The 72,089-nt window shown below is 42.3% G+C and overlaps 2 protein-coding genes across 2 annotated transcripts; both read left to right on the plus strand.

The window, feature by feature from the left end:
• Positions 1-6,964: 6,964 nt before the first annotated feature.
• Positions 6,965-50,813, plus strand: CPI1 (cyclopropyl isomerase). Its single transcript, XM_087379333.1, has 9 exons — positions 6,965-7,120; positions 10,133-10,211; positions 13,766-13,899; positions 14,059-14,142; positions 16,015-16,056; positions 16,181-16,291; positions 34,978-35,172; positions 45,369-45,466; positions 50,516-50,813. Exons 1-9 carry the CDS (start codon positions 7,100-7,102, stop codon positions 50,697-50,699), a joined length of 948 nt encoding a protein of 315 aa, XP_087235459.1. The 5' UTR covers positions 6,965-7,099; the 3' UTR covers positions 50,700-50,813.
• Positions 50,814-65,517: 14,704 nt separating this feature from the next.
• On the plus strand, positions 65,518-67,521 carry LOC147898277 (uncharacterized). The gene is made up of 5 exons (XM_087379806.1): positions 65,518-66,061; positions 66,163-66,228; positions 66,340-66,431; positions 66,506-66,636; positions 66,913-67,521. Exons 1-5 carry the CDS (start codon positions 65,811-65,813, stop codon positions 67,378-67,380), a joined length of 1,008 nt encoding a protein of 335 aa, XP_087235932.1. The 5' UTR covers positions 65,518-65,810; the 3' UTR covers positions 67,381-67,521.
• Positions 67,522-72,089: the final 4,568 nt, after the last annotated feature.

A 72,089-nucleotide genomic window follows, 5' to 3' on the forward strand; every position in this document is an offset into this window, starting at 1 on the left:
CTATTCAAATATCATGTAAACACTTTGAGCATCGACAACATTCTTGTAACAAAGACATGTGGCTTCAAGAGCAAACCTTTGAAAGCCTATCTCTAAGAATATCATGTCTAGTAGTAGAAACACTGAGAGTGGGTGACACTTTTGCTCTAAAGAACAAGATGCGTCACTGCAATTGATCATAAGAAGTATGCCTCAAGGAATAGCTATAGCAATGCTAAGTGACACAAGAAAATCCATGATAAGCAGGGCATTTCTTTGCAAAAGATAATAGACCATGTAAGGTATCTTAAGAAAAAATAAATTCAAGAATCAGATGATAATTGCAATCAAGAGAAAGTTAGAGTACCACGACAATTAGATGATAGTATGACTATCAAAATTGCAGTCAAGAGAAAGTTAGATTACCAAACTCCGTATAGAAGTGGTAATGCATAGTTTATAAGATTTTTAGCCAAATTGTAGCTTAGCAAGGAGAAGTACATTGAATGTTTATAAGAAAACTTAGCATGACCTACATTGGTTTGCAATACTAAAACTTAATTTAGTGTCCAATCACTTGAACATTGCCCGCCAAAAATGGCCAGTAGATGTGCTATCCCTATCACTTACAGTATTAGCAAGTAAGCCCTATAAGTGATAGATAGTCTCAATGAAGAGCCGGGCCAACTCCAATGTCTTCACTGTACTCTTCGTTAGAATAAACTGACACATATTGGTTAACCAGTCTACGATTACCCATACTAAATCTTGGCCTCTAATCATTCTAGGTAATCCCACAATAAAATCCATAGAGATACTTTCCCACTTACTCGCAGCAATCTCCAGTGGATTCAAAAGGCTGCATATCTTAAGGCATTTATATCTTATTGGTCTAACATTTTGTGGACTTTAAAACATAATCCTAGATGTCCTTATGTAACCCAAAACAATAAACCTACCTTTTAACTAGCACATAAGTCTTCCGTATTCCAGGATGACCCACGCACGGACTATCATGACACTCATAAAGAATTTGGCACCATGTGTCTAAGTCCACTAGTACACATGCTCTACTCCCATAGCCATCCCTTTTTCCTAGTTGTCTCTTACTCAAAAGAATGGAATGTCTACTGGCTGATCCTCTGAGCATTCATAATGTGTCACATCTATTATGTCAAATGGGTCCATTAAAATAGCATTGTTAAATGCCTCAACCCGAACATTGTTATTTGCATCTGTAGCCATCTCATTCATTTGTTGCTCAAAACTTTTCCAAGCTCAAGCACTTTGCTGATTTGAATTTATGCTAAAGTTTCATTTCTTGTACACTTTGGTAATTTGGTCCAATTCCTAAGGTAAGCTAATTGCCATGTCTTGGTTAATTGTTTCAAATTTCTTCAGATCCTTGGAAGGGGACATAAAGTATTCATTGTTCTTTGTAATAGTTTTTTGGGTCATGATGTTGATCAAAATGTGAGAATCGAATTATTTGTGGCGTAATTTTTTCCTTACAAGTAATTTTGTTATACTCAGATACAAACTCAGTAAGGGATATTAGCTTCAAGTATCTTTGGCTGTGCTATGTAGCTATTAGTACTTGAAGCACACATAATACCAGTCGAATCAGCTAGTGGTGATCATAATATCTTGTCAAGCTTTAATATTGTCGTGCATTGATGCGAGGGTGATGTGTTTATAAATTATATTTCTTTGGAAGTGTGGTGTAATGATGATGAAAGTATTGTATATATTGCTTGTTGTGCCAACATTTGTTGCAAGTTTAGGAATGTGGCCCCCATTTTTTTAATGCGAGCAATTGCATCATAGTTTTCATTGTTGGTTTTCTTTATTACGTCATGAAAATGATTTTGTTATTGTATTATCCACCTTTTTGAGGTATGATGTATGGTATGTAGTCGGATCTAATATGAATTGAACATTCTTGTTTGCTCTCCACAATGGTGCCAATGACAAGCATGAGGTGGTTTTCTTTTCAACAATAATGTAGGTCATGTTAAATTTGCTTGTAAACATTCAATGTACTTATGCTTACTAAGCTACAATTTTTTGGAGGTTTGAAAAACTCCCAAACCCTCAAATTGCTTTCTTTTGTACACAAAGTTTCCACAAGGGGGGAGAGATAGACAGACAGACAAACAAACAAAGAGAGAGAGAGAGAGAGAGAGAGAGAGTAGCATGACACAGGGGGGAAGAGACAGAGAGAGAGAGAAAGAGAGAGATGTAGAGGGAGAGAGAGAACTTGGAAGTGAATAGATATCGTCAGTGACGGATGGGAAAGACCTAGGCAACGAACGGATATTGTGACTCATGAATCTACTCGCATGAACGAAAATCGAGGCTTTGCTATTCTGTTGAGGTGAAAACCTTGATGTACAATTTCCAACCTCGAGCCCCCATGGTTGTTGTTCTCGAGAAGGAGAAACTAGGAAATGTTAAGGACATTCTTTAGGATCTCAATGAGATGTTGAAGATAGCCAAAGATAATTTTAGATGGGCCTAGGATTGTGCTAGACATTATGTTGACAAGAATCATCATCAGGTGACCTTCAAAAAAGGGGAAAATTTTAAGGGTTCTTGACTAGTCAAAATCCTTAGGCTAGCATAATTCCTAAATTATTGCTGAGGTATTGCAATTGAAACATTTATGGGTAGTGATGAGAAGATCATTGACCTATAAGTACTAGTGGGCCATATCAAGCCAATGCAAGACAGGCCCGAGGAAGGTTCTACTTGGAAGAAGTTTAATACACCTCTACGACGCTTTTCAAAATTCATTTTTGAGGACAAAGACTCTCTTTAAGGGGGGGAAAATCAATTATACTTCCAGATGGAAACGATCCTTCCATCTCGAAATGATCATATGGATGAGAATCAATCATGCTTGGACAAGGGAGAGGATATACTTCAAAGAGCTAGACTTTTAGTTGTCTTTTGTGCCACCCTATTCTCTTGTGTAGGCTCATCCCTTATGCAAAGGTAAGAGGCTTGAGAGATGACGTCTCAGGCTTGAAGGTGACATTTGGTTAAAAGGGGTATGTCTAAGAAAAGGAAGCCTTCATTGTTTTAGTGTTGACATGTGGGAGAAATGAGATCCATGTGACTAATGTTGTTTTGGTAGATTGGGACCCCATTTGGTGTTCAATAAAGGACAAGTTAGAGGCTGAGGTTCAAGAAATAACTAGAATTTCACATGCTTTCAAATAAGATGTTCTACGTTTGGGAATGGAACCATCATACTATGGCATGGTAGTTTGCAACAAAGGAGAGGTTTTCAAATACAACGGAAAAGCCACTTCTTTCTAAATACTTGTTCTTTGCGTTAGTCTTGGGGATTTGCCAATATGATTTTATATGTTGTAATGGCATGATTGCTTTGGTTCCCCCCTCATTGAGAGATGAGCTCATTAATTGTGCCAACATTTGTGCTACCAACGATGAGGAATATATGAGAGATCTACTGAAAAAGATAGAAGATTAAGATTGACTATTAAAAAAAAAACCACAAAGGGAGTGAGTCGTGGTATCCTTTCACAATAAGATACCTTGGAAAATTGGTGCATAATTGTAAGTTGTACCCATGATTTTGTTGGTATATGCGCAATGCCCACCTCTCATATGTAACCACCAATGTTCCATAGTGCCCTTTTATAAGGCCCCCATTATGAGGAGAAGCCATGGTGTGATCACTGACATTGGTAGGATCCTAGTTTTGACACTAGATGAGGTCTCATGGTGACCGTTTGATGGTTAGGAGATGGTAGAAGGAACAACGTACTCCTCGGGGGTAGCACCCCTGATCCTAGGGTCTAGGGGCAATGCCCCCAACGGCAGGGTCCAAGGTCTACCGGTAGGCCCCAACCCATGACGGTATGCCCTCCATTGCATGCGGTAGGCCCCAACCCATGATGGTATGCCCTCCATTGCATGCGCATGAGCATTCGCATGTGAATTTGCTTGCGCGCGCATGGTCGATGGTCGGTGGTCAATCTTCTTTGGATGGTGGCGAAGTTCAAGCAAACATGTGCCACTGTTCTCACACTTGGTCACGCAATGTGCTAAGTCAATATGCACGTGCCACTGCCATCCCACCATTGTGGTGGAATCAGTCTACTACGAAGGGCTATATAAGGAGGCCACTTCTCAGGCCTCAACATCGAATGCCAATACCCCTACCTTAAGTCCTTCTCCATCCAAGGTCTGTCTAGAATCGCCATTGAAGCTCTACTGGAGAGTGCATGAGTGGACTGCACCATCAATTGTATCTTATTTGGTGATACAAAATTTTTATTCTGCTCTATTGTATCTACTCTTTGGTTCTTGTACTATCATTGTTGTCAAACGATCTCTCCATTGCATCATATTTCTATAGATTTTTTGAAAGTCAAGGAGTTTCTATTTTTAAAAATAATAGTTGTTTTGTAATAGATTTGGATAACTCAAGCGTTTGGAAAGAAGCTTGAGCAAGAAAAGCTTATGTCAGACATTGAGCCATAAAAACTAGTGATGTGCCCCGAGAGAGGTAGAGAGATGGGGAGCTTGGAGAGCTGGCTACTTGATATGCATGAGTGCTTTGTCTTTTCCATGCAAGTTTCTATCGCTGAAGATGTTCTATATTCTTTTGCAAGAGTCCCTTGTCTTTTATATGTTTGTAATGCATGGGTGCTTTCTGCGGGCTTGAATACTTTCTTCTCAGCTAGGAAAATTGGACATTTCTTACTATAAAGTGCTTAGTTATGGAAGCACGTTTCTGTATATACTTGGTTTTAGAAGCATGTTTCTTATTATAGAGTGCTTGGTTATAGGTAATGGTTGCACATATGTAGGTCATGCCCTGCATGCAGCTCAATGGATCTTGCAAAACAAGGTGCAAACAAACATGGTAAGTGGGGTGGGGGGAAGGGCTAGGGAAGAGGGTCTCTATTTGAAAACATGGTCTAGGGGGTTCCCTTTATCTCCAATGTTGATACAATGGGCTGTTCCGATGTTCCATGAGATGACAAGCATACCATTGTTAGTGAGGTTGGTGCCCAGCATGAGGTGGTTAACACTCTTGTACCTCAAGAGGCATGTCTAGAGATTGTGCCATATATTGTCTAGTCAGAGATCCTTCCTTCTAGAAACTATAGTATGGATGAGACTAAATCATACTTGGACAGGGGAGACGATACAATTCAAAGGACTTGAATTTTTTGTTGTTTTTAGTGCCCCCCTATCCCCGTATGGATGCTTAACCCTTATGCAAAGGTAAGAGGCTTGAGAGATGACGTTTCAGGCTTGAAGGCAACATGTGGTTAAGAGGGATATGTCCAAGAAAACAGAGCCTTAATTGTTTCTTTCTTTTTTTCCTATAAAAATGAACAACTATTACTACTTGAAAAACAAATGCCGCCTGAAAAGGGCCAACCTGTTTCTTGAGCTCCTAGCGTACCGCCTAGGGAGTCTCTGGAACAGGGGCTAACAACCACAATGGTTGACTATACAACCAACGCATGCCTCTCTCTATGAGAACATAGAAGGAGCCTACAGGCCATGCCTTGCAGAAATGTGTGCACCTTTTGACGGTTGCTCTAGACCTCGGAGTCCCATGCTCCCATATAGCAGGCATAGTGTAAATGATATCCTGCTAGATGGTGACGACAATGGTCGTCAGATTAGTCTGTTGGCCTCCCATCACCCAACTATAGTTGGTGACTCAAATATCCAAAGTAATGGCACCAACATTTTGCGTAACTCATTTACCCTCCATCCCCCTTATATACTACGTGATATCACAGAGCACGTCACATTTCCCTCATTAACTTAAATGCTATTCCATGCATGTTTGAAAATCATCCAATGCATTTTATAATTCATTAACTATATTTCATTCTGATGCTAATTTCACTTTCCAAGAATTGCATCTTTTATAGTCACTTACCTTCTTATAGACATCATTAGATCCACCAAGTAAGAATTATTCACAAGCAAAAGACGACTTCCTATGCATCACCCTATGCTTCTCAAAAGCCCATCCACTTTGCTTCATGGGGTGGTTTGCAAACCACCTTGTCCTAGTAAAGGCTGACCAGCAACTCGGTTTTCCTATTGGCACCTACTCAAGATCAGGGGTTTAGGCAACAACCACCAAATTTTCCTTCCAAAACTACTACTTGTGAGCCTACTTTGAAATTTGACATCCAGCCTGGTTTGCAACGTGCGTCCTTCCTATGAGCAGTTTCTGAAGCACTATCTCTACGACCCACTTCTGACAAACCTAACCTTAACTTCAACAAAGAGTAAAGAGGAGTCAACACGACCTCCAAGGCTTTGGCCTAGTGGTTTGGGCATGCGGGCTTCCAATCCCGATTCAAATCTCCTACCAATCTAGGGCAGATACCCCTTGATAGGATAAGGGTTTCGTGATTGCTCTTGCAACTTGCTAAGAGCACTATCCCATGTTACTGCCAAGGCTGAAAGCCCAGCAATGCAATGCTCCACCTATCATTGCAAAAATACGTCCCCACGAGCTTGATCGATGAGGCTTGGCAAGAATATTGAGGACTTTCTCTTCCATGGGCGCACTATAATGTTGCTCTAGCATACCCTCAAACAACGTTGTTAGGCTAGTGGGCTAGTGATGCAAAGTTGGGAGAAGGAGCCTGCAGCACTACAAGCAGCATGGAGTATTTCAACTTGGCTGCTAGTGGCACTAGGAGAGAGTTGCGAGTAAGCATGGGGAAGTAAAAAACTTCTATAGCTACATCTTCAACCTCCCTCAAACATCCTTCCATACCAACTTGCCTCAATCCACTGGTCACCTTAGAAGGAACCTTAAACCTTTTCCTTGATAGTGAAGCCTAAGCCCTGCCTGAGCTTTCTATTACATGGGTGGGTGAGTGTGAGTTGGCCACAGCTGCCCGGGCGAATACCAGGTGGGTGTTTTTTTGAAGGGGACCATTATAAAGATTAAAGATAAAGATAAAGATAAAGAAATGCAGAGTTACCTCCCCAAAAAGGATGGAGTCCCTTTCGAGGAGCAAACTAGACCTTGGGAGTCCTCCTGCTCCCCTCCGCTTCTTCGCTCGCCCCTGGTTGTGTGCTCTTCGGGCTGCTTCTTCCAATGGATTCACGATTTGGCAAGGTGATTTGCAATATTAATCTGTTGTTCAGTATTTTCATTTGAGATTCCTAACGCCCTGTGCAGTGCATATCATATGCTCCTCCTATGGATCCACGATTTGCCAAGGTGATTTGCAATCTGTTATTGAGTGTCTTATTTGAGACGTGTAATGTCCTGTGCAGTTATATAAACTGCTCGCTTCGATTTGGCAAGGTGATTTGCAACATATTGTACTGTTGTTGAGTGTAGAAGCTTGACAACGTACTTTCTCCTTCTGAATCCTCAGACAATTATTTAACAGGGTGGTGGCGGAATTCAAATGCCGATTTCTTCTTGAATAAGTTTATGCAACTGCATATATGATTCTCATAGAGTTGCTGTCACGGAGCTCAGAGTCAGATTCGTAGAATATTCTCTTCCTTGTCGCTGTAGGCTCAGCCTTTTCATCTGAGACGTGTTGATGTTTGACAATTTGATTACTAGGCTGCAATCATAGATGGAGAGCGAACAACTATGTAAGAGTTTGCCTATGATTTCAGCTATGAGAAAAGGAACTCCAAATTGCAAGGGGGGTTCCTTTCCTTCCCTTTTTAGCATGTTAGATGTAATTTGTATGTTGATGGCCGTATTATCTTTGGAGTCATTGTAGTGTGATAAGAGATACACTGGTCATACTTCAAGATGAGTTTGAGATGATGGATCTAGGAGAGCTTCACTATTTCCTTGGTATGGAGATTCAGAGGATGGCTAATGGAAGCTTTCTTAGTCAGTATAGGTATCACTTGGAGCATTAGAGAGATTCCGCATGACGTAGAAAGCAGTCTAGCAGGTACTTGGATGGATCCAAGGATCCTGTGCAGCCTCTTGCAGCTTTTGCTGCACCAAATCAGGGCAAACAGCTTTGACAAAATAAATAGCAAAAGGACTCCCTTTCCCAGGTGCCTGCCCAGAATTAGAGATAATAATACCTCAAAAAATATATCCTTGAGCAGATCTAATGTACCCTGATGGGGCTCTGGCTGAGGGGCTCTGGCTGATACTGAACCAAGAGTGCCCCCCCGGAATGAAATGACTTGGGGGGGTGGGGGAGGGAGAGAGTGAGAGGGCTTTTGAAGGGGTGAGAGTCTAGGGAGGTTTGGTGAGAAAAGTCCAAAAGTGCGTCTAGGATGTGGAGGAGGATATAGGCTGGCTAGGAGGTTAAGCAGATGCATTGTTTGGGTATGGCAGTTCTTTTTCTCGAGCTCCCACTTGTGAATGGTGTTCTAGTGTGGGTAAGCTGAGATCTTGAGGGCGTGAAACAACTTACAAGTCCTACATGCCTACCCCAACTAAGGGGCGGCTGAAAACCTTAGGTGAAATGTGGGCGTGAAGGAAAGGTGGAAGAAGGGGAGCTGAGGGTGTTGAAAAGCCCTCAAATGGAAGCTTGAGAGCAAGCCCACCGGGTCCTTGGGGTCTAAAATGAGGGGAAAGGGGTAGAAGGAGGCCCCAGCATGTAAGCGCACCTATAGGGCAGTAAAGGGGGGAGAAACGACCATAGAAGGGGGAAAAGAGACTCAACAGCCCAAAATAGGCTATCAAAACTCGGCTGAGGGTGGCAGTGAACCAATCGAAGAACGATTGGCATCAGAAAGGGAAGTGTGGACGAGGAAAGGTTGCAATGAAGGGGTTGTCGATGAGGGTGGTAATGGTGAGAGGGCTGGGGGAGGAGCAGGTCAAGTAGCTAATCGCTTGGCTTCTTAACAGATATGTTTTGGTGGTGATGATGTTTATGCTTATGATGGATTAATGCACATTTTTAACACCGAATTTATTTGCCCAGGATATAGTGTACTTAAAAAAATTCAGTGGACTTCCTTAGTTTAATCTACAATTGTTGGAAAGTGAAGCCCCCATATGAGGAGAGCATGGGGGAGGGAGACCTAGGGCAAGACCTGCCTCAGGGGCATTTGTTTGGAATCTGGATGCCATGTGGGCAGCATGCCCAGAGTTAAGCACATGGCAAGAGGGCTGCCACATGGGCAGTACCCCACAGAAAAAGAGAGAAAGGGGCTGCCACATGGACAGCATCATGGCTGTTGTGGGCAGCACATCTAGAGAAGTACCTGCAGCCATCTGGGTATGGATCAGCACCATGGATATGGTAGAAGCAGGTCCAGGAGCAGATCAGTGGTGGTTTGGAGCTCCAGACAGAGGCGAGGAATGGCGGGGTGCTGCAGCATCAAAGGCACACATGTGCGGGGCAGTATTGGGGCCTGCACAAGGGCCTGTTGATGGCAGAACAGCAGCCAACCAGGTCGGCCAGCAAGCAGACTGGTCGGCCAGGATGATGCTCGCTGGTTGGTTTTTATGACAGGCCTTTGGGCCTATAAAAGGAGGGCCTCGAGGCCCTTACAAATCATTCTCTGGAGCAGCAGTTAGGGCTTTCTTGGGCCTCTTCCCAGGAGGTGAAGGAGACCTAAAGAGGACTGCAGACTGAAACAGTAAGTGCTGCCTACCCAGGCTGGTTTCCAGACAGCAAGGTGGAGAGGATCATTCTGGACAGAAAGTCTACAGACGCTTGAGGTGGAGCACGCGGGCACGAGTCTAGAGATAGCCGGCAGATAGGAGAAGTACCTTGTGGTAAGAGTAGAGGACCACACCATTGGTGGGACTCTGGATCTATCTCTTTTGTATTGTGTCCATAGCTTTGGATGGAAATATATTATTTTGGTGGTTTCTATATCTGGCTGGTTCATTGTCTATTGATGAGTCTGCACATCTATGTGATGCACACTTAGTAGGCTATTCTATCAGTCTTCCGCTGTGCGTACCCTCTGTTGGTCGATTTCTAACAACAATGTGTCTGTAGATTATCGTCATGTTGGCAATGAGTGTCAATTGTATGTGCATGTTGTAGATGCCAAGACAGATTGTGTGACCTTTAACCAGTTACCATGTAGACAGCTCATATTAGCTTATGCAGTTAAGTCTTTTGGTGCCATATGTAAGGAAAAGTTGCCCTGATCATGCTAGTATGGTGTGTTTGTCTTCTAGAAATCCTACGAAGCAAAGCAATATAAAAAGGGATTGAAGGCTGCTGATCATGTGCCAAAGGAGTTTCCAAAAAATGAAGGTATTTGCTCATCTATGTGTATTAATTGCTTTTAAGGCTTACTTTATATTTGGGACTAAGGTGATGCTTTGTAAGTGTCATTTCACTTTGCAGCCTTTAGCACATTTGGGTTCCCACTTGCACTCCGATTTGTTTGAAAATGGCAAGAGCCTTTCGCTTGAAGTCCCCCCCCCCGCGCCCCCTTCAGTTGTGTTGTACGAGAGCAATTAGTCACTTGTTATTTTGCATTTTCTTGGTCTTGACATGAAGGAGTGTGTGAGCTTGTGAAGCCTATATATGTGCATGTGTGGATTAGTTGTTTGAATTCATTACCATTGTGACGATTTTGCTTGTTTTTATATTTTGATTCTCAGTAAGCATGGTTGCCTATCCTTGCCAAGAGGATCTTCAAAAGGTCCAATGCTCGGACATTTTTCTCTTCAGTAAGGTTAAAAAAAATCTAACTGGTCAGTTAATGATATTACCTTAGGATAATGCATGATGACAAGTTTTGCATTTTTCCTAAGTATTGGTGCCCTAGGGGCTTGGAGTTGCTCCCCCAACTGATTGAGGAGAGGGTGAGAGTGCTTGCCCACTTGAGAGGAGCTAATAATAGGATTCATGAGATTGAGCAGGTCATCTTGGAGGCATATGCTCGGCTATCTGGCACACATACACCACATCACTCTATGATATTCCAGCCCATGCACCACCTGATATGTCCAGCCCACCACATCGTACCTGTTTACCACATGGAATGTGCATGCTGCATTGCGTCGACTCCATAAACCAAGATCACGAGGGGCTGCGGACTGAGCTCTTGCACTTGGATAGGAGGCCTTGGCCCCAATCCTAGCACATATGTTCAACCATGTTGTATGCCATGGCTTCCCCCTACTTGTAGTACCACCGCAGTGCCGATACACAAAGTAAGAGATCCCCATGGATACTAGGAACTACTGCACTCTCATGGTTGGCATACATTGGCCAAGATTTATGGGTCGGTACTAGAGAGCGATCAGTACCCACACAAGCACATGGAGGCACATGGGCAGCAAGTTTTGGGACAGGCTGTATTCTAGAGATGTCAATCTAATCTAGATTACATCTTCGCCCTATGGGCCATTGTAACCAAACCTTAACATACTTGAAAATACTTTAGCAATAAAATCACTGCTATTATGACACTTTTTGAGCAGTTTGCAACACACAAAACAGCTTCTAGAACAAATCGCAATATGGCTCTACTCCGTGGAATAGCTTGTAGAGGATCCTCGGCACCCTTAGACCGAATCGCAGTAGTGCTTGGCTCCTTGGAATCAATTCCGAGTAGGTCTGGGTGCTTTGGAGTTAATTCACAGCATCTCTGGGCACCAGGTAGGGCTGGAAACCTTAATCACAGCAAGTAGATGATCTTCTAGAAGGGCTGGGAACTGGATCGCTGCAGCTGCACTCTTTCCGGGCACTTGTACGCGTTAGAGAGTCGAAGATATGATGCTGGAATGAATCGCAACTCAGCCTAGGAGGAGTAGAAGTGAATCACAGCAATAGAAAGAGGGGTCTGTGAGAGAAAAAGAATACAAGACACCACACTAGGGCCTAGAAATAAGGGCTGGCTCCCCCTGAAGGTCTTTATTGCAATAGAATTATCTTTGTACAATTGGCTCATGAAAGAGCATAAGTCTGAGTACAATCTTGAATGAATTTGGGAGGCCAAGGGCCTTTCTTTTATAGACTAGGCCTAGCAAAAAGCTAGGGCCTGCTTTTTAAAAGCTACTTTTACAAAAAGCCAAGCGTTTAGTCTTTGTCCTTCTAAATTTGGTGCTCTGGAGCTTTTAGGCGCCTTTTAATCTTGCGGGCCCTCCTTTTAATGAGGCACCCCCTTGTCTTTACTTTTTGAGCCTTGTGGGACCTGCTTTTTATACTTTTCTCTCCACTCTTGGGTTTTTTTGCACTCTCTTAGGTCCGACACGTGGCACAAACAAATTCCAATACTTTAACCCATTAAAGGTTAGCGAAATGCATGCATTCCTAGTTCTTGGACTAATCCTAGTCCCTTGTGGGCGTCCCCACAATTCTCTTTTACCAATGCAAAAAGTAAAAGCAATAATACTTATTCTAGTGAACCAAAGTCAGTTTTCTTTCACCATAGTCAATCTGATAAAGACTCTTCTTTATTTCTTGGGAGAAATACCAATTGGTGACAGCCATCATCAAAGAGGTGAGATCGAGATCCTAGAAAGTCTGTGCTTGCTTTTTAGACTTTCGAAAGGCCCTTGACACAGTTCCATGCTCTTGGATGATTAGGAGACTTTAGGAGTTGCGGATCCTAGGAGTCATGATTTGGGGAGTGGCGAGTCTATATGAGTCAGTAAGAGGGAGAGTACATGCCGTAGGGGCATGTCAGATTAGATTAAGAGCATGATCGGAGTGAAGAAAGGATGCCCCCCTCATAGAAACTTTTTGGGCTCTACATTGTTGAGATTCATGACCTTCATCGATCGCCTAGGAGATGAGGGGTCACTGCTTGTGGACCTTATTGCATTGCTTGGAAAGGCTTTGTAAGACTCTTTTAGCTAAGATCTCTCTCTAGTGTGCTTTTCCAGACTTGGACAGCAAGCAATCAGGCATGTAGATTTGTCGTTTATAGTCAAAGGTTGTTTCTAGATTTTCCCAATCCAATGCCTTTGTGCAAACTGGGGTCACTATCTCAAATCTCTTGGGACACTCCTAATGTTGCTTAAGAGATAGTCTTTCTCTTCTTTGGCTTTTGTCCCTGGGTGGATTGCGGATGGGTTATTGGTCAATAGTCTTGGAATGCAGACCACTAGAGCTGCAAACACAAGGTAAAGGATAAATGACATCGTCAGTGGTTTACTCTATGATACTATAGGTTTGGGATGAGGTCTTAATGTTTCTACGAGCACTTACACATCTGAGATTTTAACTTATCCTTTGTGAGAGTAGCATGGTTGGCTAAAGAGAGACATAGTAGCTTGAGCTTAATGGATCAGCATCATGTTTTAATGGAGTGGCAAGACAGTTTCAAGAAGTGTATTTTACCCTAGTTCGATCTTCTAGCAGGGGAGTAATTCACGTTGATTTGGGAGGATCTCCCATAGTATAGATACTAGCAAAGAGATCTAGAGTTACCGTCATGCACTTCAAGGCTGTTGGGAATTTGGGCAAGGACTGAATAGGTGCATGTGGTGTTATTCTTCTATTGTGTCTTTTTTTGCTACTTAGATATTTTCCTTCTCATTTGTCATAATGCGTACCCACCATAGGTTGCTATGAGCTTATAGGTAAAGACTTTGTAACCAAGGTGAGGCTCTTTTAATCTTTTGATAGTCTAAACATTCTTTTAAAAGGAGGGTATAGATGGAGAATTTGTAACCAAAGTAATAGCTTTTAAAACTTGTGAAAATTTAAAGCACTTGTTTTTTTCCTTCTCTTTAGTTTATATTTATCAAATTGAGTGCAAGTGCCAATAGTGGTACAGCTTGTGTTCTTTCTTTTAATTGAATGGATGTGAGTGGATTTTCTAATCACATGTTCTGCTTTCCTTATTGTAGGATCGAAGAAATTGGAGAGTTTGTGGCTTGCTCCCACACCTAGCAAAAGATGGGGGGAGTGGTTTTTTTTGGTGTATACTCCTTTTTGGCTAACCTTATGCATTGGGATTATTGTACCGTACCGCTTATATGAGGTGTGCTTGCAATAAAAGGCTACCATGTTTAGTTGTAAATGCCAGCTATCACTTTTTAGTGTGCATCCTAGGCAGTTTGAGCTTAAGGGCTTTGTTTCACTCAAGTTATGTTGAAACTTACTTGGAAACTTTGGCTTTTGCTTGATTGTTTCTTGTCAGAAATTTGCAGAATTGGAATACTTACTCTTGGGACTTATATCGGCACTGCCTTACATCTTTCTACCATTGGTTTTTGTTGGAAAGGTATTTCCTTCTATTAAACTCAAACATTGTTATGGTGGGGTCCTTTTGCTTTCCTAATATTCCTTACATGATATTTCTCTGAACAGCAATACTATACTACGCATTTGTGCCCTGATAGAATTGTGCTCTTTGTAGGCTGATGTAGTGTAGTTTTGATGTTTTAATGACGTGTTAAGGAGTAAGCAAGAAGTTGAATGATGCCCAATGTAATGTAACAAGGGAACCTAAACGTTAACAAGTTTGTATTTACCATTTTGTTGCACATGTAATTGTCAAGGATTCCTAAACTTTGCATGTGCAGCTCTACACTTCTGTTTTATTTGCAGGGCCACACTATTACAAGAGAAAGAACCAATGGTGTAGAAGAGATACTCCTGTTTCAAAGAGTTGCCACATTTTTGTTCTTCCTTTGATAGCCATAGACACTCTTAACATCTAGACACCCTTGGAAGTAGCTTATGGTCATGCACCTATCATCCTACACATTTCTTTGGTCCAACACAAGGTAGCTCTCATAGATTGGATGAGCAAAGTGCAGGACATTCTAGGATGAGTTAGGCATTGGATGAGCAAAGTGCAAAAATTGTATTGACGCACAGTTAACTAGCATAGATGCCAACACGAGCTTCAAGAGGTAATATGGTGCTTTTATTTGCAGGACCACATTGTAGAAAGAACCAAAGGTCTAGAAGAGATACTCTCGTTTAAAAGAGTTGCCACATTTGTGTTCCGCCTTTCATATGGGTCACAATGCTTTACAATTGTATCTCTTTTCAACTGGGTTACACAGCTTTTTTTGCACACAGCCAGCTTTACAATTGTATACCCTCTGTATTTTACTCCTCTCGCTAGCTGATGATAATAGATTGATTAGATGATGTCCATGAACCAAGGTGTATAATGACACCTCATATTGTATGCTAATAATACGACAGTCTTAGGTGCCATTTTAGATTGCTTTCTGCCTTTGGCTTATATAAGGGTTTTTTATGGGTATTTGCTTATTGAGGATGGGTGTATGTCCTTTGTATTACTTTGTCTTAGATGCAAAGCATTCTTCTTGGAAGTTTTCTTGCAAATGTAGGTCTCTTTGGCCTGATCTTTGACTCCTTTTATCCTTAGCTATCAACTGAATATTATAGTCACTTCTGTTAGTTCTCTATGGTTCGCACGCCCTACCTTTTTGAAGTTAATCAATTGAATGCAACCTTTCTTCAGTCGATCATGGGCATCAATAGATGGCTGGCCTGCCTCACTGCTTCATGAGGTCCTTTAGACATGAATTCCAGGGCAATCTATTATTCCCTTTCCAATACGACTGTTTGCAGGTGTGGCATGTTATCAGAGGGAGACCAGCAGCATAGTAGAAAGATATTGACAAATTCTGTTGGAGATCGTATATACTTTATGAAGGTGATGATAGAGATTCTCACAAGCTGCCATGCACATGATGTTCCTGTTTCTTCACGGATCAAACAACCGGTGTTGGCTTTCCTACTTGTTTTCATGTTTATGTTGAGATCCTCTTTTAAAGTTCCCAAATAATGTACTTTTTGTGGGACTCCATTTTTCGCACCCGTCTGATTGTCTTTCTTATATAGTACATATATTTTTTAGTATTGGTTGGTGTAGTTGAAAGCTTGGTGTATTTTTTATAGCATTGGTTGGTGCAGTAACATACTGAAAATTTCTGAATACCAAATCTTGATTTTGGCTTAAATCTGCACTTCATATGTGAACAAACTTCAGATGATTTTACACTAGTCATTGAATTTTGCTCTTGCCTAAAGAGAATGAGTGTGAGCCTGGTTTGCTGCTTGATCCACACGATTATGATACTTAAAGGTTTTGCATCTTGGTGTGGCTCAACAGGGGGATGCAGGCAAGCATTGGTCGAATCGCTATTGGGTCAAGGTCGAGAGATTCTAGAAGTTTGCCTGTTTGTGCTGATATACAAAAACATTTGAAAGATTGTGATCTAAAATTTTAATGTGATTATTTTGGAGGAGAAAATTGATTATGGTGGGCTTGTTTGCAGGCCTCGTTGTGGATTGCAATATTTAGCTATGTTGGAAACTTCTTTTGGACACACTACTTCTTCACAGTCCTTGGTGCTTCCTATACATTCCCTTCCTGGAAATTCAACAATGTACAGTCCAAGCTTATATTGAGCCTCACATAAGGTTACTTGAAAGTGGCAAACGTGATGCATTTGATTTGCTTTCATTATTGTCGCTCTTTTAAGTGTTTAGTATCGGATGTGTGCATGTTGAGCATGAACCGATTTGAAGTGTGTAACGAACCAGACTTTTGAGAATGCAAATGTGTGTAATGAATGCAGAAATTTGATGCCGATTGGGCCCAATTGGGGTATTGCGCCATCATGAGAGTATTTGTTTCTTGTTTGATGTTTATGGAAAACGAGAGAGAGAAGTTATGCATGCATGCAAGGTGGTACAGAATGATGTGCGTTATCCCTATGAAGGGGGATACCCCTTAATTACTTTCTCTTGAGATCATTCAAGGTCATCTTCCAATTTGGACCTGCCCTTAGCCCATGACTCATACACCTGCCATTTTGTGTACTCTAATTCACCCTTTCCTTTCCGATTACCTTTAGGACGTAGACACACAAGTGCATATCTTTATTGACAATCATTGGCTAATATTACATAGTCTAGCAATATCATCAGTACTGCTTGATCATGTCATGATCTGAGGGCTCCATCATAAATATAAACATATAAACATATGGCATCTAATGTAATAATGTTCTAATGTCTATTAATAAACAAAATAATTATTTCTCTTTTCATGACTTTGGATGGATGAGTAGGAGTCCTCTTCTGAAATATCTCTTGCCTCTTTCTATTGCGGACGCTTTCTCTTTCTACTTCTGCATTTGCGTCGCCTCTTTATAATCTGCAAGTATCTGTGGAAATCTATAAAGAACTCTTTTTCCATCCATTGTGCACCATTGGCTGGCTGGTTTTTAGACTTCAGCAGATACACATACCTCTTCTGTCCATAAGTACTCTTCTCTTGATGGTACCCAATCTGTTTTGGAGTAAGAACTTCAATCCGATGCTTAATGTCCAAAAATGCAGAAGTATCACAGCGGCATCTCTTTAAATTCTCCTTTAGTGCTAGCCTTCCCCGTGGCTGAGTCTGCCCTTCACCTCCGGAGTGCCGATAGAAACTCAATACGAAGACTTTGTATAAATGGATGCTCAAGTATGTGTGGGTGTGTGGATTTGTATGTGTGAGAGCATATTTTTATACTATAGTCTACACCCACTGTTGAGTGCTGATGACGTCAGTGGGGATGTCATAGTAGCTAGTCCCTGCTATGCGTGATGGAGTTTATGTTTTTCAACCTTACTAGTGACTATCATGGGATTGAAACTGCACTTCTAGAGGATGAGTTTGGGAATGATCCTGGATTCATGTAGGTATATCTAGGGATATGAAAAAAAATACCTTATCTGTCAATGGCCTAGTAATTTCAACTCATATGCTTGGTATCCTTACAAAGTGTTGAAATCTGAAATGGACCATAAAACTTTGGTGCTAGCTCGACATGTCTCATATGCCCCTTATTGACTTGATCTATCTTTTATCAATCTTCAATAAGACCGAATCATCCTTGTCATAATAGACGTCTTGCCTCTTCTATATTGTTGTCTGATCAGCTAGATTGTCTATGCATTTTTTTGCTTAAATGCTTTTTTGGGAGAGACTAAAATGAAATCTTTTAGTCTTCAAAAGTAGTTGTAGCTTGAATGAAGAGAATGTGGACTACTCTTCCTAAGCGGATGTACTAGCTCTTTTTTTGGATGTCCCAACATGATCCGGTGGACATTAATAGACTTTCTGTCTTTCTTTCTTTCTCCTTTCATGCTAGCCTTTGTTACCAACTAAGCCTGCCCTTCACCTCCGGAGTGCTGACATAAACTTAGTACGAAGACTTTTTGTAAGTATGTGTGAGTGTTTGGATTTGTATTTCTAATGACATATGTATCTACTATGTTCTACACCCACCATTGGGCATTGATGATGTCGGTGGGTATGTCATAGTAGCTAGTCCTTGCTATTTGTTCAACCTTATCAGTGACTATCATGAGATTGTAACTGCACCATGTGTTGTGTTTTTAGAGGATGGGCTTGGTCATGTTTTTGGATTCATCTAGACATATGTTACCGATGTATTAGCGGACATGCAAGTTTTACCTTGTGAAGTTTTTGTCCATATTGCGGCTTGCTAATATTGTGATTCATTGTTTCTATCTTAAGTGGTACGTTGCTGTATCCACTAGATTGTCTAAATAAATTTTTTGCTTAGATGCTTGTTTGGCATAGAAATCGTATAGTCTTTGTAACCGGCCTTTGACTGACAAAGGGCAGTATATCCTACTCTATCTTCTCACAACACCAAAATACAACCACCATGTTCCATTGCCATTGTCCAAACACAATACTTAGAGCATACAATTTCATAGCATAGCATCACTGAACCAACAAAACAAGGGAGGCTAGAATGCCCCTACTCAATAGCATACACAGTGACACCTATTAGCCCCAACACTTGGTGCCCCTTGCGGTATTTATTTATTCACTGGTTAGTTCAAATACAAGGGACTCCCTTCTTGAACTCACCTGCAGGTGCAACCCAATACAATGCCAACCCGTGGCTGTGCAAGTGACCAACTCCTAGTGCTATCCTCTTGGTTCCCTTCAGTAGCCAAGCATATTACAAGCATAATAACCCAGCATCATGCCAAGCAATGCATCCACACCAATCAAAGCCATCACTGAGCTCGAGGCTTGCCACTGCTTCCCAAGAAAGAGAGTATCACAACCAGTGCCCCAATCCTCTTCTAGGCCAATGGTAGGGCTTCCAACCTTCCAAGACTCAAAAAGAGAAGCAATCGCACAAAGCAGAAGGAGAAGATAAGAAATCGGCCAGCAAATGGAGCCTGTTTTAGCTCGAAACAGCCTCAAAAGATGGTCGAACAGCAGATAGCAGACTCTAGCAGGAGGGAGCTGTCCTGACTGCCTTCCAACACTAGAAAAGGTCACAGAAGAAGGCGTCCAGCAATCAGCAGCAAATCCGCCATGAATTCGTCCACCAGAATGAAGATTTCAGCTCATAGGAAGCTCAGAATTCAGTGCGCCTTGCACCAGACAAGAGTTAGGAGAGAGGCATTCCAGACGAAGAAAAGGAGGCATTCTGTCGTGAAGAATGTTGAGAAAAGCTTTAGAAAAGACCCAGAATGAGGACGCCCAGGTCCAGGGAGTATGCTAGCAGCAGGAAAAACCAAGGGAAGAATATCTGTCGCGGAGAAAGCTTCAAAAACGATTTCAGCCAGCCAAGAGAGAGCTGCAAAAATCTGCCATCTTCTTCAAAAGACTCCTCTGGTAGGGGTGAATACTCAAAACAGCAGGGTAGACTAGGGAAGGGCTCCAAGACCTTCCAGGTGCTTCCAGATGTGACACACAGGTGCCACAAGTCAAGCAGAGAGGCCACACATGCTCACACACAGGACACATGGCAAATAGGGCGTGGGATTTTAATGCCCCTAGGGGGGTCACTTGGTAAATCATGACCCTAGTGCTTGGAACCAATGACCCTAGTATATAGGACCTCTAGTGGGTCAATTTTTAAAGCATGACCTTAGTGAACTTAACCAATGACCTTAGAGAATAGAGCCAAGCTAATAGCACTAGGAGTTGCACTTATTACACATTAGATCATAGGTACTCTTTGGACATTAATTAATGCTCCTAGGCTGGCACCCCTAGGCCAAATTCAGTGACGGTTAGTTTAATCACTTTGCCGTCACGTCCTTGTGATAGTCTTCACAAGCCGTTGTAGCTTGAATGAAGAGAATGTGTACTACTTTTTGATTAGCCTCCTTTAGTACTTGCCTTTGTCACGAATGAGTCTGCCCTTCACCTCTAGAGTGCTGATAGAAACTCAGTACAAAGAACTTTGTATACATGGATGCTCAAGTATGTGTAAAAGCATATGTTTATACTACGGTCTACACCCACTGTTGGATGATGATGACGTCGGTGGGGATATCGTAGTAGCTAGTCCTTGATATTGGTGATGGAGTTTATAGTTTTCAACCTTATGAATGACTATTATGAGATTGAAATGCACTGTGTGTTGTATATTTAGAGGATAAGTTTCAGCATGTTCTTAGTTTCATCTAGATATATGTGTCATAGTTACAATCAAACGTTTGGAGGTTCCGAACGTTTGATAACTTTGGAAAAATGAGGTGGAGTTTCCAAACATGAGCTTTTTTAATATCATAATTTCAATAAAAGAAAATGCTATGCTGTTTGACATATTGTCATAATACACAGCTTACAAGCTAGAAATTTCAATAAAATTTAGACCTTTAAAAGCAAAAACCAGCCACAAACTTACCACTGCCAAACCAGTCACATTTTGAGTTTTGACTCTCAAAAGAATTGAATTACAAAGCTTGGAACGAGGGGCCTAGGCCCATAAATTGACAACAAAATTACGAAGTCAAATACAAAACCTTTTTTCTCAAAAAACAGCCTACAAGTTAGAACTTGCAAGCTGCAAAATATGAAACTTGAAAGCGATCGTGTCCCCAAACATCAATGTCAAACCTAATAACTACTAACTAGCTAGCTGGTAGCTAGCATCTAAAAGCTAGAGCAGGCTGCAGCATGCAACCCTAGGGCATGGAGAGCAGCAAACGTCATGACCTTGGAGGTAGAGCTGTCGCTTTCAATGCAGGAGGTACGGATGCTGTCGCGCAGGACGACGGGCGTCAAAGCGGGCATGAAAAAAGAGGCGAAATCTGCATAGTTTAAGACTTAGGATCTTTTTCAAACATGGGTTTTTTCAAACCTTTCAAAATTTTCAAACTTGTGCATGCAAAGCAAAGTTTGATTGAAGTTTCCAAGTTCCTTTTTTTTCAAACGTTTCCAAACGTTTGGTAAACCAATCAAACGCGCTTTAACTATGGCAGACATGCACATTTAACCTTGTGAAGTTTTTGTCCATGTTGCGGTTTGCATGACTATCATGAGATTGAAACTGCACTATGTTGTGTTTTTAGAGGATGAGTTTGGGAATGTTCCTGGATTCATCTAGGTATATGCTTCTGCCGTATTAGCGGACATGCAAATTTCACATGCAAATTTCACCTTGTGAAGTTTTCGTCCAAGTTGCGGCTTGCTGGTTTTGTGATAATTCTTTCTATCTTAAATGGTGCGTTGCCCTATCAGCTAGATTTAGATTTAGATGCTCGTTGGGGAGGGACTAAAATGAAAATGTTTAGACTTCACAAGCAGTTGTAGCTTGAATGAAGAGATTTTGGACTACCTTTTGATTAGCCTTCTCCTTTAGTGCTAGCCTTCATCATGGCTGAGTCTGCCCTTCACCTCCGGAGTGCCGACAGAAACTCAGTACGAAGACTTTGTATAAATGGATGCTCAAGTATGTGTGGGTGTGTGGATTTGTATGTGTGAGAGCATATTTTTATACTATGGTCTACACCCACTGTTGGGCGCTGATGACGTCAGTGGGGATGTCATAGTAGCTAGTCCCTGCTATGCATGATGGAGTTTATGGTTTTCAACCTTGTGAGTGACTATCATGAGATTGAAACTGCACTATGTTGTGTTTTTAGAGGATGAGTTTGGGAATGTTCCTGGATTCATCTAGGTATATGCTTCTGCCGTATTAGCGGACATGCAAATTTCACCTTGTGAAGTTTTCGTCCAAGTTGCGGCGTGCTGGTTTTGTGATAATTCTTTCTATCTTAAATGGTGCGTTGCCCTATCAGCTAGATTTAGATTTAGATGCTCGTTGGGGAGGACTAAAATGAAAATGTTTAGACTTCACAAGCAGTTGTAGCTTGAATGAAGAGATTTTGGACTACCTTTTGATTAGCCTTCTCCTTTAGTGCTAGCCTTCATCATGGCTGAGTCTGCCCTTCACCTCCGGAGTGCCGACAGAAACTCAGTACGAAGACTTTGTATAAATGGATGCTCAAGTATGTGTGGGTGTGTGGATTTGTATGTGTGAGAGCATATTTTTATACTATGGTCTACACCCACTGTTGGGCGCTGATGACGTCAGTGGGGATGTCATAGTAGCTAGTCCCTGCTATGCATGATGGAGTTTATGGTTTTCAACCTTGTGAGTGACTATCATGAGATTGAAACTGCACTATGTTGTGTTTTTAGAGGATGAGTTTGGGAATGTTCCTGGATTCATCGAGGTATATGCTTCTGCCGTATTAGCGGACATGCAAATTTCACCTTGTGAAGTTTTCGTCCAAGTTGCGGCCTGCTGGTTTTGTGATAATTCTTTCTATCTTAAATAGTGCGTTGCCCTATCAGCTAGATTTAGATTTAGATGCTCGTTGGGGAGAGACTAAAATGAAAATGTTTAGACTTCACAAGCAGTTGTAGCTTGAATGAAGAGATTTTGGACTACCTTTTGATTAGCCTTCTCCTTTAGTGCTAGCCTTCATCATGGCTGAGTCTGCCCTTCACCTCCGGAGTGCCGACAGAAACTCAGTACGAAGACTTTGTATAAATGGATGCTCAAGTATGTGTGGGTGTGTGGATTTGTATGTGTGAGAGCATATTTTTATACTATGGTCTACACCCACTGTTGGGCGCTGATGACGTCAGTGGGGATGTCATAGTAGCTAGTCCCTGCTATGCATGATGGAGTTTATGGTTTTCAACCTTGTGAGTGACTATCATGAGATTGAAACTGCACTATGTTGTGTTTTTAGAGGATGAGTTTGGGAATGTTCCTGGATTCATCTAGGTATATGCTTCTGCCGTATTAGCGGACATGCAAATTTCACCTTGTGAAGTTTTCGTCCAAGTTGCGGCCTGCTGGTTTTGTGATAATTCTTTCTATCTTAAATGGTGCGTTGCCCTATCAGCTAGATTTAGATTTAGATGCTCATTGGGAAGAGACTAAAATGAAAATGTTTAGACTTTACAAGCAGTTGTAGCTTGAATGAAGAGATTTTGGACTACCTTTTGATTAGCCTTCTCCTTTAGTGCTAGCCTTCATCATGGCTGAGTCTGCCCTTCACCTCCGGAGTGCCGACAGAAACTCAGTACGAAGACTTTGTATAAATGGATGCTCAAGTATGTGTGGGTGTGTGGATTTGTATGTGTGAGAGCATATTTTTATACTATGGTCTACACCCACTGTTGGGCGCTGATGACGTCAGTGGGGATGTCATAGTAGCTAGTCCCTGCTATGCATGATGGAGTTTATGGTTTTCAACCTTGTGAGTGACTATCATGAGATTGAAACTGCACTATGTTGTGTTTTTAGAGGATGAGTTTGGGAATGTTCTTGGATTCATCTAGGTATATGACCTCTGAAAGCTCGAGAGTGACGTTAGTTTGATAGGTTCTGGTTTAAGATGGAGTGTTTTTCACCAACCTTGTTAGGAAAAACCTAGTCTTTGTGGCTGGTTTCCCCACGCAGCGGAATATAGTAGATGGTCAAGGTGTGTGCCACGCAAGAATCTAGAGAGGATAAGGGAATGCTGTTAATTCAGAACTTTTGACTTTGTGTGTTCACAAGATAGAACTTACAAAACTCCAAACTCGAGAGAGAGAGACAATGGTAGAACAGTTCACAAAATGCCTCAGAACATTGCAGGCATCTGAGTCAACAAACAAGCTTCACCAAAGACCCCAAAAACCCGCAGCAATCTGCTGCCTTTGCTTCTCTTTGGTGTGCACAAACTTTGATCCTACTTCCGTCCTTGCACACTTTTGGTTGCGTTGAGCTTCAGTAACCTCACATAGTGCTGGTTTCTTGGCCAGAGCCCTCCTGCACACTTGCACTTTCCTACTGGCTGTATTCTGCACCAAGAACTGCTCCCATAGGTAAGGGCTGCTTCCAGTCTGAATTCATGATCCTCCGGTGTCCTTTCTTGCTGGTGCAGACTGCTCCACATTCTCTGGATCACCTCTTGTGGATGTTGACCTCCTTGCTGCACTTCTAGACAGCCTGTTGTGAAGCACAGCACCTAGAATGAATGACCCCAAGGCTGGGGGCTTTATGCAGAGGGCTGGGATTACATACCCACTAGTTTGTTGCTTGCTTTTAAAACAAGCCAAGTTCCTCAATGAAATACTCTCTTCAGCACACCCGTGAGTTCCGGAGCCAATACTCGAGGCAATGCAAGTTACCAACCCAACGTCCATTTCAGAGTGATCTTCATCTCACTTATCCTCTATGACGGATACAGCCTCTTCCTCAGCATGCTGAGCAATATACATTGTACTCATCTTCTAGGAACCTGGATTTCATGACTAATGCTCTATATTGGACCATGAGCACTATCACACCTAGATCTATGCATCTTGTCAAGTGTTTAGGCATATCTACTTTTTCTTCATCTCTCTCCTTTAGAGGAGATTTTGTCTTTTTTCTTATAAAGCTTGCCTTTCTCTAGCTTGCCCTTCCCTTTACCTTTAGTAGATGTTGAACACTTTCTTGCTGCCATCATCCTCATGCAACTTCTGCCTTCCTTCTTCCTCGAGCAACAAGGGACCAAGGTCAACGGCTTTGATCTCTTTCTAGTTGTCAGGGTTGTCACTAACCCGTTGAAGCTCCTTGGCAGTTTACTTAGCATTAGCATGGCCAATTAATTGCTATCCACCTTACGACCTACATTGGTCGGTTTATCCTTCAAGACTTTTACTTTGACTCTATGTTCACTCACCAGGTGATCATCCTCCATATCAAGCATGAACAACTGATTTTGGAGCATAACGATGTGGCCAATATTTGCCATCTCGTAGAAGTCTTTTAGGATCGTCCATGCCTCTCTCTGCCAATTAAATGTGTAGAAGCACCGAATCTGCACTTGTCTCTATGATTGTTCCTAGTGACCCTGCATCCTTTTGCATCCATTCTTTTACATCATTTGGATCTGCTGCCTTGGTCACCTTCACTGATGTATCCTTGATATCCACTAGTTTTGTATCTCTTCCTTGAGGTAAATCCTAGTCTTGATCTTTCATATTGGGTAGTTTGCCCTATTTAGCATCCCCGTCAAATTGAAGTTTGGTATCCGCATGTGGGTACCCATCTGCACCTTTGTGATTTTACTTAAAAGAAAAGTTCTTACACTAACATTGACCTTCTTGTCACACCTACTTGATAAGAAGTTGCCTAACTCTTTTAGTTGTTGAAGTCGATCTCTTACTTGGATGGCTTGATCACCAACGCATACACCTCGTGGCTTTAAGTCTCCGCCTCTAGTGCAACCCTAGTCTCACAGAAGTATCTTTCCCATCGTGTATGTGCCCGTTCGAATAACACACCTCAGAGCATGTTTTTTGATGGTATGCTTAACACTTGGTAGAAAACGGGGTTTATGGTGACTTCAATTAACCAAAGCATATCTGGTGTGCACAATACTTTTTGATGGACGGGGGTGCAAAGTATCATGCCCATCGGGTATGTACGCGTTCGAATAACACATCTCAAAGCATCTTTTTTGACGGTTGTGCATAACACTTGGTGAAAAACGGGGTTTATGGCGACTTTGACTATCCAAAGCATATCCGATGGTCACAATAATTTGCAACAATCTCTTGAAACCCCAATATTATCTTGGTACCATGTCCCCATGCTCTCCTCATGTGGGGGCTTACAGGTGGGACAATGGACTTATTACTTAGTAAGTCATAATTACATCCCTCATCTAGGAGTAGAACTATTCTCTGTCCATTCACAACCCATATTCCTTGAAAAGATCATGGTGTTTAAAGGTAATTGTTGAATGGATAGCATTCACCATTGGCTCGATAGATGCTAAAGCTAGCACGGCCGTAATGTGTCCCCATGAAAGCTTTGCCTTGACATTTATGAGGCTTGATAGGGGTTTTGCAAACTCATTGACGAATAGAGTAGAAGACAAATTGCTCAAAGCAGATCCCAATGTTTGGGCATTGCGATGCTCTGTTAGCAAGCTCTCAATCTAGCTTACAGGGCTGGCAATGCGGCACTGGGAAAAATGTTGATGTAACATTTTAGCTCGGAATGTGGCTAATTGGATGGACAGACTGAGGGGGTCCGCGTGTCTTGCCATAGGAGATGAGTGCATTTTCTGTAAGACCAGCAGTCGGTACTTTGAATCTGGCACCAAATAAATTCTGCCCTTGCACCACAACAGCCCATTATGCAGCTTAAATTCAGCATGCCCCTGGCTCGATGGCCTTTGTAACTCCACAAATATGGAAGCTGCCTTAGAATCCTGCATGTATTTTTCCTGAATACCATGAATCCACTCCTGGTGGATGGTAGAAATGGCAGACAAACTGCAAGCCCACATACGGGATAAGGCATTTGCAACCACGTTTTCTTTCCCTTTCCTGTACTCGATGTCGAAATCATAAGACTGAACCTTAGCCAGCCACCTCTTTTGCTTCATTGACAAGTTGGGCTGCGTAAGAAAATACCTGAGTGTCCTATGATCTGTCTTAACCTTGATTTTGCTACCGTACAGGGAGTGGTGCCATTTTTCGAAAGCATGGAGGATAGCCAACATTTCCTAATCATACACATGATAATCTAGTTTCTTGGCATCCAATTTCCTGCTTTCAAAAGCAATTACCCTGTGTTCCTGTCTTAGCACAGCCCCTATTCCTTTGCCACTGGCATCTGCCTCCACAATGAAAGTACGTGAAAAATCAGGGCATACCAACACAGGAGCATGAGTGAGGGCAAATTTCAGGTCTTCAAAGCTGCGCTATGCATCTGTAGACCACATAAAAGCATCCTTCTTCAAAAGGTCTGTCAGAGGGACTGCCCTCTTGGCAAACTTGCGAATAAAGCGCGTGTAGAAGGAAGCAAGTCCTAGAAATCCCCTCAACTGAGTAGGGTTGCGTGGCTGCGGCCAATCTTTAATGCATTTCACCTTTGCAGGATCCACTCGAATGCCATCCTTGCTCACAATGTGACTAAGATACTCAACCTCTTGTGCCATAAAAGTGCATTTGCTGGCTTTAGCATAAAGCTGATGCAACCTCAAAATTTCCAGCACTTGCTTGACATGTTTGATGTGCTCCTGCTTATCCTTGCTGTAAATGAGGATGTCATCAAAAAATACCAGCACATATTTGAAAAGGAGAGGCTGCAAAATCTTGTTCATGAGTGCCTGGAAGGTAGCTGGTGCATTGGTCAATCCAAAAGGCATCACCTTGAACTCATACAGTGCCCTCTCTGTGTGAAAGGCTGTCTTGTGCTCATCCCCAGCTTTCATTCTAATCTGATGATAGTCGGACCTCAAATCAATCTTAGTGGAAAACTAAGCACCCTTGAGTTCATCCAACAGGTCATCTATCCTGGGAATTGGAAACCTGTTTTTGATGGTGACCTTATTCAAGTCTCTGTAGTCAATGCACATACGGTAAGAACCATCCTTCTTTTTTACCAAGAGCACAGGGCAAAAGGAGAAGTGCTATGAGTGATGAAACTCTTCTGAAGTAAGTCCCTCACTTGCGTTGCCACTTCTTCCTGTTCTACCTTAGAGAGTCGGTATGGGGCCTTATTGATTGGCTTACTGCCAGGTTCCAGGACTATGGCATGATCTACATCTCTTCTCGGAGGCAATTGTGATGGCAAATCAGCAAACACATCTGCAAACTCTGAGAGCAATCTCTGCATATCACAATCATCACGGGGAGTGCCACCCTCTTTAGTTACTGACACATTTAATGCATATATGGTGGTGCCCCTCTTGAGCTCTCCGGCCAACTGCCTTGCTGAAATGACCAGCAATTTAGGAGCTGCAATACCATGCAATGTAACTGATCCCATCCCTGTGGACAAAGCTGAGTGTTAAGGCATTGAAATCCATGCTGATTTTGCCCAATGATTGCAACCAATCACAGCCCAGGACAACATCTATTGGGCCCATGTCAAGTGCAAAAGATCACCTGCAAATGTATAGTCATCAAAGAACTTAATCCTTGCATCTTGGCAACAAGATCTACTGATCATATGCTGTCCATTGGCCACTTCTACTCTCAGCCCATGGTCTATCTCAGTAGTAATTAGTCCCACCCTTTGTAAGGTCTTGCAGTTAACAAAACTGTGGGTGCTACCGCTGTCCACCAACACATGCACAATCCTGCCATTAATCATCCCCGTTAATCTGATAGTATCAGCACTTTTAGCACCCATCAGGGCATGCATGGAAATAGTATAAAGTGTTGGTTGGGCATCCCAATAAACCTCATCCTCGTTCACAGGAGCATTACCACCTGCATCTTCACGTGCATAAAAAGATATCGCATCCTGATGCTCCACAGAAAAGAGTGTTGGCCTACGGCCTCTCATGCCACCAGTGGGCAGAATCTCATACAAATGCGAAGCATGAGTGTCATGCATAGTAGCACCACTAGGATCAAAAGGAAAGTCAGTGCCTTTTGTGGCTCCAATGTCAGGAGCCTCATCTGCATCATGTGTATTTGCCATCTCATCCTGAGACGTATCCAAAGAACCTAGGGCATCAAACAAATCCTCGTTATCTGAGAGGTCAATGATCATGCTGAGCTTGGCAGTGCCACTGTTGCGCATCTTGCACACATTCCTGTGCTCAGGAGTCCATTTCTCGCCACATTTAAATAAGTTGGCCTTCTTTTTGCTGTCCATTATTGCCCGTGTATGCTGTTTTATCTCAGCCTGCTCATTTCCAGCAGTAGGCTTGCCTCCAGGCTTGGCGTCAGGATACCTGTAAGGCCTAGCATACGGCATCTTACTACCCGAGACAGTAGGAAAGTGAGGAAATGGTGCTGCTGCAGATTTCTTTTCAGTCCACTCAGCAAACTTAGGCTTCAACTCAGTGTCATACCCCATAGCATGCGAGCTGCCCATGGCATTTCTGTGCTTGCCAGCATATTTAAGCTCGAATACTTCTGCAAGGTGAGCTGCCCTCTCAATTGTTTGAGGGTTATGTGCCTTCACATCTGTAGCGAGAGAACTTAACCCATGGATGAAATGCAGCAGCTTTCCCTTTTCAGATACATCCTGCACAAACAGGGAAAGCCTCCAAAAGCGTTGCAAGTACTCTCGGACTGTACTGGTCTGTGACAAGCCATAAAATTCAGCCAAGTATTGATCCAATACAAGTGGAGATACAAATGTAGTGACCATCAATTCTTTGAAAACTCTCCAAGTGGTTGGTTTCTGAGGCGAATCCCTCATGTATCGCCACCATGTGTGGGCATAGTCCTGCATATGCATACCTGCAAAAATGATGCGCTCCTCCTCAGACTTGGGGTAGAAGCGGAAATAGTCTTTCAGCTTTGTGAGCCACTCCTCCAACTCATTGGGAGTGCGATTGTTCCCTTTAAACTTATGCACTGTGAGTTTGTCCTTCATATCTTTGGCTGCATAATTCTTGTGTGTGTAACCTCCAGAAGTGCGGGCATCATCATGCTTGATGTTCACATAATCAGAGAAGGGCATCTCAAGTTTGATGGCCTCAGGTAGGGCCATGTATAAACGCAAAGAATCTGCCAACATGTCATCAAAAGTGGCTTGCTTCCCACCACCAACCCCCTGCTACGTAGAAGTTGTTGCCATCTGATGCACTGGCTGCGTCTGGCTATATGTGCTCGTTGGCGGAGCGATAGTTGCATGAACTGGGCTGCCATATAAACCCAAGCCAACTCCAGGCATATTCGTTGGTGCAGTGAAAGGAGCTTTAGCCGGATGCACACCAACGGGTCAGCCCAAAAGAGACGGCTCAGCCTGCATAGATGCAGAAAGCTGAGAGCCAAAAGATGGCCTGACATCCTGCAAGAAGGTCCTCTGTGGCACAAAAAATGCATCATCTATGTCTAGATAATCCCCAAGCTGGGGGTACATGCAAATGGTCCAGAAGACTGATGCTCATAGGCACGACGGGCATCTGTCATAAAACCCCTGCGTGGAGCAGACAAAACATCCTGACTGTCTGAATGGTCCCCTTGCTGGGGTGCGGGCTGCTTACCCTTATCTTGCATAGCAATGGTAGATGTGATCTGCTAACCAATCTACTGTCCCGAGCCGTATCCTGCATAGCTATGGTTGTGGTAACTGCTGGGTGAATTCCTGTCCTATCTGGCGGAAAGCACCCTGAAGCGTAGAGGAAAGGGCATCCAGAAACTGCGTCTGTGCTGCTTGCACTTCCCGGGATGCGGGAGAGAGAGGCTGAGTGGGAAAAGAAGAAGAAGAAGAGGGTAAACAGTTCACTTTCAGCCTCTTTTTAGGGGCCTTTTAGAGCCTGTTTGGAGCCATTTTTGGCTCCGTTTTGAAGCTTCTTCGACGACCTTTCTTTTGAGCCTCTCCATCGACATTTTCGTGTTTTCCACACACTATCTCAGGGGCTCATTACAGCAGGGTTTTTGTTATCCATTTCTCCTTGCCTACATTCGAGCTCTCTCTCCAGGGCCAATCACCATGGCACCGAAGCATGTTCCTCGTGATATATCACATGACTCTGATGAGACTGCTCAGTATGAGCAAGTGCCTGTTACAGTGGTTGCATCCACTGGTGGTGCAGAGGTTCCTCCCACTCAGCCTCTCTCTCCCGCATCCCGGGAAGTGCAAGCAGCGCAGATGCAATTTTTGCCCTTCGTTCTTCATGATCCTCAACTTCTGTTGTGGCAAGTTTGCCTCATCCCCAACTATAGGATTACCTTGGTCTCCTGCAATAGCACTTCCATGTGCTTTCCCATCAAGTTGCATACCTGCATTACCTTGCTGCTGCCATCTTCCTCTTGCTGTGCATTATCTTCATAACTTTGGCTGTCATTTTCAGGTTGTACCATGTAGATGCCTCTTTTGTCGTTGGCAGTGGTCATGAACATATAAGAATAAGCTGTAGGGCTCTGCCAGCTGGCATTATCCCTGCAATCCACATGCTTGGCCAGGTTTCCATCCCCACCATTAAGTTCAGTCGTAGATGAATGCATCTCTGTTGTGTGCTTCACATACATGTCATATAAGTTGAAGAGCTCAATTTCTGATTGCCCTTTGAAAACTATCCTCTCAAATTTTGCAAGTGCCAATACATGGCAACAATATTTTTGATGTGCTGTACACAGCATGAGGACATCCTTCCAAAGTTCTTCCTCTGCATTTATAACACTCGTGTGTGATGCTGTTGTTCCCCTTATGGCTGCTCAGTGTAGTGAGCAGTAGCGAAGGGCATTATTCATGTGGCCATATTCCCTATTGTGATGCTCGTGACTGCGTTGTGATGCAGCTTCCGCGATCAAACTGTCATGCATATCTTGTTCTTGCTGCCCAAGCTGCTTCTCGTCATGCATATCTTGTTCAAGCTGCTCCTTGTCATTGTGGGTAAGTTTACTTTGGCATCCCTTTCTGTGGTTTATGGAGACCATACAATGCTGGATACTCACCTCCTCCTCAAAAACTTTGTCCTCAAAGTTTGCATCAGCATCAGCTTGGAGACCACCTGAAACCTGATGCATGCTGGGATGGGATGGCGACGGGTTGGGTGATGACGATGGGTGCAAGGACAGTGGGCTGGCTAAGGGAACAATGACGCGGGTGCTCCGTTGGAATAGCAAGAGCCTCCTTGAGGCTATGGCGGCTGACGGACTGAGGGCCTGAGGGACAGATTGACGGCTTGAGCAGCCGAATAGCGCGGATGGCACGGCAGCAGACGGAAGGGTGCTCAGTAGTAAGTCTTTAGTAGATGGAAGGCAACGGCCTCACGTGGCTCAGTGGATGGAAGACCCTGACAGGCTCAATGAACGGAAGACCAGCAACAGAAAACCTTCGTTGATTTGGGAGAGCTTGCTTCGACGGGATGACGTCTAGCTTCTTCAACATCTAGCTTCGTTGATTTGGGTGACGTCTAGCTTCTTCAATGGTTGTATGATGGTGTTCCTTTGGTCTTGCTGTAGCTATTCAGTGCTGTTGTCGTCATAGTACTGCTAGCAACTCCAGAGATTCATCTTGGAATGAGAAGAAAGGCTTAGAGTCCTTGGAAGGTGCTCTGATACCAATGTAGAGAAGGGGTAGGGACAGATTTGGAGAGAAGAGAGAGAGAGAAAGGGGAAGAAGGAGAGGAAAGGGTAGGAGAGAGAGAATGAGGTAGGAAAGAGAGGGAGAGATGGAGAGGGAGTAGGGAAGAGAGAGAGAGAGTGAGTCAGCGTAGGTAGGAAGGAGGAAGGGAGAGTAGATAGGATTAGATGTCACATCAAAAAGTACATAGTAGGGGGTGGATGGAGACTTATATAGTCCCTTCACATTTTCCCCCTAAAGGGCCTCTAACTTGGCCTCTTTTTCCCCTTCATTACACAGAATGCCTTTTGGATTATAGGGAACGACAGCTTAGGAATAGGACTGTTCCAGAGCTCAAGGTCAGGCGAAAACATAGTTTAGATGGGGATAGCACTTGGGAACTCTCTTCGACACGAATTCCCAGAATTTATGTCTCGGTTCTTCTCTATTTAAGCGGGGGAGAATGTTATGTCCAATGGATATAAGCAGGCTAGTGTTATGGAGGTCAGGATAACCTATGGTCATGTGTCCTGACCTTGAGACAGTTAGGACATGTGGTACCTTTGGTACACTAAGGGGAGTCTTTAGGTTGAGATACCTAAGACACCCTACTTCTATATAAGTGAGAGCCATTGCTTACGTGGGTCATTCTCGGGAGCAGGACCTCTTGAGAATACCCATCTAGGTTGAGAGCCCATCCGGGCCTGTGTCTCCCTAACATCATCTGTGCGCAGATGGGGCTGCGTGGTATGGGACGCATAGCCTTACTTGGGATGGACTACGGTTGGAGGTTGCTTGACCTCTAGCTTGGGGGTATCGTGAGGGATCTATAGTTGGGTGGTGACGCACTAGCCGATACCACATGTGTCCATGTGTTTGTATTCTGATATTGGTCTATGCTTGCAGGTTAGCACGGAGATGGAGGAGATAGCTTGTCGAATCCAATTCACTCATGCTCTTTGAGATCCGTTGGCTAGGTCCTGTAGGATTGGAGATGATGGCACCAAAACAACATTCTGAAGAGAGTAAACTGTCACATGAGTGAGGATGGTCCCTGTTTTTTGTTAATCTCTTGCTAGTTTGATCGTTTTTTGGGGATGAGGTTAGCGCCTCCATCAGCGAGAAGAAATATGTGATCATGTGTGTCACAAATTCTGTCCATCTACATGCCTCACGAGTCTATATTTTTGCATGATGATCTTGAATATGAAGAGACCAGCGCATTGTTGGTCTGGGTAGCCAATAGTCTAGCTCATTTCTAGAGGACACTAGTCAAACATGTACTTGTATTGACCTTGATTCATAGTACTTGAGGCATGGCATCAATACATGCTTTTTTGTCTCGACCTCATTCATGCCGCATAGAGCTTAACCTAAAGTCTGGATGGTATCATGTGGTTGCAACATCTTATCCCTCTGAATTTGAGATCGGTGGGATGAGATCCAGAGCTGGTGTATAGCTATCCCCATGGTGAATCCGTAGGTACCCTGAAGCCTGAATGAAGCTTGTGATCCATGCAAGGCACTATCATTGCAAGCTACCTTACGATGCCCAATGCCCGTGTATTCGCCAAGTGAAGTAGGGGAGGACAAGAGCAGATTGGTCCAGAGACATGACGATTCCCAGTATGACCTCAATCATGGCGATACATGATAGGCTTCCCTTTTGGGCCTTGCATCACAGTAAGAGTGTTTTCAGTTTGAGTGTTGGTTTTTCTTTTAGATTTTTAGAGGTGTTAGATACATCTTGTTCCTCTGCCATGGGTTTTTTTCTTGTGAGGTAGCTTGCAGTGGAATTGGAAGAGTATGGCATGAATTGGCATATTTGTTGTTTCACATGATCTTTATACTGAGCTTTGAGGCAAGCTACTTGAGGCTTGTTCATCATTGTGGTTTTTTGTATAAGACGTAATATATTTACACTTCACTGTAAATTGCGCCACATGATGTTTATACTTAGCTTTGAAACAAGTTTTGAGGTTTGCCATCACTTGCTTCCACATGATGTTTATACTTAGCTTTGAAACAAGCCTTGAGGTTTGCCATCACTTGCTTTTGTTTTAACTGACTATATATATCCATACTTTATTATAAATAAATTCAGTAGTACAGGGAAACCTTGTTTAATCCTATGATGTTGATTACTACTCTGTCCATCCTCGTGTGTCGATTGACGTTGAAATTCTTTCATAGAGTGCCACCATAATTAAAGGCTACAATGACCGCAAACAGACGATTGATGAATGCAAACATCGTCAACTCCTATGAGCAAGTAGAAAGGGTGGAAGGGCAGGGCAGGAAGAAAGGGATGAAAAAGCGTGGTGGATGAAGGTGGAAGGGGAGCTGGGAGACACAGTAAAAACAGGACGTAGGGGCATAAAATCCCCAGCCCTTACTGTACCCCCCCCTCCCCTCCCCCCAAACGCCGCCCCTCTCCTTCTCTTCCCAATGTGCCCTTCCCTTCCCTTCACCCGGCCCGTCCCTGGAGTTGTAAGACTTATGTTGTGTTGCAATGATCCGTTCATCTTGCAACAAAAGCAGACATTATTTTCTTCATGCGTGTTTTGATTGTTACTTTAGGTAGTCTCAAAATGCGTGGAAGATTTTCAATCTGAGTGGTTGCCGAGCTGTAATATTCGAATAGATCAATGACTTGCAGAGGTGTCTTGTGCCACAGTTTAATTATACGTACTTGTTTCAGTTTCTCTCTCAAAGCGTCAAACTTGCACTTTTGTGTTCTTACAGATGTCCATGGATGTTTACAGGTCCCTTGGACAACATTTCTCCTGGCATACTCATGCTTTTTATTCTACCATACGATCTCCAACTTTACCCTAAGGCGTTTACGGCATGCTCTTGAGAGAGTTCCGAACAAGATATTTAGGTTCATTGTTGAAGCTTTATGGATACTTACTCTATCTTATGCTACTGCTTATGCTGAAGCATGGGCTATCTCAGAGGTAAGCTCAGCCCTCTTTTACCTTAGGACTACTTGAGGTGAGAGGGCATTAAAGTTGTGTGCATGCTATGCCAATTTCAAAATAGCTAAGTGTTTTCAGTCTCAGTGGACAAATCGACATGTGTCTTGTAGACCAACAAGTGGTATCGGATGCGTTTCTGCCATATGGCTTATTATGATGTGTGTAGCTTTAATCCAAATAGAGTCTAGACCTTACTTGGGGGATTCCACAACATGGACGGGGGAGTGAATGCCTAATATATGTTTAGGCAATAGGAATAGGCTTCATGACCTTTGAGTTTGTTTGTTATTACAGCTCCTAATTTGCCGTGGTGTGCATAGTTTCAAACAACCACTTTTACATTCTCATGCAAACTTCTTCTAATGCTTGTCAAATGCGTTTTTGATGGGCCCCTTGTTCAATTGATTGGTTTGGGTAGGCCTTAGTCAACGACTTCCAGTTGCCAATTTATCATCTTTAAACCTAAGTGAAAAAGCAGGAGGCAGGGTCATTCCCTTGTCCAAACATTTCTCTAAAAGGACGGACCTCGCTCTGCCTGCAGGTCTGTTGTCCACTTTTTGCTCAGCCTCTGAATCCTCCTCTGCCTCTTTCTCCTACCCATTTTACTACACAGCGCGTGCGGCCCCCCCCCCTCCCAAAACAACACACACACACACACACACACACACACACACAAAGACATGCCCATGCACATGTGTGCACACTGCCGCGCACACCACACAAATGTATAGATGCATGCACACACACATGAAATTCGTCTTTCATTTGCAATGAAAATAGCTCGATTAATGCTGATGAGTTTTGATCATATCTGAAATGTTTGATCTTCTGCACAAGAGGTCATGTGAACTTACTCAATAAGCTGTTAGAGTGCAAGCTGCTCATCATTGCCATTATCCGGGCAGCCCTAGATTACATGGCCTTCTGTATGTACGGTTCTTCCAGGTCTACATTGATTTTCATCATTTTGGGTTTCTGCTCCTCTGAAATTTTGGTTTAGTGGTTAGTTGCAAAGCGATGTTAAATCCTGCAACCTGCCTCTTTGCTTGGATCATTGCAATTCTCCTCAACAATGGAAGGAACCCTGAAATGAGCATGTGCTTCTAGACCCACATGCCTTACAAAAATGAGACATGAATTCCAGATGGAAGAGGCAGATGTAATGCATCTGCTTTATCTCCAGCCCTCATGACACCTTAAGAAGCCTCAGAATTTGTGGGTTAAATCAGTGTTGGTGTCCCTCAATGATGCATATTTATCGCATACTTTGTGATGTACTTTTTCAGAGGGTAACAAGATTCATATTTTTTGCCACATGAAAGATCCTTCTATGAAGTGGAAAAAGAGTCTGGCTGTATTCTGGAGTAAAATGAGAACCATAATCCTTCCATTGCTGCATACTGTTGAACATAGTAGTCAAGCATGGGACGTTCAAAAATGAAACAAATAGGGACCCCAAAATAGACATTGAATGCCACCACCACCGAGGAAGTTTTAGCATGTGATGCTTGCCTCCGGAGTGGAAGATACACAGTCCTTGCAAGCTATGGGTCTTGGCTAATTGGTGGCATCAATCTTGGGCTGCCTTTGTTGCCTTTGTAGCAGTCCCAAACTTTGCATAAAGCACGGATGAAATCTATCTGCATCCAAGGTTTTTGTGTAGATCCTTGAAGAGGTTGATGAAACAAAAACAAGACGAACAGGCTTCTAACTATAGTTATGCTGAAGCGCGTTTTAGGGCCCAGCCTGGTCATTTCAGGAAGCTATCAGGCCAGAAACGCCGTTTCTGATCTGAAACGTTTTAGACCAGGACTGAAATGTTTCAGCAGGAACACGCCGTTTCAGACTGCTGCTCCATCCCCTAATTTGCGAATCGCGCCGTCGGCTCCCTTTGCCTTCTCGACCTGCAATTTTGCCTCTTCTTCCACCCTTGCACTCCCTCCACTCCTTCAGTCTCATAATCTTGCGGGTTTTTCAGCCCTTCTTAAGCCCCATTCACTCCTTTCACTCCCCTTCAGCCCTCCTTCAAAGCTCAGCCTCAGCTCCTTCAGCCCTCTTTCTCGGTCCTCTCTTTCAGCCCAAACAGATTTTTGGTGGAGTCAAGTCGATCTGCAGGGTACCTACTATAGACACCAAAAAAGGAGGTGCTCGCAAGTTCATGTGCAGGTGGTGTGGATTGAAAAGATGTGGGACCCTAATAGGGTGAAGGTCCATCTTCTTGGCATCAAGGAAAAGGGGATTAGAACATGCAGCGTAATCTCCGAGGTAGAGAACGCAAGGTTGGCAGGAGAGGTTGAGGCATTTTCTCCCGCAAAGAGAGCAAAGCCTACTGCATCCGAGCTACTTCAGGCTCTCGCAGGGCTACTGCAAAACTCCTTCCCTCTGTTGCTGCTACTACAGTTTCTTCTTCTAGGAGTGCACATGCTCTTGGAGCTAAAGGTCCTACTCCTAGTGCATCTCCTTCACCTCTCCCACCTACTCGAAGGCAAAGAACCCTTTACACAGCATGGCATCCACAAAGGAAGGCACAAGGAGATGCAGCCGTGGTCCTTTTTTTTACTCGAATGGGCTTAGTTTCAATGCTGCACGATCTACTTATTTCGCCTGAAATTACAGTATTGGGGACCACATAAGACATATACCCCTCCTACTTTTGCTACATTGAGGGGAAAGCTTCCAAAGGATGAGGTAAAGGCAGTTAATGAAGCCATTCAGCCTGTGAAGGAGAAATGGTGTAAGTATGGGGTGACTTTGTTTGCAGATGGTTGGAGTGATGTGCGAAGTCACTCACTTGAGGGCATTTTGGCATATTGTAGAGGATCTGCTCTCTACATACAGTCCATAGAGTGTGGAGTACAACAAAAAACAGCAAGTGTTTTGATGGAGATGTGGGCAAATGCAGTGGAATATGTGTGTCCATCCAATGTTGTGCAGCTTGTTTCAAATTGTAACCGGTCTTTGACTTTCAAAGGGCAGTATATCTTATACTCTAGTTTCTCACAACACCAAATACAACCACCATGTTCCATTGCCATTGCCCAAACACAATACTCAGAGCATACAATTCCATAGCATAGCCTCACTGAATCATAAAAACAAGGGAGGCTAGAATGCCCCTACTCAATAAGCATACACAGCGACACCTGTTGGCCCCAACACTTGGTGCCCCTTGCGGTATTTATTTATTCAGTGGTTAGTTCAATTACAAGGGACTCCCTTCCTGAACTCACCCGCAGGTGCAATCTGTTACAATGCCAACCTGTGGCTGTGCAAGTGACCAACTCCCAGTGCTATTGTCTTGGTTCCCTTCAGTAGCCAAGCATATCACAAGCGGAATAACCCAACATCATGCCAAACAATGCATCCACACAAATCAAAGCCATCACTGAGTCCAAGGCTTGCCACTGCTTCCCCAGGAAAAAAAATCACAACCAGTGCCCTAATCCTCTTCCGGGCAGATGGCAGGGCATCCAACCTTCCAAAACTCAGCAAAGTAGCAGTTGGACAAAGTAGAAGAAGGCAGGAGTTGGGCCAGCAAATGGAGCCTGTTTCAGCTCGAAACAGCCTCAAAAGATGTTTGACCAGCAGATAGTAGACTCTGGTAGGAGGGAGCTGTCCTTGACTGCCTTCCAGCACCAGAAAAGCCACAAGAGAAGTCACCCAGCAACCAGCAATCAATCCGCCATGAATTCGTCCACTAATGTGAAAATTCCAGCCCGTGAGAATTTAGTGCGCATAGCACTAGATAGGAGCCAGGAGATAGGCGATCAAGAAAATGGCCTCAGACAATGAAAAGGAAGCATTCTGTCGCGAAGAATGTCGAGAAAAGCTTCTTTGACCGTAGTCAATGCTTTGACCAATAAGAGAACTTTTTGAACATAATTAAATAAATGAAAGACTCTTTAATTTTGATCAAATAAATGATCAACTAGAACTTTGACTTGGAGTATTTACAACCTGGTGACACTGCAAGTTTGCAAGGAAGAAGCTTTTGAAGTATGCAGAGACAAGGTTTGCATACAAATTATTTGATGCTTCGAAGAGTCATTGAAATGAGACGTACACTTAATCAGGTTGTGGCAAGTCGAGAGTGGGATGCATGGCCCACTTCTAAGCAGGCCCTTGGGGTATTAGTCTATGACTTGTATAGGCAGTGATGACTTTTGGGCTGATACATCACACTTGTATGCTCTGTGTAAGCCAATTGTGTTGTTGCGGAAAAACATTGATGGAGATAAGACTTTTATTGGTAAAATGCGGGCCTAAACTGGTGGTAAAGAGACCGCTAGTGCAACATGCCCCAAACTAGTAATTATGAGAAAACCTTAGCTATCTCAAAACCAAATAAGTTTGATCAGTCTCTAGTCACTTCACTCCACTCCGCACAAGGAGTGGTTAGCTCACTTGGACAAAAGTGACAGTGACCATGTAGGACTAGGAGACTCTAGACTTTGTCAAATCTTATATATAGTGTCAATGTTGAATAAAGAGATATATTGGATATACATGACATTTTGTATGCTCTAGGTTTGAAGAAAAACTTCTATCTCCATGTAGCTGGCCCATATAGGCCTTTTTCAGATCACCATTTAGAAAAGTGGTCTTAACATCTATTTGAGAAAGAGGCTAGCCATAATAAGTGGCAAGGGCTACTAGCAATCTGATAGTGTTATGTTTGGCTATTGGCACAAAGTTTTCATCATAGTCAATGCCTTCTTTCTAGGCATAATCTTTGCAATTAGTTTGGCTTTATATTTTTTCACACTTGCATCACTCTTCATCTTAATTCTGTAGAATCATTTGTTACCAATGGAAGTTTTACCTAATGGTAAATCTACTAACTTCCAAGTCTTATTTTGTATGATACAGGCGTACTCTTTAAGCTTGAATATGTCTTTAATTGTATGTATGACTCACATTGAGTCTTTCAGGTGTTCTTTGGACCCTTGGTAGATCTTCTGAGTCCTTTCTCATTTGTTGGGGTCCATTAATAACTTGGCCTTCTTTGATGGTTTCACAAAACATCTCAAGTATGGTCCTTGGGACCTTGACTCAGGTTATCGATAAAGGTTGTTCAGCAACATCCCTTTCTCTAACACTTGCTTAGTGATATGGTAGATGGTGTATCCTGTTGGCAAAGTATCACCACTTTCTTTTTTTTCAAAGATTACATCCCTGCTAGTGATGATATTGCACGCTTCAGAATTCCAAATCCTATAGGCCTTATAATCATTAGCCAACAAATATTCTGTTCGCATCAGAAAGACAAGCATACCAAATATCCTTAGGTAACCTATTTTTAGGCTTTACATCTAGAAGGATCTCTTCAGGACTTTTGCTCAGCACAAATTTCATAGCACTCTGGTTATGAAGGTTATGCATTTGTATTTACTGCTTTAGCCCATAGGTAGTTTGATATATTACGGGCTTTCAACATACTCCTGGTTTTCTCACCTAGAGTACAGTTCATGTGATCAATAATACTGTTTTGTTGGGGAGTATGAGAAGTAGATGGCTGTCTTCAATGCCCTTCTCTTTACGGAATTCAATAAATTTTATTGACTTATATTCTCCTCCTTTATCCGATCTGAGAGCGTTAACCATGGCAACAAATTCCTTAAGGGTCCTTTGGAACAATCGTCTATGAATGTCCTAAGTATACTTTACCTTCTACTGATTTGACATTCTAAGGACCACATAGGTTAGAAGGTAGTTCAAGGATATGTTTTTCCTTGAACCTTTCTTTGGGAACTTCTCATGGCTGTGCTTTCCCATGATGCATTCTTTGCAATTCAACTTCTCCTATAGAAGATGAGGTAGGCCACATTAGCAGTGTCTTTACCATTAAGTTTAGACATGCGTTTAGCCATATCTGCCATTTTATTTCGACACTTGAAAGCAAAGTGGCCAGGCTGTGTCCTCACAAGCCCTTAATGCAAGGCGGTTGTGGTTATGGATTAATATGAAAAGTGCCTCCAAATGCTGAGGCTAGGGGGAAATACTCAATGACGAGGTATTCAATGGAATACGTTTAGTGAGGCTGATGATGACCTCGCTGTTTTCTGCCGATAAAATAGTCTTCAGAAGGAATTTCCATCCAAATCCGTCCATAGAAAAAACATATTTCTGTCAGTTTTCTGTTGAAATATATGCAGCTATGACTGCCTTTATCTGTCGATTCTCTTTCCTATCTCTTTGATCTATGTTGATTATTGGGTGAATTAGCTAGGTGACTTTAATGCTGGCTTGTACATTAACCAAATCATACATTATCAGTGTGCTGTATATGATCCCACTTTGCCGTAGATTTGTGTGCACAGATTGTTGCTGCTGCTTTTTTTTGGGGCGGGGGGGTTGATTGTAGGTTTTCTTCCTACAAGTCATTGCTTCATCGTATGTTGATCCTCAGGTGCAGCATCCTGTGGACAGCTGCTAGCCACTTATGATTTGCAGTTTGCAGATCTCTTTGCAGGAACTTACCGTTACTTGTATCTCTTAGTCAGTTGATGCTGTTTATAGGTGTGCCTACACTTGTTGCAGGTTTTTTTAATTCACAAGTGTGGGCTTTGCAGGATTTACCTTACATAGCTAGGTCTTCCCTGTGCTTCTGAGAGGTCATATCTTCTCAATCTGAGGTTCAGAGGGGATCCGTCTGAGGGCTCCAATTGTGAGGTGACTGCCCAAGGTGGGGGATTCACTGGCCTAACAAGATTGCCCTGATACGAAAGAAAACAGGTGTACACTGAATAGCCCTCCACACACATAACAGCTAGAAGATGCACTCAATTCTGAATTGCTGCAATCTGAAAATGCCAATCATTGGCTACAATGCTCTCCAAATGAGGAGAGATATACACATGGAATTGCAACAAGCGACTACAAACACAAAATGAACCTCATATAGGGAAAAGCTTCCTAAGAAGCTTTCTTCATAGAAGCCAAGGCTTCAGCCCCATCCTATATGGCACACTCCGTGAGTTCATGTTTGCATGACAAGTGGGAAGGCCACATGAGATAGACCAGGTGGTTGGTGCCATGTGGAACCCATCCCCTTCATCCATAATCGATGCATGTGGGGGCTTGCCACTTCATGTGACCCCTTCAAAATTTCTCACCCTGTCCTTGACATCATATCATGGACATGCTGATGAAGGACCTCAGGTCTACTGACCTCTCTTTTTTGACATTTAATTAATCCAGACCCAATGACCCTAGGGTAATTTAGTGAACTCACTACGTAGCTCATCAAATTTTCCAACATGTGCTTGATTGCTTCCATGGCTTTACATGGAGCCTTACTTGGACTCATTTCAGCAACAATGTGAAGCAATTTAATGCATTCCCCTTCCAAAGGCAGCACTGCCCTGCTTTTGGAGTCAGCTATAATAGAGTGTCTCCTAGATGTTGACTCTTGGATTGTTGGAGGTGACTTCATACTTTCCTTTGAGATTAGGATGGGATATGGGGTTTGCACCTTGATCCCTAGCTTTTTGTGAGAACTATTTTTTGCACAGCTTCCACTTTCTTCTAGTATTCTTTGGCTGGCCTGCTTTACATACATAGAGAATTATTCTTTGCACTGGTGTGGCTATAACCCTACGTATTCCCATAAATTCAACTTTTTACATTTGTTTTGAAGATATAAAGAGTCATCTCTTCTAGTACTCTTTTCCACACGTGCATTCCATTTGTTGTTGTCTCCAAACTCTAGCCCATACATTTTTTCGATGAAATGACCTTTAGCATTTTCCCCTGAAATATATAGGATACTTGTGCATCTCTTGTCCCAATACGGTGAGCTTGGCTTTAGCAATATTGACTTGTGTGCTTTGCGATTCCAAAATTGAAGGACTACATTTGCTACATCACAAGGTCTATAATTTCTACCTCACTCTTAAGAAGATGCGACACATCTGACCCTTAAGTTAGTTCAATATGAAGCTATCCTTTAAAGATAAAGTCAACTTTGGATTTGATGAGATCTATTGCGTTCATATAGATGTCGGAGAGTAGAGGACAACGATGGTGATGCTCACATTTGGAATGCAGCTTGATACTTATATCTTAGTGAGGGTGCTGAAGAAAAACCGGGTGCACTCAGATCAACTAGCTCATAATTGCTGGATATTGGAGCCCTAGTGTGAGTGCGCTAGATGTGCTATGTGTGTCCTACAGTTGTGTGGGTGTGGAGAGGCCATAGGCCACTTGTCTTAGTGGACCTAGTCATAGATTAGATTTGATTCCATTGTGTGTGTATGACATCATCAGTGAGGTCAGGGTGAATCCCTCCTCTGATCTCACCTGTGGAGTGTGTGAGCCTATAAATGAGGCACTGTACTTGTTTGATATCTATCAATCTATAACACCATTCTAGCGCCTCAATTTTGTGTCCATCATGTGAGTATTGTCCACCTTTCTCTCTGACCATGATTCCCAACATGGTATCAGAGTAGGGGGATCCGCCTTGAGCTTCACCTCGCTTCTCTCATTCAGCCATGGCTTCCTTCAAACCTGCGTTACTTTTACATTAGCTCTTCTTAGCCTGCCCGATTCTGTTGCCTCGAACGTCAACATTCTACGTTGTTGCCCACAGCATGGTTTTCAAGATTGGAAGATTTTATCAAGTCGAGGGAAAGCATCTTGGGAAGATATGATTCAGTTTGTCAAAGAACTCCACGAAAGAGACAGGGAAGACTAAGACATTTGTGCATATCTATCAAGGCCATAGATAAGATCATCATAGAAGACGATGTCAGAGATTCTGGAAAGCTAGCAAACAGGAAGTCCCCCGACACATTCGAACTAGTGGCTGAGATGTTGACTACTTGAGATAGTCCCTTGGCCTTTAACCCTCGACACATAATTAGAATTCTAGCTTGTTTATAATTAGATTTTTGGAAATCTAGAAAGAAGGGGCACCGATGTTAGCATAGCTAGAATTAAAGTAGACAACCATGTATAGGGTTGACGCAACAGTTAGAATTCTAGCAGAAAAGAGTCTTCCCTTGACTTTAATGTGGGGAAGTTTAGATCATTGCTAGAGGCTAGAGACCTTCCAGAGCTCATCATCGGGAGAGCTTTTAGATCACCTTGGAGATTCATAGATCTTTTTGGAGGAGAATCTGGTGTATCTTTCTATTTATGGAGGGATTGCAGTGAATCAGTCGAGGAGTATTTTTGGAGCCGATCCTTCTTGTCCTTGGTGCTCTCCACTGGGTATTTTTGGTGCCGATCCTTCTATGTCATTGGTGCTCTTCAGCTGCTGCTGAGTAAGTATCTTCAGCACAGCCTTTGGGAGTGCATACAATCCAGGATCATTTGGACTGGGATTGCAGATCTGCTGCACATATACCCCTCCCCTTTCTTCATTGCGTGGGGTTCTGTGGCCTGGGTCTCCCTTACTGGGCATTTGCGAATTAGAACTCCTCTTGGGCTACCTCAGTCCGGCCCCAGGGTGGTAGTTTTGCAAACTTCAAGCTGTCCCTTCTTCTAAGTGTAGGCCTGCACATGCTTCAGTGGACACTTGCTTGGAATTGTAGTGAGCATTATTGCCTGGCATGTTAGATGTACAGAGGCTATTGATGGCACCTAGGTTCACCCTGCTCAGACCTTGGCCTGCATTTGGGCTGATACTATATACACTCTCATGGCTATTTGGTCTAGAATGTATGGTTCTTCTAGGTCAGCTTCAACAAGGAGGATTGTTTTTCTCATAGAGTGGAGAGGCTGTCCTTTCCTTGCTAAGGCCATCGCAGGCTTGATGTGGCATTTTCAGCCACAGTCCTTGTTTTTATCTAGTTTTTAATTTGTTCAGACTTTGTGAGTGGTATTTTACTGCTGGATTTTCAAGCTCTGCTTGATGTGTTTCTGCCTTGAGTTTCTTTTCTTCTTGGCTGTTTCTTTCATACTTAATAGAAGTCTATTTGATGGAAAAAAAATGGAATTGGAAAGAGGAAACACTTTCTTAAGGCTTTGTTTGGTATAGATTAAAACCATGAGTGACAAATGATTGAACTTGTGCCGTTTCATTGTATTATATGATGGTTTCTTCTCAGTTGTCTTGTACTCAAAAACTGCTTTGCAGTCCTAGTTTAATGAGTTATAGTCTCATCCATGATGCATATCTACACATTTTATGGTGACAATTTTCTTTTCCTTTTTTTTTGTGGGGACAGTTTCCATATTACGACTTCGTTGATAGGGAGGCTATGTACAAAGTGGGATCTCTCTTTTACGGGGTTTATTTTATTGTGAGCTACCCAATGTTTTTCAGGTGAGTCAATACTATCAGTGGTGCAAAAGAAAAGAAAAGAAAACCAACACACATGCACACACACCCCCCCTTCCCCAAATGAGGAATAATTTGACACCTATCAGATTTGGAGTATTTGCTTCTAATATATGTGATTTGGAACGATAGCCATGCCATTTTGTGGCCAAAATAAGTGCTTGAAAATACCTTTGTGAGCTCACCCAATAAGAATTGGAACTTTTGCAGAGCAGGTTGAATGTGCATTGATGTGATGATTCTATCTATAATTTCTTGTTCAAATTATACTTCATGATGTCCTGTTAGGATTGTCATACATTGAGACATAATGAGTGAGAATATATTAAATTCATGCATTTGCTTAAAACTAAGTATGAAGACTATTGTATAAATGGATGTTCATGTGTGTTTGGGTGTGTTGATACGTGTGAATGTGAGAAAGGTAGTTCTGGTATGCATGCCTCTCAGTTGCGTACCTTATCATACAGTATGTGTACCCCCACATCCCGCAATAGATGAAGTGAGTAATAGAAAAGCAGGGAAAGGTTTTGTCTAAGTGACAAAACCTTATCCTTCACTAACCGTAGTTAGTGAACTAACTGGGGTTAGGGGAAAAAACCTCTAAAGAGGGAAAAGTGCCCCTAACCTACTTATTACATTACATTGGTCACTGCTAGAATATTATAATAATTCTAACACCCCCCTGCAGTGCCAATGTCATGTACAAGGAAATGATCAATCACCAAAAGGAGATAAGTTCAGGGCACTGCAAAATGCCTTAAACTTTTCACGTGGAAGTGCTTTGGTGAAAATGTCTGCAAGATTGTCATGTGTTGTCATACAGATCTCTCCTGCATGCAACTTCTCTCTGACATAGTGATAGTGAACCTCAATGTGCTTCGTGCGAGCATGAAACACAGGATTCTTTGCCACTGCTATAGCACTCTGACTATCAGTGAGAATTGGAGGACCCTCCAATGAAAGATGAAGATCAGCAAACAAACGAAGCAGCCAAACACATTCAACTGTTGCTGTGAAAGCTACCCTGTACTCAGCTTCACATGAGGAGGTAGCCAAAAGAGAGGATTGCTGCCCCCCCTCAATGATAAATTCAGCGAGGTGTGGAAACTGAGATAGGACTCAGGAAGAGAGTTCAGAGTGGTGGTGATCATCTCTGAATCCGGAATGACTTCATCAATATTCAGCAATTGTTCCCTGAGGTCCTGAAGCTTTGTGAGGTGAGAATTCATGGAATCTTCCTCCTCCATATGCGTATGGGAAAGTTCTCGCTTCAGAAAGAAAACCTTGGCATCATTTTTTGCTGCAAACGTACTCTCTAGTATCTCCCAAGCTGCCATAGATGTCTTGCATGACCGAATATGAGGTATAATGAACCTCTTGACCGAAAGAGAAATTACTGAAAGAGCTTGTGCATCTCTAGAGTCCCATCTTTTCTGCTCTGCTGTGGGAGCTCTTGGAGCGGCTGCTCCAACTACTTGTGCTGCATTTGTAGCTCTACCCCTACCTCCAGTTGTGGGAGTGACAGGTGTAGTCGTTGTATCTGGTCTTGCTTCATCTCCATTGACATAATAATTCCAAAGATGTCTGCCAACCAAGATATTGTGAACCATGAAACTCCACAAGGAGTAGTTGGTGCCGTCCAACTTATCATCCAACTTATCCTCGTGTGTGAGAACCCCGAACACCTCATTGGAGTTGTTCTTATTTTCACTAGATAATCTCAAAAAAATACAGCAGACTGATCAAGTGAAGTCCCTTTCTGGGATATAAAATGCACAAGTAAAATCTGCAAAGAAAAATCTGCCCACAGTGACAAATACTGTTACAGCCTGTCAAAGGCTCAGAGTGCACTTCAATTATCAATTGTCTGCAAAATTCCTAAAATGCTTTTACACTGCCAAATTGTATCCGAATGCCAAAAGCCCCCCAATTTCTTCAGGCAAATTGCATCCAAAAGAGGGCAAATTGCATGAAAGTCCCAAAGATGTAAGAAATTGCAGTGCAAAACTAAAAGCCCCAAATTTTGAGCTGAAATTGAGCCAAATTTCACCCAAATAGTAAATCTCCTGCAAAATCCCCAATTTCTTGGCCAATCTTTGCAATTTGCTTGCAATGTGTGCCAAAAAATGGACAAAAGCCCCAAACTTGCAATGTGCCTGCAAATGATTTAGAAGTCCCAATTTCTCTGCAAACAGAGATACTTGCCAAAAAAAAAAAGCCCTTTGCAATGCAAAATGCCCCAAATTTTATAACCAAGCAGTGGCTCTGGGCAGAAATGCCTGACAAAGACTACCTGCTCAGAAGACTTGGAAATGCACCAAAAGAAGTACAGACTCCTGTAAATGTACGGAATGCAAGAGTGTGTACGGATACCTGTACGGTGCGCTGACAGCAAATGTATAGAACAGTACGATGGAATTGACTGTGGGTGAGTCGTACTGTTGTACGGCGGAATGCAGTACGTTGTACGGATGGCGGCGCGGATGTATGACTATTGTACGGATAGTGCATGTACTGTACGGATGGCAGGTACGGACTGGCAACTTGAATGCAGGGCCGAAGTACAGATGTCGTACAATGTACGGACGAAAAGATTGCGCAGGTACAGTTGTACGGACGAGCAGGTACCAACGTACGGCGGCTGATGCACAGCAAGGTACGGGAGGTACGGGCGATGCACAATAGTTGTATGGACGGCGTTGCAGGTGTATGGACGGAAATCCGTACAGTCGTACGGACTATACGGACGTGCAAGAGTGGGAGCTGGAGGTCAAGCTTGCGGGCAAGGAGCAGGGAGCAGGTCCGGGAAGAAGACTCTGCTCTGATACCAAATGTTAAACAAAGAGAGAGTAGGAGAGACAGAGTGCTAAACGTAAGTTGCAATAGATGAAGTGAGTAATACAAAAGCAGCAAAAGGTTTTGTCTAAGTGACAAAACCTTATCCTTCACTAACCGTAGTTAGTGAACTAACTGGGGTTAGGGGGAAAAACCTCTAAAGAGGGAAAAGTGCCCCTAACCTACTTATTACATTACATTGGTCACTGCTAGAATATAATAATAATTCTCCCCCCCCCCCCCCCCCCCCGGCCCCCCCGCCTCTCTCTCTCTCTCTCTCTCTCTCTCTCTCTCTATCTATCTATCTATCTATCTATCTCTCTCTATATATATATATGCCTGCGCATGCGCGTGCGCACACACACACACAAAATATGTATACATATATACACATACACATACATATAGCTGAGCATGCAGCTTTTTACCGCGACATCAGATGGTCATATACATTACCATTCCCTCTCGGTAGACGCTATCAAGCCCTCCTAGTTTCCCACCTTACCATAGCCAAAGCATAGGCTTCCAACGTTATGGTTGGCATAACAACTACATACGTTGCATTGTCTTATTCATGTGAATACCTCTCAGCATGCTGTCCCTCTCCGATTGTGAGAATTCAAGCAATAATACGAACTGGGTATTTTAGTGTTCCCACTTTCCCAAAACGGTATCAGAGTAATTTGGAGCAGCAATTGCGAAGCTCTCACAAAAATACAGCTGATCTTTTACTATTGGAGTGGAGCAGCCAGTGTTGGATCCCACGTGAAGAATCTACACATCCATTTGCAACAAACGTTGCATCTTTTGCGAGTTTCTTTGGTTTTTTGCAGATTCCTCAGCATATTTATGCACTTTTGCAGAGAAGAGATCATATATAGATGTCCAAAGCTGAAAATGCAAGTGGTTTTCACAAGTGAATCTGCAAGCTACAGAACAGCTCGAATTTGTAATTTCATTAGGTTTTTTGCAATCAAAGAGCATCTGCAGTTGATTAAATTTGGCACGTGTGCAGATGGGGTGCATTTAATGTTGATATCATAATACAAAACTCACACAAGTGCGAAAGTCACGATAGTGTAGGAATCAATTTTGGAGATTTTGGCCCTTTTGCTTGACAATACATTTCCTTCAAAAGGATTCACAAAGAGCTTTGCAGACCCAAATCTCTATTAGTTTCAAAAAGGGAACAGATTTGGTGCTTGTAATTTTATATATGTGCATACATAGCAGCGTTATGGGCTAATTTATGCAGGTTATTTGGTTATAGAAGCGTGGCAGCTGCCTGAAATGAGCATCCTCTCACAAGCAAAACATTTGAGAGAGATTTTGAAGAGGTTCAATATGCAGAATTGCCCCCATGGCCGGCAGTGATAAGCTGACAATGTATGACGACAACTCAGCTTTGGTTGATGTAACTCTTTATAGGCAGCTTGTGCGCAACCTTCTGTACTTGACCACTACGTTGCTTGATATAGCTTATGGAGTCCATAGAGTGACTCAATTTATGCAATAACCAAGCAAGGCATTGGAAAAAAGCCAAAAGTATGTGTAAAAGGGCTATGCTCTAGAGTTATCTTAGGCCTAGTACTAAAGGTAAAGGGTGAATGGAAAGACACATGGCACTCAAGATGTGTCTCGTATGGAGGCAGGGAGGATTCTGGAAAAGAGTTCAATTTAGAAGGTGGTCTTGAGAGAGAGAGAGAGAGACCTCACATGGCATCATAGAAAGAGAGGGAGCTTGGGGGATTGGAATCCATGGCTGGGTGGTTTGATGTTTGTCTTCAATGTGTGAGGATTTGACAGTGGCTACATTTTTTTGGGTTTCTAGACCTTTTGATGATGTGCGCTGTAGGTCGAATTTGTTTGGTGGCCCATTATGTTCATAAGTTGCCGTAGTTGAGCTTAACTGGTTGGTTCGGATTTGACAGCGTGAGTATGATATACATTTTTTAGCAAGCTGGCATTTACCTTTTTCTTACCAAGACTTCGATATTTGGCATTCAGACTGGAAAAATGGTTGTTCCTTCGGATCATATCTATATGTTGATCTCTTGTGCATATTCGAAACATATATAAAGCATTTACTTTCCACATAACTTTGGTCGACTAAATGTAATATGTTCGTGGGAATGATGATGATTGAGGCATGTGCAATGGCTATCTAAAGCAATATGTCTTGATTTCGTTTGACAGGTTGGATGAGAACCCAAAAGATCCATGGAGCTTGTCACGGACGGCCATTGATTCTTTAGGTGCTGCAATGTTGGTAACTATCATTCTTGATATTTGGCGTTTACTTCTCGGTCCAATTGTAGAGATTCCTAACATACCCAACTACAAGGAATGTGTAAAGTATGGCATTCCCTGGATGTCTTAATATCTAGATTATTTTTGGGTGATCTTTGAGAACATTGGTAATCGGCAAAGTTAATAATTGAGGACTAGTTTCCTTCCTTTTTGGAATGCTTGGAAATCCTCGTGTATTGATAACATTTATTTCAATGCTTAAGAGTGATTTTATTAAATCTTTCACTTTAAAGAGATATGATGCATACATAGGACATAAATGGATAAAAGTTTTTTCCCCTTTAATGTCCTATGATGCATATATAGGACCTTAAACGATTGAAATTTAGGATTTAGTAGAAGGTTTCATGCTTTTTGCAAAAAAGTCCTACATTCTCATGTGATCTTGGGATTTCCAAGCATACTAATCTAATACATCTTTTGAATTTAGCCACCACTGAAACAATGTTTGCGATTGTGTAAATTCTCTTTCAAAATTGTTGAACCCCACACTTTTTTATTATGTGCGCTTTAAGTTAATCTCTTGCGAGATAAGAGCTCCTAATTGATTCTCATTTTGAAATAAAAGAAATGTGGTTTTTCAAATGTCTAACATGCCAACACATTTGCTGCTGTTACTCTTATTTATTTATGAAGAAAACATCCTTAGCAAGATACAAAGAGTGGACATCTGCCAGCTATGTTAGATGTAGCTTAATTTGAACTTCGTTGGGGTTGGCAAGTCTTGACTTGGTCAAAGTGATCTAGGAGGTTTAAAACAGAATCAATCTTTAATTTGTTTCATCAATTGTGGTTGAAGATAAAGGAAGTTAGGATAGGGAAACTTCCTTGATGATCAAAAAGCTAAGGGAAAGGAAAACTAAGGAATGCTACCAATACATTGTGTCTCCATGTCTCTTGTCGATTTTGATCCAATTTGGCAACAACACCAAATATGTTTGAGAGATTTGACAAGATGATTACTACATTGAAATTATGCTTTGGAGAATGCAATAAGGGGTTTAGTGTTTTATCAAGGAGGGGTGCCAAATTCCAAAGTAAAATAAATATTATACAAGTGAGTAAGTCATTGCCACATTGATGTGAATGAAAGCTAAAAAGATATCAATTAATACATGAAATCGAAGGGTCAAGAAAGTTGGGTCATTATCATAAGCACAATCTTGAAAAAGCAAATGAGCGAGTCGACCTTATAGCTTGTGGGGAGTTGGAACACAATCTTATTGGCTACATATCTCCATCTATATTACAAAATTTCTACTTTTAGTTAAGATCCCACCAATAATGTACCTTGGTTTGTAAAGTTCATTAATCAAACAACAATGCTTTTCTAAAACCAAACATTTGTTTGTCCCCCACGGCGGCAATTTGATAAGTATGAAAGAAAATCGTGAGCAAAGCTTAAGGGAGAAGTACATCATACGAGGCATGAGAGCATTGTCTTGATAGGGGAAACTTCAACTCTATTAAAGAGCTAGAGAAAACCCAAGGGTGAGGTTGAAAATGCCACCTCAACCTTTTGGGCTACTTTGAAAAGAACAAGGAGCCGCTCCACTCCTTGAAGAAATAGTCCTTTTGGTGAGTTGCTCGTGAAGACCCTTGCATACTCTCCCAAATGGCGAACAAGGTGTGTACTTTATCTGTGGCTATTGTCTTGCAAGGTGGATTTGGGATCTATCCAAGGCCTGTGTGCATTTGGCTCTCTTGATGTGCCACGTTGATATGCTTGCTAGAAACTCCCATGAATCCACTGGAACATGCGCAGGTCTATATGGAGATTCCAAGAACGTCATCTAGCGAACAAGACGTCATACTGGAAGAGACCAAGAAGAGTCATGTCTCTTGCAAAGCAGTAAGGCCTGGAACGAGAAAGCCGAGCTATTGAGCCCTAGGTCGTGAAAAAAGGAGAACGCATAAAGTTGCTCAAGAAAATCTAGCAATACCCTTCCAGATGATCCTCACTTGTCTATAGTCCCATAAACAATGTTGAATAGGTTCCTTAGCAGAAAGGCAATGAATACATCTAGAATCCTGTCTTGGACATGGACCTCCTTGGCAGAAAGTCAAATGAAAAGTGTGATTTTTCATGTCAAAATGATTTTATGCAAATGAGTAGAAATCTAAAAGTTCTTCCAATGAGGAGTACTCAATCTCTCAGGCTAAGGTGATACACGCTCAGACTTTAGCCTTTGAGTTACGTGGGATGTACAGATTAGTAGTCCGTCATTGTCATGTTATGTTCTTTAAAGCCAAGCCTTCATGAATCCAAGCGAAAGTGATTTGGGTTAGGGTCTATATACCATCTTGAAGACAAGAAACACTGCTCCACATGACCTACGACCTTGATAGGATGAAATGGAAAATGCATAAGTATATCTTCCGCGGACTTGGAAAACCTACCTTGGGTCCTTTACGAGATCAGGGATCCCACGTTAGGTCATACGATTTTGAGGATCGGATGGGGATGACTAGCCCTATAGACCAAGATAGAGCCCGGTCACCTAGAAGAACCCTATACAAGGGTATGGTTGCATCAATTTGCTGGATTCTCCCTGCACTCCCCTTGAGATGATTTATTGACTAGATTTTGCAATCATCTGGATGCCATTTAAATACCTTCCAAGAACCTAGAGGAAGAAGGACCCCTCTCCCATTTAGACCATTGCATAAAGTGTGAAGTATGAAGTGGTTTGCCATGCTCGCCAACTATACTATCATTCCACATGATACATTGTCTTTCAATCTCTTACAGAGAAGAAGGGGGAACTCTCCAAAGAATACTTTTGACAATGGTTGAAGCTTTTAGGATAGCAACCATAAGAGGGGAGGAGGGAGCCTTGAGATGGGCTGTGGTAAATATCCACTTGGTACTATCGATCTAAACAACACTTGTGGAAGGAGAGCAGGATTGTATACATCTAATGAAAATATCCTTCCAAGGTTCCTGTCCTAGTAAGAGTCCTCTGACCACAATCTATTATATTGAGGCTTCCTTCCCATGTGGGTAGGCTCTTGTCCCCCAAGCCACCCTGGCTCTGGTGTCTACTGAACCATCTAGACTACTTCAAAGAAAATTCTTTATTGGCCTTTTGAGTTGAGTGGCACCAACAAAAGCTAAGAAACCATGCCGTGGCCAGCAATACTTGGTTGACAAGCAACACCTTGGAAGCAAGGTCAAGTTTGGTTGAATATTAGGTCTTTGAGTTAGTATACATGTGAAAAATAGTACATTCTCAAGATATTCGCATTAGTATATCAGTCTTATACAATAACACGTGATCAACTATAAAAGCACCCATAAATATTCACCCTAGGTGAAAGTAGAGAGAGTTGAGAATTGACAATTGATTCCTAAAGGTCTTGTGTTGATTGCAAGACCATAGATTTGCAATCGTTCCAATGTTGCAAAGCAAGGATCTTTCAATTCTCCCTTCTTGAATGCCTCCTTGTGGTGAAGGCCCAAGGAAGGGGATTTTTTTGCTTCATGACCATGAGTGTTGAGTGTATTCTAAGGCCAAGTATTGAGTGATAAGTAGGCTGGGTGAATCCATTTTACATTGAAGATACATGCTTTTTGCCTTAGTAGTGCATTGGAAGTATTGTATGCTATAGAATGGCAATTTTTCTTTACTCAAAGTCATTGTTAATTTTCCAATGTCATGGTATCTTCAAACTGTAAGCTACCTCATTTATCTTCTACAAGAGAACATCATATCCCAGTACTCTAAATGACAAAATCATCAAGGCAAACTTGCTTGAACACGTCAAAATAAGGTGCAAAATTCTTATTCATGGGCATTGGTTAATGCAAAAGACACACCGATGAATGTAAACATATCCCTTGGAGTGGTGAAGGTAGTCTTCCTGACATCCTTAGCTACTAAGTTACCTTAGAGTAAACTAACTACCCATTTTTACCTAACAGTAACCTAGCTACCCATCACAAAATGTGGACATCACATGGTGTGCTACCTTGTCAAGAATGAGATCTCGGAAAGGAATTAGGTAATGGTCTCTTTTGGTTACCTCCTTCAATCTTTTGTAGCCATTGCATACCCTCAATTTCCCACGTGTCATGCCACACCACCACTCAGGATACCCACTCAAAATTGTTAATTGGGACTATAGCTCAATACTTCAACCACTTTAAAACCTCAACCTCTAGGGTGTCCCAATGAATTTGTCCCAACCTTCTAAGTTTTTGTACTACTGGCTTACTATTTTGAACCAATTAAATTTTATGCTCAACTCTCTTTAATGCCTTACCTCCTCTTAAAGGTTCGTAAACAATTGGGAAAACCCTTCTAGCATCTCCATATAGTCCTTCTGCTCGGTCTTTGTCATTTGTGGATTTATCTTTTTTGCAATACCCCTTAATGTACAGATCCCTTTCTGTCCATAGGAGGTTATTTTTGCAATACCTCTCTATGTACAGAACCCTTTCCTTCCACAAGATGTCATTTAGTTATTTTGATTATTTTAGTTTATTTTTTTGTTGGGTGTTTTGAACTGAAGTTTTTTGGTTCATTCTCACCATGTATGTGACATGTTTGCATGGCAGGCATATCTATTACGACATGATATGGAGTCTCATGTACGACAGTTAGAGGTAGATATGGAGTCTCGTGTACAATAGTTGGAGGCAGATTTGGAGGAGCAGAGGATTCGGACATGCATAGCCTACCATCGAGCGGAGCACTATATTTTATTGTCGAGACATATTAGTCGTGATCCATCTCACCATAGGATCCACCCCAGTGTGGCCCTGTACCCCACTTCTCTTGTAGATGTGCCGACTAGGACACCCATAGACACACCAGTCATAGCCAGGCTTCCTACCACCACTTGCATCCTTTGCCATGAGGATTTTGACACCGTAGGGTGGTTTGGACTAGGGTGCGGCCACATCACACATCTCCATTGCATGACCCACCACATGGTGGCACAATCAGTGTGCCCTGTATGCTTTGCTGACATTGATGTGGCCACATACAAAAGAGTAGGCATGGATGATATGTATCCTGGTCATTGTTAGGCCATTGATCCATTTGCCCGTGTGGTCTTGACAGAGCAGTACAGGGAGGAGGCACAGAGAGATTTGCTACAGTAGGAGGGTGCTGATACTTCAGTGGTTGCAGCGTGTGTTCCGCGACGCTTCTCGTATGGTGATTTCATGCTAGGTGTCGAGGCACAAGCAGAGGAGGCACGTCGTATTGAGCGAGAAGTAGAGCTTCAGATATCATTGTTGCAGTAGTGGGTGGAGCAGCAACTTGGGCGGGGTCGAGACCAGCGTCTTCTACATGTAGAGATGATTACTCGAGCTGGATTTGAGGCACGGGTATTTCAGATGCATGACTTTGGGAGCTGAGGCACGCATACATAGAGGAGGCGAGGGAGGCAGAGATGGCAGCAGAGGCTCATGCAACATGTCCTCCTCGTCATCAGGATGAGGCTAGCCCATCTGATCCAGGAGATGAGGCTGGCCCATCTGATCCGGCTTTGCCCAGGGGTACACAGCGGATGGTTAGGTAGCGGGTCATACAGGAGCCACGTCAGAGGATGACTAGAGGATCATATGTGGAGTTATCAGATTCTAATTCAAGATGATTGTTCATGCTTCACACATATCTTGTTTAGGGATGCACTTCTGCACGATGATGATGATGATGTACATCGATGATGTTGTTCTTACTTTTATGATGTCTGAGCATTTTGGTACTTTCATGATGTTGCTCTTACTTTGTTTATCTCAGTTTATAGTTTGTTCAAATCTAACATAAACATTTAAAATTAGGAGTATCATTTTGAATTTCAGATATCTCAATTCTCACATCTAATACATAAGGTATTTTAAAAATAATGCCGTCTGACGTAATTCTAAACATTAAGCATTGAAAAGGTGTTCAAGTATAAGGTATCTCTCTCTCTCTCTCTCTCTCTCTCTCTCATGCTATAAACTTTATCATTTTGAATATCATATTGAATTTCATATATATTAATGCTTGCAATTATTAGAGTAGCCTGAGGGCCGTGCAAAGTTTCATCCTCAACAGATAAGTCCACATGCGTATTTGGCTAGTACATTCGCCATTTTTCATATGTAGCCACTAGTAAGGATTGCAAAAATGTATGCATTATACCTTCCATGCAGCACATACCAAATCGATTGGCAACAAAATCTTGCATGGATGTAGGTCTAGGGTAGCCTAAGAGCAGTGCAAATTTTCATCCCCAACAGATAAGTCCACATGCATATTTGGTTAGTACGTTCGCCATTTTTCATACATAGTCACTAGTAGGGATTGCAAAAATGTATGCATTATACCTTCCACATGCCACATACCAAATTAGTTGAAGACCAAATCTTGTAGGGATGTATATCTAAGGTAGCCTAAGGGTCGTTCAAAGTTTCATCCCCAACAGATAAGTCCACATGCGTATTTGGTTAGTACGTGTGGCATTTTTCATACGTAGTCACTGCACATACCAAATCGATTGGCAACCAAATCTTGCATGGATGTAGGTCTAGGGTAGCCTAAAATCCGTGCAAAGTTTCATCCCCAATAGATAAGTCCACATGCGTATTTGGTTAGTATGTGCGCCATTTTTCATACATAGTCACTAGTAGGGATTGTAAAAATGTACGCATTATACCTTCCACGTGGCACATACCAAATTAGTTGAAGACCAAATCTTGCAGGGATGTATATCTAGGGTAGCCTAAGGGTCGTGCAAAGTTTCATCCCCAACAGATAAGTCCACATGCATATTTGGGTAGTACGTTCACCATTTTTCATACATAGTCACTAGTAGGGATTGCAAAAATGTATGCATTATACCTTACACATGGCACATACCAAATCAGTTGGAGACCAAATCTTGCAGGGATGTAGGTCTAGGGTAGCCTAAGGGCCGTGCAAAGTTTCATCCCTAATAGATAAGTCCACATGCCTATTTGGTCAGTACGTGCACCATTTTTCATACGTAGTCACTAGTAGGGAGTGCTTGCAAAAATGTACGCATTATACCTTCCACGTGGCATATATCAAATAGATTGGCAACCAAATCTTGCATGGATGTAGGTCTAAGGTAGCCTAAGATCCATGCAAAGTTTCATCCCCAACAGATAAGTCCACATGCATATTTGGTTAGTACATGCACCATTTTTAATACGTAGTCACTAGTAGTGAGTGCTTGCAAAAATGTATGCAATATACATTCCATGCAGCACATACGAAATCATTTGGCAATGAAATCTTGCATGGATGTATATCTAGGGTAGCCTAAGGCCGTGCAAAGTTTCATCCCCAATAGATAAGTCCACATGCGTATTTGGTTTAGTACGTGCACCATTTTTAATATGTAGTCACTAGTAGTGAGTCCTTGCAAAAATGTACGCATTATACCTTCCACGCGGCACATACGAAATCATTTGGCAATGAAATCTTACATGGATGTATATCTAGGGTAGAGCCTAAGGGACGTGCAGAGTTTCATCCCCAACAGATAAGTCCACATGCGTATTTGGTTAGCACGACTCAAAGTAGTCTTGATCGCAACAACAAGATGAGAATACATGTATGCCTCTTGATCTGCCATGTACTCTTGGAACTCAATATAACGACCATGCTTCTGTATCTGCTGAAAATAGTAGCCACCTACGATCATGCTATGAGCATCGAAGTGCATCCGATGCCCATCCATTGTATCCTCATTCAGCACACTCTTCACCATAGAGCATCGCAACAAGTAATAATCCACACCCTCCTCATTGACCTCCGAAGCAATGACCGCCGTGAAGATATCACCAATACACAACATATCTGTAAGCTGGTCGTAATGTCTAGAGGAACTGAATCCCACATCTTGATCATCATGTACCTCCTCCCAAGGCTGGAAGGGAGAAAGCACTCACTGTGCCCATGGATCGGCCCATGGTATCAAGGAGCACCCTCCCTAATCATCATCAATGCATGCGGAGCAAAAACATGCAAACCGTTGAGAAAAGATCGTGGGGTGAGACTCACCTATGCTCCTGATGGAATGGAAATCAAGAGTGCTAGACACTGAATGACAATCAAAAGGCCTAGACCGATCAATACTCCCAATGTCCATGCACCAAAAATACTGGCTCACCACCCTATCGTCACGCGATTGAAATGAGGAGATAGCACTAGTGGATAAGTGATGGCTGCACCACCACACCACATCATGTGCATCCTTGAAGCGATCGGCACTGTGATGCAACTGGTATCGACACAATGCATGCTTCATGCAAGCACTTGCACCATCATGCTCTCCCTTACCATGCCCTGTCTCGAAGTAGCTCCATGTGATTGGAATGCCTGTCTCACAATGCCATCTGCAAAACCAATAAAACTGTCTATCAGATTTGGACTGACCACCACAATTGTCTGACTAGATCCAGTGCCGCTACCATGTGACACCACGATCCCTCAAGAAACTATCATGCAAAGTGAAGCAATGCTGCACAAAATGGGCATCATGGAATCGATCATCGCTAATGTAGAAGTGATACTCTCGCAGAATGATGCATGAGTCCATGGTGCTATCAATGCCATCCACATGAGCCTATGCATGACGATAGCTAATGTGCACAAATATAGCAACCTGCAATATGGCATTGGGAAAAAAAAATACGATTGAAATAATTCAATATAATGAGGCCATAAAAAAACCAATAACTCAATCACACGTCACCTGTTTGGAGAAATAATACTCCAATTGGATCTCATGCTATGGTGCAAAGGTATAATTCTCCACAAAGTCCACCACTGAGACAACCACCCCTATAGGAAATGTCCTCAAACATGCACGAAACTGATGATCCTCCCACTTCGCAGTGTGCGAGTGGCATATGTAGCAGTACAGCTTCCCTCGAAAATTGTCAATGAATACAACACGTGGAGTCTCCTTCCCCACAAGCTGCAACCTCCTCGACTGTGCATCACCATCTAATGTCAGGGTACTGTACTCATATTGCTACCAACGAACCATCTGCACGTCACAAGTATCTAGTGCAACTCATGGCACTCTAGCAAAGTCACCACATAAAGTACACCTGCCTTCCACACAATGAAGGGAGTGGAATAAAGCATCGCCATCTCGTGTACACAATATGGAATGAATGAAGTCACGAGGGCTAGTAGGAACCACTCCCTTATGACCATCAAGGGAACGGAATATGTCATACATCAATCCAAAATCCACATGGTAGCGACAATAGCGTGTGTCACGCTCCTGAGAGCATCACACAAACCATGGCTTGCATCGCTCAAATGACCTCTACCCAATCTTGAACTCCGGGTACACCTCTACAAACTGAGTGGACAACTCAGTCTGGGTACACTCCCAAAAACATGCACCATGCTCAATGTACACACCGCGTGACACCCTCTTCCGCAATGCTTTTTTGAACACCAGGGATACTCTGCAATGCTCCTCCCAAAACTGCTATATGAAGGACTTAGTGGAATCATCCAACAATCGATCGCTGCAAGGTACACGACCACTCGAAGCCCAAAGAGCATCAGTCTCACTATCCTCTAGACTTTGCCTCCTAATCATGCATGCTCGCAATGTGCACGGTGCAATCTGAAGAAGACGTGAAGCAGTATGCACATGGCTTGTCATCTGAGGTTTACTAATGGCAGCCACAATAGCACGACGTGCTGCCAAGGCATCACTGGAGTTCCTATGCTTAATAGAAGCATAGGAATGTCGAACACTGCTAAGGACCTTGCTACATACAACCCTATCTCTACGTGCACCAAGACCAGCAAGCCTCCTACACTCTACCAAGTCAGGGTAATCAATCAGGGATGTGAGAAGAGTAGACTGCAAAGCTGGCGTAAGGTCACTAAAAAAAGACTGCACAATCTTGCTAGTATGACGACGGATAGTGGACTTCGACAAGTCTCGTCGTGAAGCAACACTGCTACTGCAAGGTGGGGCAAGGGGATCAATGGGAGATGGTGGGGTGGAGGGGGGAAGGGAGTCACCAAGGGGAAGGGGGAGGGGGAGGGGGAGGGGGGAGGGTGGAGGGGGAAGAGGTAGAGGTGGAGGGCAAAATATCGGTGGCTAGGGGAAGGGTGGAGGCTGGAGGTACGAGAGGCAATGAGGATGTGGAGGGGGGGACATTGGAGGTGGGGGTGGGGGTGGGGGTGGAGGTGGAGGTGGGATGTAGAGGTGGAGGTGGATTGGTGGTGGCAGCGTGAGCTCTAGCTCTAGAGGCTCTCTTGCGCTCGCGAGCCTTCTGCTTGCGCTTCTCGTCAACGAGATTTGGGGGGGGGTTCCTACATCTTTCATGTCTACTAGCTCTATGGCTTTGAGAACCCATTCTCAATGAAAGTAGGATGGAAGGTGTGACAAAGTGATGGGGAGGCAAGAATGGCTAAGAATGGGTGAAATGAACCAAAACGTGGTGTCTTATAGAGAGCCTGAACTCATCCACTAAATTGCTCTTGATTATTATTGGTGGAGAAGGTGCTAAGATTGAAAATAATTGGCTACTAAAATTCCGTTTGATTTTGTTTTGAAACTAATTTTTGTGGTCTACTCAAATAAGTTGATTTTAATCATATCATATATACATGGAATCCAATGTTAAATTTGAATATTTTCATCGTTTGATTTTATTTTAAGTTTAATATTCACATAACATATGTGCCTATCTTGATTAATATTTTCGTTAATGCAATTTGAGAATAACCTATGTGATAAACCATGATAATTTGATTATTTTGCCACTTCCAAATATCTCCAAATACCTCGATCTTGGTCATAAACCATGACAATTTGATTATTTTGCCACTTTTGGATACCTCCAAATACCTCGATCGTGGTCATAAACCATGACAATTTGATTATTTTGCCACTTCCAAATACCTCCAAATACCTTGATCATTGTCATAAACCTCGATCGTGGTATTCTATGCTTCACGCACTCAAATCACATGCATGTATAACTTACCATGCATGTTGATGATGTGGCTCGCCATCATCATGATGTGTATACATGTGGCTGATGTGGCACCATGCATGGTGATGATGTGGCAATATGGTGTGAAATATATGAGGCTCTTCCATGACATGGAAATGTGATGTGGCATGATGAGTTGGCATTCATGAGGTGGTAGATTGACATGGCAAATTGAGGTAGAGGGATTGGTGATGTGGCAATGTTGACGAGGTACGCCAAGGTGGCAAGGTGAGATGACATGGCTCCAAGAGTTCCTATGATGTGAAATGATAAGGTGGCACATGTGGCTGATGTGGCAACATGTGTGACAATCTAAGGTGACATGGCAACGAGTGATGTCACATCTCCTTGATGACATGGCACCATGCGGTCTAACAACATGGCATGGTGGTGGCAAGGCAAAAATAGATGACTCAGCCTTCCACATGGGCAGCATGCATGCTCCAAAGGCTGGCCACTAGGGTCGGCAGTGATGCTCCTAACCTACCTCACCAAGCCTAATACCAAGCCTACCTTGTCTTGGTATTAGGCTTGGGTGGCCCTTTTTCCCCCACAAAAGGGAGATTTCACTTGTGGAGGCCATAATGTACCCTTCCCTTACTCAAATTTAATAAAATTTTTTTCCTCTTATTCATCACGTAGAGGACTAAAAATATTGACATTTTTGAAATGTTTGGTCATGTTTAAGAATTACTAGATTTATTTTTAATATTCTTTGTTGATTCTCCGAGGAGTAAAAGTAAAAATTAAACTTCAATCTCCCTAAAGCTAACCATTGGATTTGGGATTTGATGATTGAACCACACACCCTTATATGCCTACTAACCTTCCACCAAATTGGATTTGCTTAATTATTCAAAATACTAAAAAAATGTGGTGTGCTACTAAAATGCATGTATTTTATGACTTTATTTATTATAAATAATTATTTATAATTAGATAAATCATTCAAATAATTACCAATAAATCAAGTTAAGCTCTACATAAAGAGACCACCTACAAAGTTGTGGGGGTTAAAGGTCACTGTGCCTTTACCCTGGTTATGTACAATACTCAAACACATATATAAATGAATGAAAAAGAAGATTAGGGTGGGGGTGGTTCTGCACCCACCAAAACTTGTGGCTCTTTGTCTCTCTCTCTCTCCTTCTTCCATTCTTGCTTCCGTTGAGAGCGCTCTCAACTGGTATCAGAGCCAGGGTGATCTAGCTGAGCGTGCATGAATGCTTGAAGCTTAGCAGCTCTGTGGGAGGAAGGAGAAGCTCTGTGGGAAGCTTTGTGGGTGACTTTACTTGCATCCGAGTGTGTAGAGACCTTGGAGAAACCTTTGGAAAAGTCACTTTGGTTTTGTGAAGTGGTTTTGAGAGCCTGTTAAGAGTTTTCAAAGAAAAAGTCGTTTTTTGAGCTTTTCCCTGTTCTGTTCGATGACAGAGACTCCGTATTGACTTGTAGAGGCAACTATTGCTTGCTTTTGGTGTCCATAGAAGTTTTAGGACCTCCTGAGTCCACCAAAACTGACAGATCTGCAAATGGTTGCTCCAAACTTGAGTTCCAACACGTGGGCAAAAAACGCAAAAACTGACACAGTGAGTCAGAAATCCAATGAAATGATCCCAGATTCAAGAATGAAGGTGTTTCCAAGCTCTTAAAGTGAGTTTTAGAAGGAGTGAAATTGATCACTGCCTCTACACTAAAAGGGCTAAGGATAATAGCCTGATAATCTTGGCACTATATGTGGATGATATGCTATTGGCTAGCAAGAATACTTATGAGCTAGATGCATTAAAGGCCAAGTTGCATGAGGCCTTTGATATGAAGGATTTGGGATTTGCAGGTCATATTCTTGGTATGCACATCACGTGTGATCGGAGTAGGAAACTCCTTTGGCTTTCACAAAAAGAGTATGTTACAAAAGTATTGCAGCATTGTAATATGGAGGGGGGGAAGGCAGTGAGTACTCCATTGCCTCCATATGTGAAACTGAGTCACACAGATGGTCCCAAATCAGATGAGGAGAGGGCCATGATGGCCAAGGTTCCTTATGCATCAATGGTTGGGAGTCTTATGTATGCTATGATAGCTACTAGACCAGACATTGCATTTGCAGTGGGAGTTATTAGCTGGTATATGGCTAATCTAGGAAAGAGGCATTGGGAGGCAGTTAAGTGCATCATGAGGTACATGAAGGGTACCAAGGAGATGTGCATCTGCTTTGGTAAAGGAGACATGCGTGTACTTGGGTACACAGATTCAGACTATGCAGGGCATGTGGATAGTAGGAGATCCACTTCTGGTTATGTGTTCACCTTTGCAGGTGGTGCAGTGTCATGGATGTCTCGTGCACAGAAGTGCGTTGCTTTGTTTACCACAGAGGCTGAGTATGTTAGGCTGAGTATGTTGCAGCCACAGAGGGTTGCAAGGAGGCTATATGGCTTGATCGGCTAGTGGGAGATTTGGAGATTCATACAGGTGTACCGACATTGCATAGTGATTCCATGAGTGCTATTCAGCTAGCACGGAATCCGGTCTTTCATGCAAAGACCAAACACATTGAGGTCAGGTACCATTTCATCAGGGAGGTGCTTGAGGACAAGCGCATAGAGCTTGTCAAGGTTCATACAGATGATAACCCTACAGATATGCTGACGAAGAGTCTACCCAGCGGTTTGAGTATTGTCGTGTATTGATGGGCATTGGATAGTATGCTCATTGGTTGTTCTCCCTTAAAGGCATATTGTCCTTTAAGTGGGAGTTAAAGGTTACTGTGCCTTTACCCCGGTTATGTACAATACTCAAACACATATATAAATGAATGAAAAAGAAGATTAGGGTGGTTCTGCACCCACTAAAACTTGTGGCTCTTTGTCTCTCTCTCTCCTTCTTCCGTTCTTGCTTCCGTTGAGAGCACTCTCAAAAGTTTCAATAACATTTAATCTAAAATGAGTGAGAAATTCAGAATTTGATATGACACTCTCTGTTCGTGACAAATGTGTGACTGCCTTGGAACCATGTCGTGTGACACAAAGAAATTTTTTATGCGTGCATCGAATTTTCGATAGACCATACCATTATGTGCACAATAGCATGTGTGATGTTGTGTCTAAAGACTTCAAAGACTAGATCCATAGGGAAGTAGGTGAGATTTGCATTTTTGTGTGCCAAACAGCTTGTTTTTCCACCTCCTAAGGATTGGGGAGTGAACAAAAAGTGGACACCCCCTTAGCTTGCTACTTCCCCTGTTTCCTTGACTTTTCCCTTCTGATATTACCATTTATAAGCAACTATATTTAATTCCTCCAAAACATCATCAAAACATGTAGCATTTCATAGCATTTTTGAGAATTTTTTTTGCAGGCTAGAACATGTTGCGGGAATTTTTTTCCTAACATGGAGCACAAAACTTTGGATATTTTGACATCACTAATGCATCCAAAGTGTCCCGAAACCCCCAAATCGATTTTTGGCCAAAATCAGACTATGGAGTAATGTCATTTCCGTGGGGTTTTGCTCGGTTTCTTCTTCGCTTGAAGATTATGACTCGGAGTTTAGGAGGACTAGAGAGAAACAATTTTGGGTCCCATAGGTGGTGTTGGGATTTAGGAGAAATCGATACCATGATCCATCAAAGGAGAAGTCAACACCATGAGATCACTCTCTCTCTCTCTCTCTTCTACGAGTATTCATGCTTTGTTGTAAAGACATTGTCGTCCCAGAATCCACATTTTACTGAAGACTCCACATCATCAGAAAATGGTATTTTCGGAAGTGGGAGTAGGCGAAAGTTCCTTGACGTGCAAGTACTGCGTACTACTTGAATCTTAGCAGCCTCAACTTTTCAAATTGCTTTGATACACGTAAGTATTATAATTTACGCGGTCCATGGCGTGCTCATGGGCTGAGTAAACCTTCAGCCGCCGCGACTGAAGGCTGAATGAGATCTTCCAGGAACGGTCTGCAGGCTGAAACTTCTCTGGGCGTGTGGAATAAACTCGTTTTCCAAATGCAAGACACGACGTAAATGCAAGATACGTGAGTCTATAGTTTGTGAGAACCAACAGAGCGCGAGATGCAACAAGAGTACCATCGTGACAGAATCAAAACTTAACAGACAGCTCCTTCGTAATTATAGATCCAGGGATTACGCTTTCATCGTCCTTGCTGGGCTTCCCCATTACCACCATGGTTACCCCTTACCTTCGAGTCGCCCACACTACACATAGCCCGCCTTTGTGTTATACGCGCAGCTTGAAGCCGCTCGCCTTGACCCACTTTCAACACAGCACCCTTCCTCGAGCACTGTCTGATGCCTCAGCCCCTTTCAATGCCAGACCTAAGCGCCTCTCATTGTTCGCCTCTTCGAGCTCCTTGGAGCGTTTATTTGTCACTCCAGCACCTAGATCGCAACAGAGATCGGCCACATCTCGTACCAGGTATGATCTTGGGGGACACGCAAAGGATCAGTTATAATCGAAATAGGCTCTTTTGGTTGTTACCCTTCATTTAGATTCTGAATTTCTGATCTATGCCGCAGTAATTACGAAGGGGAGGGTAGCTCCCGACCTGCGTCTCATCCTGTGATGCCTTTGGCTTTCTACATGTAAGAAGTTCTTTCTTTCAGGCTTTCAAATAAGAAGTACCACATGTCTGGCTGATGTTCGATGTGGATGTTTTCCTTCTCATATTCTTCGCCGAAATTTATTTCCTGCAGGATATTAGAGATTATCACTTTCATCTGGAGACTACCAAGTAGTATACTCGGATTCCTCAGAAAAGAAGAAAAATTCATTGACGAAGTCGAAGGTATGTGCTTCCAAATTATTTCAGGATCACCGCATCCGTGATTTAGCACACTAATTTCGGAACTCTAATTGCAGAGGATATTGACAAAGGGGCCGATGTCGTCCAAGTTGCTGCGAAAGCCGTCGAGGAGGTGGCAGAAGGGCTAGAAAAAGCTGCCAAGGTTATCGAGAATGATGCAGAGAAAGTGGACACACTCATGGACAAGGTCAGCTCCCCTCCATCTCTAGTTAATATCTCAACAAATTGGATTTAACATTTTTCTCTACAAATTCAGGTTTCAATATTACATTTTTGAATGTTTTCCTTGAAGAATTTGCATGTTTTAAAGTCAAAATATAACTAAATTGCCTAAAATTTTTGTAGATTTTACAAAATTGAGAAAGTGTTCTTTAGAGATCAAAAGGAAAATGTTCCAGGTAGTTTGCAGGTTTTTTGTGTGAACACTGTGATAAAGGGCTTATAGCATTCTGGCATATTGCAGGTGAAAGCAACGGATAAAAGTGTGCATGATGAGATTGAAGAAGCAGTAGGCACGTTGGAGGCATCAGTGCAAGAATTGGAGAAAACTAGAGTACACGAAGTGGAAGTGAAGAAGGTAGCAGTGAAAGAGGTGGAGGTCACAGAGAAGAAGAGGACGACAGATGCAACTACAATGTCTTCCAACCAGAAGAGTGTCTATGAGCATGAGGTCCTAAAAATGGGCATTAAGGGCATTAAAGCCCAAAGGATATGGAGGTGGCTCCCAACACCAAGAGTCTTGAGTGTTTATAAGCATGAGCTCCTAAAAATTGCAACAAAGAGCATTGAAGCCCAAAGGATATGGAGGTGGCTTCCAACACCAAGAGTCTTGATACAAAGCATGACACTGATAATGATTATAGATGTGATAAGCCTTATGCTTCAACTTAGCATACACTTGCTCATCACAACTCAATTACTCGGAGCCTAGGTTATAACAACATTTGAACTTTATTTTTTATGGTGACATTGGGTTTGCCACAAGGCTGATTGCACTTGATTGCACACCTCTAATCTAGACAACCAGCTTAATCTTGATTCCTAGTCAAATTGATTCATGACCGTACATTTTATACTTTGTATGTTATTTCCCTTGACATTTAATGCTAACAAGCTATATAGAAGAAAAGGACAAAAAAGGCAAGTTCACATATTTTTTGTGAGGTAACTCACACATTTATGATTCCACTACTTGATTAGCCTAATGTAAAAGGAAAACAATTCCTTACTGCTCAAATGTTCTAAAGCATGTCATATCTTAAGGTGTGATAAGCTCATGCATTTACCATTGGACCCTAAGAGAATCCACAATTTTTTAGATTCCACTAATTGAGCTCCCATGAATTTATTTCAACAGCCCAAAACCAATGCTTTCTATGGTTTCCTTACCAATAGCATGCAGAATACAAATGTGTGCCCCTACTCAAGTTTAATTGAAATTCCTTATTAATTACTCTCCGCTCTGTCCCACGAAGGAAAAAATTAACATATGTTTAAAAGGCCCTGGCAAAAAATAGAAAGTAACTTAAGCTAGTAATCAAACCTCCCCCTATTAGTCAATCCTTAACACTAGTTTGGTAGAAGGACATAAAAATGTCCTAGGATAATTTTATGTCCTGTTAAATTAGCCACTTTCTAGAATTATTCAAAAGCATCGATAAGATATTTTGGGGTTTTGATTATTTGCCATAATAGCTTATATGTTGAAAAAAACTTGGAATTATTATGGAACTTAGACCTATTACTTTGACCTTTAAACTTTAACTTAAAACCTAAAGTTTTAAGGTCAACCTAACACTAGTATTTCAAGCCGTTTTCTCAAGTTTTAGATAAAATGGCCATACTTCTTACTTAGAATGAGTTTTCTTAGAGTTTGTATGTCTTAGAGTCTAACTGTGTCACTCTTAGGTGTTTGATAGACTTTAAACACTTTGTAAAAAATGCTAGCTCCTTGAAATCAGTTTTATTTTCAGGCATACTAGATAAAGTTTTAAATCTGAGTGCTGTCTTAGTGAAAGACTGTGTTACCATACATTTGTGAGCGTTTTGTAATCAAATGTAATAGTTTTTTTGTGCTCCTAAGATAATAGTCCTATGAGTCTACCTTAAGCTCAAGAGAGGAAATCACCAAAAAACACATCTAAGATAATAGTCCTATGAGTCTTTTATGTCCTGTTATGCTACCAAACTAGTGTTAATCCCTTCACCCTCCCCCCCCGCTTTGCCTCACCACTCTCCCTCTCTCACCTTTGCCCTCTCATCTCCTCCCCTCTCTGGCCTATCCCCCTCTCTCTATTTCCCCTCTCTTATCTCATGTCTCCTCCCTCTCCCCTCTCTGCCCCTACTCAAGTTTAAATGAGATTCCATATTAATTAGTCCCTGCTCTGCACCACCAATTGAAAAATTAACGTAAGTTTAAAAGCCCCTCGAAAAAATAGAAATTAACTTAAGTTAGTACCTGACCCTATTAATTAATTCCTAATCCCTTGGTCCTCCCCCTAGTTCTACCTTGCCACTTTCCCCCTCTCATAGCTACCCTCTCCTCCCTTCACCTATCTGGCTATCTCCTCTCTTTGTCTCCCCTCTCCTATCTCTCATCTCCTCCACCCTCCACTCTCTACCCTGGGCCTCCCCCCTCCCTTGCTGGGCACCTTCTGGCCTTGGCTTTTGTCTGCTTCTTACCCCTTGCTTTCCTTCCTTGTCACCTACCCCCTCACACGATCTTCCTCTCCAAAATTCATAACTTATGTGATCCTCCATTCATGTTTCCCTCCCCTTCTAACAATGTCTCTCCTAAGGTTAATTAATCTTTGGTGTCATTCAATGCAATCTTCTTTCCATCGAATCTGCTAGATTCCATTTTCTCGTCGGTGCTATCCACTGGGTCTCGAGGGGTCCCATCTTGGAAATGTAAGTATACTATGAGAGTTCAAAATGAGGGGTATTTTAATTCTCAAGACTTATAGAAATACATTTATAGCAGGGGTAATTTTATACACTGTTTTTAAATTAATAGGTAGGGTGTGTTTATTCACGGATCCAAATTAAAAGTTATTTTTTAAATGTTGTCTCATCTAGGATGATGTGTAAGAGCAGTCACAATTTGTTGATGGGTAGCTCAAATTTTTAATGAGCTGACTAGCCCTTGCAATCATGATAAGTAGTTGGATTTAGTGAGACATGCATGCACACACACACACACACACACACACACACACACACACACACACACACACACACACACATACACACACACACATAGAGAGAGAGAGAGAGGACTCCAATTGTATCTTTTAAGCTATGCTTTGAGATAATGGCAATTTAGTAACCTAATGTCAAGCTCTGCAAAGCGGATGAAGTCATGTGTTTGAAAGAACATTTGAATGGGCTGAAGGACAATTCTACTATAGGATGTTATTGCAAGCTTCTACTACATTGGTCCTAAGCATGTACAGTTTGGATCTCCAAAAGTTCTCCCACTTGTGTACCTTTTGGACACGACAAAACTTGACCACTTTAAAGTGGAAAAAGAGTACCACCTTACCCTATATATAACCTTATACATAACCTTTCCCTATATTTATAACCTTCTATATTTCAAATGATAAGAAGCACAAAAATTTGTTCATATAACATTGCTTTATGTTACACCATGAATGATTGTAATTACTTGTAAAGGAACATTGAGTTTGGTTTGATGGCATAGCCTCCCAGTTCAAAGCATGTAGACCTTTGTAGTTCACTATTCATGTCCATGTCTATTAGTCTCACTAGCTTGTGCATGATTTGGAACTTTCTTAGACCTGGACATGGCAAGGGAGAGCATAATAGTGCAAGGGCCATTGTAAATAGAATGTTGACTCATAAAAATATAAAGCAAGGTGGTGCAAAGCTATAACGTGCTAGTGATGTTGTGGCATTTCTATAGGCTAGCATAAAATGGAGGCTCACACTTTATATCTCCTAAAAGGTAGAGATTTTGAATGATTTTTCTAGGAAGTTAAAGAACAAAATGTGAATAGAGATGTCTTATGGAGCTATGATTCCATTCCTAATACTCTTTCCCCTCATTTTGTTAATGGGTACTCTTCAACACTTAGCACCACTTAGATCATGCCACTATAATGCATGCTTTCAAGGTATGTGGAAGATGTGTTCTAACAAAGCACCCCTTTCATGTTGGGAACATATCACACTAGTTCCATCAAGTGATTGTCATGTTTATGATCTTTTATTCAAAGATGCAACATATCAAGCTCACCATGATGTGTTGAGTGATGCTCTTGAAATTTGTGATGTTGTTGTAGTCCTTCAAGCGATTGTGATGTCGGTGATCCTTCAAAGTTCAAGCAAAGATGTAGCATATGAAGTTCACCATAATACATTGAGCAACGCTCTTGATATAGGAGACAAGATTTTGTGGTGATGATGAGGTTCAAAATATTGATGAGCATGCTAGTTCTACTCCATCTAAGTGCATTGTTGTCAAGCATATGACTAATCATACTTTAAAGAATGGATGGAATAATGTTATTGAATGAAATTCACACTTTGAGAAAGGGTTATACTACCAAGAGCTAAGAGATTTGATGTTCAAATTGCTCGATCAAATCCTAAAGGATCTAGATACTCAAATCAATGGCATTTAATGCTATAAAGTTTCAGATGGAGGTTGTTGAAGGTGACAGTGTAGTATTCAAGATTTTTGAAATTGGACGTGAGGCTGAGGTGAGGCTACATGGATGAGATGGTTTGTGACAAATTTGGAGTATACAGATTTGATGCTAGATCTTAGAGTAGTCTGAGGATGATCCCATGATGATATTTTTTAATGATCAAATTTCCATTACATTGGAAAGAACCCAAAAATTCAACATCAAAACATTATGGAATTGGGATTGTGAACTATTTCTTGGAGAACACACTAGATGTATCCTAAAAGCCTTGCCTTGTGAGAATATTGAAACTTTCTTTGTATGATGTACACCATTGAGTGATGAGGGAGTGTTGATGTTTGGTCTTTCATGTGTGTGAACCAGGCCTCAAATTTGAAGTCTTCGGGACCCTTTTGAGCCCATTTTGCCCTTCAGAGAAGGAGTGTAAAAAAATTTAGCTATGAGAAGAAGAGGGATCTTCAATTTAACCCTTCATGGTAAGAAGAGTGACTAAATCATGAGATTATCAAAAGAAGGGCTGAGGGTCCAATGGGCCTTCTAATAAATCGTATTATTATCCAAATTATTATCCAAGGATGAGGGTCCAATGGACCTTCTAATAAATCGTATTATTATCCTAATTTCTCATAACATTATCTCTTAGGACTTCCTCCTCGCCTCGGATCCTCCTCAGTCCTGACTTCTGAGGCCCTCTTCCTCCCTCTTCTCACTTTTCTTCCTCCTCCTTCTCACTTTTGTGAGTTCTCAACTCTCGACTCTCTCCTGAGGTCCTCTCTCCTTGCATGCGTTTCCTTTTGTGAGTTCTCTACTCTCGACTCTCCTTGCATGTTACTTGTGCTCGTGGCTTAACTTTTGTGAGTTCTCTACTCTCAATCCTTCACGGAAGCTTGTTGCTAGTGGGGCTGAAGCCTTCTCAGACATCTCTCCACCTCCCTCCCTAGCTCCTCCTTCGCCTCCATTGTCC

The sequence above is a fragment of the Dipteris shenzhenensis genome, chromosome 9 (assembly GCF_047967505.1).
Source record: "Dipteris shenzhenensis isolate YYH24624 ecotype China chromosome 9, Dip_SZ_1.0, whole genome shotgun sequence".
NCBI classification, from domain to species: domain Eukaryota; kingdom Viridiplantae; phylum Streptophyta; class Polypodiopsida; order Gleicheniales; family Dipteridaceae; genus Dipteris; species Dipteris shenzhenensis.

Coding starts and splice junctions, on each gene's coding strand:
- CPI1 (XM_087379333.1), top strand. CDS start 7,100: ATGGATTCACGATTTGGCAAG. Junction 7,121..10,132: donor TGGATTCACGATTTGGCAAG/GTGATTTGCAAT, acceptor TTTGTCTTCTAG/AAATCCTACGAAGCAAAGCA. Junction 45,467..50,515: donor AGCTACCCAATGTTTTTCAG/GTGAGTCAATAC, acceptor TTCGTTTGACAG/GTTGGATGAGAACCCAAAAG.
- LOC147898277 (XM_087379806.1), top strand. CDS start 65,811: ATGGTTACCCCTTACCTTCGAGTCGCCCACACTACACATAGCCCGCCT. Junction 66,062..66,162: donor TCGGCCACATCTCGTACCAG/GTATGATCTTGG, acceptor TCTATGCCGCAG/TAATTACGAAGGGGAGGGTA. Junction 66,432..66,505: donor ATTCATTGACGAAGTCGAAG/GTATGTGCTTCC, acceptor CTCTAATTGCAG/AGGATATTGACAAAGGGGCC.